The sequence below is a fragment of the Calypte anna genome, chromosome 1, assembly GCF_003957555.1.
Source record: "Calypte anna isolate BGI_N300 chromosome 1, bCalAnn1_v1.p, whole genome shotgun sequence".
Taxonomy (NCBI): Eukaryota; Metazoa; Chordata; class Aves; order Apodiformes; family Trochilidae; genus Calypte; species Calypte anna.
In genome coordinates this window covers 167777416-167842345 of record NC_044244.1, presented here as the reverse complement: position 1 = coordinate 167842345, position 64930 = coordinate 167777416, and the positions used below count along the sequence as shown (strand labels likewise).

Below are 64930 nucleotides of genomic sequence, written 5' to 3'. Positions count from 1 at the left end.
GACTTTTTCCTTCTAGCCACAATTGTGGAGCAATAGCTGTAAGAGTTCTTTCTTTCTGATAGCATTTGTGTAGTTTACCAGTTAATTTTGCAATTGTCTTTTCCAGTAGATTTGTTGCAGGCAATTTTAATAATATACAACACTCACTGGTAGGCCTGATTGGTTTTTTAATATCAGACCTTTAAAACAGCCCTGCTTTACTATTTAATATTAATTGTATAGCAATATAGATGTGCACAGCACTCTCCAGGCATAAGAATACTAATGAAATGTAGCAATAATTTTCAGGCACTACTTCAGGACCTCAGTATAGCAAGTTCTGGACATCTGGTCAAGTGTATTTTCAATTTCCCCATCTCTTTCAGTGAAGTAGTATTAGCTACTACTCTAATGCTGTAATGCTGAAGGATACTGCAGAGGAAGCAAGGGTCAATCTTATTTTAGGGAGTGGAAGATGATAGTTTTTGACAAGTATTGTCAATTTCAGCTTTTTGTCCACAAAGTAGGGTGGGTGTGAAGCACTTTAAATCTCCTAAATAGGTTACCCAACACAGACACACACACGCACTTGTCACACCTAATGACATTCTTTTTGCTGGGCCTGACAAGTTCCTGTCCTAAATATAAACAAGAATAAATCTTGGCCAAATGTTGACATTTCACCCTTCTTCTGGGGTTATCTCTCTGGGAAGCACAGAAATTTATTTCTTCAGCCTCCTGATCTGCAACAGTTAGTGCTATCAACCCTGCAGAACACCCTGTCCTCATAACAGAGCACTCTTGCTCCTAACAAAACTGTAAAAACAATACTACAGCTTTCATTCATGTTAATGTTTTATGGGCTTGGTCTATGGTGAGCTCAAATACTTTGCTTGCATAAGCACATTTCAGATAAAGTCTTTTAAAAGTAGAGCTAAACATTACTGTGGTGTCTATTTTAATGTTTTCCATTCACAATCGTACAGCAAGACAGAGTACTCAGCCAGGAAAACCTTGGCAAAGTAAAATGCATATTTAAATTTTGGTTTTAAACTGGCCATCATACTAAATTTTCAGTTTAACATCAACCACAACCTGGGCTGCTCCGAAAGAAGCGTGGCCAGCAGATCGAGGGAGGTGATTCTCCCCTTCCACTCTGCTCTTGTGAGACCCTACTTGGAGTACTGGGTACAGATGTGGGGTCCCCAACGTAAAAAGGACATAGAACCCTAGGAATAAGTCCAGAGGAGGGTAACAAAGATGATCAGAGGGCTGGAGCACCTCTCCTATAAAGACAGGGTGAGAAAGTTGAGGTTGCTCAGCCTGGAGAAGAGAAGGCTCTGGGGACTTTTTTTCAAGTGCATGTAGTGATAGGTCAAGGGGTGGTGGTTTAAAACTAGAAGAGGGTAGGTTTAGATTTGACGTTAGGAGGAAATTCTTTAGTGTAAGGGTGGTAAGAGACTGACACAGGTTGCCCAGGGAGGCTGTGGATGCTTCATCCCTAGGAGTGTTCAAGGCCAGGTTGGATGGGGCTTAGAGCAAACTGGTCTAGTGAGAAGTGTCCCTGCCTATGGCAGTGGGGTAGGAAATAGGTGAACTTTAAGGTCTGTTCCAAAACTAACCATTCTGTGATGATCATCATCATAGTTACAAAACCCCTGCTTGCATTGCTAAGTATAGATATGATTCTATTTTGTCCTAAAATACAGGGAGTTGTTCCCAAAGATCAACCACACGATATGCTCTGTAATGTGTTGAGCTCTGTGCCTTACCTACCTAGCCAAAGTATGCAGGGAAAAATTATGCATGTGAGCCCTTGAGCATCATACTCAGTGTTTTAGCTGACAGAAAAGGAAAACGTGGTTCTCCAGCAGTCAAGGCCTTCTGATACCATTTGCTGGCTCCTGGGAAAAATAGAGAATGGGCTGTAGGAAATCTAGCCTGTCTTGGCTGTCTTTCTTAGAAATCTCCTGCAGTTTGATGCTTTTCTTCAGGCTTTAGGCTTCTAGTCTCCTTGGATTAAATTAAAATCTTGGCTTTTAATGAAAAGTGTCTGTGGTTGTGGAAAAAACTTAAAAAATGCAAAACCTTTAAATCCCTAAACCAACAGTGAAATAGTGAAGAGTGAACAAGTGTTCTCAAGTAAGGAAAGGTGTGGGACATTACATTGTTTTAAATACTTATTTTCTTTATCTTTTTTTGATACTATTTCTTCCACAGGCAAGAACTTTATCTCATGTGACACTTCCAAAGAAAGCATGAGGTGGCTGATGGGGATTCTAGGTACCCCTTATAGTGAGAAACAATCTCTGACATCTCTCACTTTTGTTATAGTGCATGCTGCAACTGAGTTGGAAAGAAGGTTCAATGTAGAATGTTCCTCTACAGAAGTTGTTTTGGTTTATTAGTGTAATTTCATGAGAGACATAGGTGAGGGCAGAAATATGGTGAATTCTTAATATTTTACGTGTCCACTGAAGGATTGTCTCATAGCAAACGAAAGATCAATTTCTACCAAGAACTTTCCTCCCACAAAATAAAATCTAAAAAGTTGCTAGAGGCAAAAATAATACAGGGCCAGAGACTGATCTTTTGTCCTAAATCCAGCTAGTAGACTTGCTCATATGTATGCTGCCTAAGAGTAGCCCCCAGTAGGCTAGGAGGAGCCTAGGTGTCTAGCAGAAGCCTGATGGAGGTAATATGGAATTGGTTGTCCCTCTGTGTTGTAGAGATTGCTGGGACACTGTTGGGGGGCTGTTTCCTCCACTGTAAACCTGGTGCAGCTGTACCCATCCTGACTCTCTGGAGGTCATGTCTGACATGAACCATCCTCAGAGCCAGACCTGGATGTTGTCCTGGGGAGAGTTAGTTTGTATTGTCCAAAACAGATCTAAGAAATAAAACAAGCACTGAAGTAATGTGATTGAGCTTCTAATGCTTAAGTTCACTTTTCATCCCTCTTTTCTTTTAGCAATATAGATGCACACTATTTATATTCTACATTTACTGTTTGTAGCCAAAAGTTTCTCAGTTTCAAGAGGAAACAGATCTGAATTTTACATAACAATTTTGGATTGAACACAGAGCATCAATGGCCACCTGGATTAAAATAAATTTTTGTAATTAAATTTGTGTTATGAAGACATTAATCTGCATGGGCTAAGAAGTATACATATATGAAGTTGGATTTTTACCAGATAGGGTGCCAGTAGGCACAGCTCTTACCCCACAAATCTTTGCAGTCCTCAGACTTATTATTTTATGTTCCCTGTAGTCTTTCTACACTTCATGTATTTACCCCATAGTCCTACATAAGGGATTAAGCTTGATGCTTACCTTCATCTGCCAGCACCTTGTACAAGAGAGAGAGAGAAGGAAAAGGGGAGGAACCTGGGTTAGGAGATATTCCCCAAGCCTTGCTTTTATCTATGTTTGGGAGCCCACAAGAAGCAGGACAGCAAGCCTGAAGCCTTCTGCCCACCTTAATGCCTTCTTGGACAATTTAGGGGATTAGCCAGCTTTTGAAATCCCATGCTTTTGATTTCTGGTAAGAACCCAATAACTGTTGAGAACAAAATATGGCCCAACAATGTCTTACAGACTAAAGACATTCCTTTGCCCACAGCATATGGCTTTAAAAGACATGGGGCAAAGAAGGCTGTAGCCTGCTCTGGCCTCCTGGGCAGCTTCCTGGGAGCTCTGTGAGTAAGCAGAATGATTAATGACACAGGCAGCTAAAAGATAATTGACATCCATCCCACCTCCAAGCTGAGCCACTTCCCTAGAAAATGTCCCAGAGACCAGTTCTTCCCTAAAAATCCAAAAAAGACAGACTGCTGCCAACATGGAGTGGCTTCTGCAAATGTCTCAAGGTGTGCCAGAAGAGATTGGGATTAGCAAAATCAAGGTTTAGCAGAAGGTAGGGAGAGGGCCTCTGGGTGAGTTTTGCTATCTGTCCCCAAGGAGTGACCGCACTGGACTCACCCATAGCATTTCTGTGTGTCTGGACCAGGGTAAATCCATCATGGCCCAGAAGCAAGATGGTTTTGGTGGGTTGCAAGGGACCACCAGACCCAGGTGGGTTGCAGACTACCAGACACCAGGTCGTCCCTTTGCATCCCACAGCCATTGCACTCCAGATTCTCTGTAGAATTAGTGTACAAATGAAGTTTTTCTCAGCCCTGCAGATGCTCCAGTACTTCATCTGATAGCTACAAGACCACTGGTCAGATGTGTCCACTGGATGTATCTGTGTTTTTGCTTGAGGTCATGTGTTTGTCCTCTATTCATCAGGTAGAATTAGGAAAGCCAAAGTAAAAAAGTTTTCTGATTGGGCAGAATTCAAAAGCAGAATTCGAGTTTTCCAGGACCACAGGCTTAGGATTTAGCTCAGGTTAGCTTTGAGTTTCACTTTCATCTTTCTCTGTACACTCCTGGAAAACAGAAAACAGCCACTTCCCTAGAGTTATCCCCCTCTCATAAGTAAATTTGAAGTGCTGTGGTAAAAACTTGTCAGAAATTGGCTTTCAGCCAGAGCTCACTGTGTTCATGCTGTAGCAGTCTATTCCAAGGCTGCACAAACTGTTGTTGACTCTTTTTTGAGTATGGATGAGTTTTGCTGCCATTCCATGACTCTAATCTGCTTGGGTGCTGTGGCTCAGAAGCCCAAACTGAGCTTCTGCTTTCTGCTCTGATGACTCAGGGAGCAGTGCCTGGATTTTCGTGCCCTACAGGCGAGAGTTCAGCCAGGGGCGGGTCTTACAGGGAATTGAAACTAATCTGTAAAAACTCAGTTTTGAGTCTTTCCCTATCCAGAGCTGCAGGACTCCCTTCTGACGAGGCAAGGGACTCTGGAAGTGATGTCTGGCATCAGAGGATGGAAGGGAGGCAGCACGGACAGGACAGCTGCTGCCTCCAGTACCTCGTTTTCCTCTCAGGGTCACCTCTGGGATGACAACAACAAAAGAGAGGCTGAGAATATTCAGAAGATGACAGCATCTGAAAAGGAGCGATCTGGCCAAGCATCAGACTACGAACAACAGCAAGAGGAGTAGTAAGTAGCAAGGAGCCTGGGTAAGATGGTGGTGGGTGTATTAGGAGCCTATTCTCCACCTTACTCAAGGTGTGTACCTCCAAAGGCAGAAATAATTTATAGAGAGCCTGTGAATGGCACTGTACACCAGGAGCTGGTCCTTCTCCAGTCAGAACCACCTGTAGTAAGCCTGAAGCCTACCTATGAGCAATGCTTTCTCCATGGGACTCAAGTTGTTCTGGCAGGCTTCCTGATACCAAGGCTTACACATCATATGATAGCAGTGGTCAGTTCTGTGTGTTTGATGTAGCTAGTGTTGGTTTCTTGGCATTTTTTTTTTCAAAGGGCAATTTCAAATCTGCTTCTAGCTCCTTGTTTTCTGTCTCCTAATATTTCATCTCAGAAAGTTTAAAAATACATCCTCTGGCTTAACAGATGGATATAGCATCGTTCCAGCATACATCTGAATGCAGTCCAGGACATAAAACCAGCTTCCAACAACTCCATGCTGATAAAAGTAAAACCAAAGTTTCAGCCCTCAATTTTATTTTAGGCTTTATTGAGATGTAGGCTCAGTCCATCTCTGGTTTTCCAGTGACAGTTCTTAGAGAACTTGTATATGCTCTAGCTTGCAGATACAAGACAGAATAGAACTGACAGTAGAGTTTTATGGACATGTGTTTAATATATATATGCTTAGCTGACCAAAGTGAATTATTCACAGTCTTTTTCCCCAAAAGTGCTTTTTCTGAGAAGTTAGTAACAGTGCATGCAATGCTATTATTATTATGTGCTGAGTTTGCTCAGCTTGCTTTTTTTTTTTTTTTTATATCCCCGCCTTTCCAAACACTGCTGACAGAAACTGAAAGTCTGTTTCAAAGTTTTGCTTCCCTTCTTTCTCGATGAAGAAGGTGGAGCCACACTGTGAAGTAGTGGCAGACTGCAATTGAAAACAGCAATCAGCAGCTTTCCATTGTAACCCATGAATGCCTACTGGGTAATGATACGGGGACTATTAAGATCTGGGTACCTTTAAAATCCTTCAGCACTTTAAGGACTGACTTTCAGGAGAGCAAACAACCATTCCTGAGTTACAATCTGTGTTTATTTTCTGCTGCTTCCGAACATGAAACACCTTGTGTACCTGCCCTTGTATGCCTGCCCTTAAGCTGGCATATATCCACAGTACAGTGAGAGCAGCCCTAGTTAACTTATTTGTGCTATGTGCATAATTTTCCTATTTTTTTTTCCTGGTTAGCTTTTTTCTGGTTGATTTTTTCTTTTTTTTTTTTGGGGGGGGGTGGGCAGGGAGAAATTGGATAGTGGGAGTTTTCTCATGGGTGTAACTGTGTTTGCCCAGATTTTGTCTGGGATACAAACCCCATGGTATAGGTTTGAGGTATATACCTAATCAATTGGTTAGAACTCCCTGCAGAATTTAAGGCTACAGCAAATATATCCACACAGATTCTGATCAGATGATGGGATCTCCCCTAAAACCGAGTAAGCTTTTGAGGAAAAAGTAATTTAAACCTGTTATCCATTTTTCATCTTCATATGATGCTTGTAGACAAAAAGCTGTTGTGCATCTACTGCAAGGAATGATTAATATTTTTGGCTGTGATGTGATATGAAAGAGTTTCTCTGTGTCTTTATAATGCTGTGACACAGAATTAATTCCTAAACTTGGAGCGTACAAATTAAATTCTACAGTAGTACATAGTTAATGAGAATGAGCAATGAGGGAAAGGCAAGTTCAAACAAACCATGTAATATGAGTGGGAAACAAATACTCAAAAAAAGAAGTGAACAAAACTGGAGTTTGCTACCTTCCCTTAAGGAGGGGGATGCTGGCTGTCAGTCTGAATGGGGTGAAACCACTTAAACTGTGATTTCCTTAGCTAACTCTGATTCAAGTGGAAGATGGTATCTGAGATGCTGAAGTAGGCACGGGGAGATTGTTATTCTTAAAAACTGTTACATTCATTGTTAAATCTTTGTTATTTCAAGTTACCTTCAAGAAAAGTCTCAGATTAAGATACATTTCAGCAACAAAGCTTACTTGGCCTTTTGACTATCAGTCCTTTTGAATGTGGTGCTTAAAGCTGGAGTACTAGGAAACCCTCAAAACTGTCCAAGTTTTCAGGCAGTGGGATGACTGAAAATTGAACAGAGGAGTTGGAAAACTGAAATCATAGGCTGTCAGTAGAAAAAAAAAATAATGCACAGACTAGAATTCACCTGGAAGGCTTTCTGAAGGACATGTGTAGCAGAGGGAACATGAGGGGCCCACGTAGGATACCTCTATGCCAAGGAGTGGCTTTATTCCAACTTGTGTGCTGCTTGGTATTTTCTAGAAACAGCCAGGATATGCATTTGCTGCAAGAAAATCAGGGGTCAGAAGCTCAGTTGAAGCCTCTAAGTATGTGTGTGAGTTGTTTCCATACAAACTCTCAGGTTTTGGGTGGTATTTCAGAGTGACTGGGAGTGAGAAAACACCTTAGAAGCATCCTAGCGTGGCATCAGGTGAACTTTCATGGAGGCTGAACACAAGAAATACATATGGGATGTGGCATGTTATAATCTCATTCACTAGTTGATATTCAAACTCAGCTATTACAAGTACAAGGTGAGCAGCTGGTGTTAAAGAGTAATAGTTCTCCTGCTTTTGAAAAGGTGTGATATGATATGTCAAGGCTGAGAAGTGATAATAAAATGGTCCTCATTAAGTTAAGAAAAATACTTGTTCAAATGCAAAATTGAAATGAAACTTTGTACATCCTCCTCCAGTTCTATAAAGGATGTGGTTTCAGGCTGTGGAGAAAAAATCACCAGGATGACAAGTGCTTGAAGCTGCTTCTCATAATAAGCTTGCATTTAAGTTACTTCACTTTGTCTGCTAAGTGCCATGAAATTAACTTGTAGAAAGTGAATTCCCAAATTGCCCCTGTTCATGTCTATTCAGAAAAAAAGTTTAGGCAGAAGAAAAAGGTGGAGGAAAGTGGGGAAATTAGTGGCTTAGACTGATAAAGAAAATGCTGCCCCATTCAGCACCCTGTCCTTGACACCTTTAAAGCTGGAAAGAATAATCCTGGTTCTGTTGAAATCCATTAAAAAAATCAAATTCAAAATAGTAAAGTCTGAAGATGTATTGTTGCATAGCTGCTAACAATCTCTCATCATTTTGTGTGAAAGGAAAGGAGAGTCACTAGAATGCTTGACTAGTGAAATTGTATTCTTTGACTGCCAGAGCCAAATCCATCAGGGGCTTTCTTTCCTTTCTTTTGCAATCTTCACCTGAAATAAAAAAGAAAAATAAAAAATATCTACAGCATTGTCAGACCTCTCAATCTTTTGCTGATAGGGTATTCTTACCAATGCTGAGAATTTTATTTCCTTTCACGATCTGAAATTTCTTGTTAAAAACACCAAATTAGTCTATGAAACTGGAAGTGGCTACTTAGCAAAATGCTTGCTTTGCCCACTGCCCTGCCATTGTTCTGAAGAGTCTGCTTAGAGTTGAGCTCTGCATTTGCTACACAGGAGAAATGTCCTAACTCTCTATCCTTCAAGCAGATGTGCTCGTCCTTACAGCCCCCTGAGGTGATTCAGAGCTGCCCTGCTTCACTGTGGTCAAAGCCAGTGCCAAGTGTTTGGTGGCAGGGTAGCTCTGCAGTAAGATTTATGTTTATCTGGATGAGGGGGTTGCTGTGCCCCTCATAATGCTTGGAGGGTGGGAAGGAAGCTCTTCTAAGTCCTGCAGCAGAAGGCTTTCTCAGGAGGGCTTAATTTGCTTAATTTCCCCAACATGTTCCCTTGATGCACAGCCTGATGAGGAGCTGTGGTGAGATGGTGAATAAGGAACATACAGGAAAATACTGTGTTTGGGCACAGCCAACAAAAGGACAACAAATACTCCAGTGCAGAGGTAAAGGATGAGGAAATATATTGTTGAAAAGAAAGTGAAGGAATCAGAGATGAATATGCCACTAGCTTAAGGCTTTAATCTTCATGTATTATGGTGTCAGCTCTTTGGGCATGCTGGCAAACCTGACTTGCAACACAGGGACACCTCTGCAGGGGGTAACTTGGCTCAGTGCTGGCACTGCCAATCTCAGTGCCTGGCCTGCCTGCATATGGATGCTCTGTGCTCCTCACAGCTAGTGATTACCAGGTGCTCCAGCTGGCTCTGGCATGCTCACTGCATCCCTGGCACTCAGCTAACTGAACTGCTTTGGGACCTGGGGATGGTATAAACATGGCCACACCTGAATTCCAAGGCTTTTTTGAGTCCAATGTAAGGCCACCACACTGCTACAGCAAACTCTCCCCTGTTGGTTTAGTCTGCCCACGACCATATGCTAGCTAATGGCATCCTAGCATTTTCAGGAAAGAGAGAAAGCTGTGCTGCAAGCTGAGTTTGGGCTGAGCACTACCATTTTGGCTTCCTGATTTGATCCATCACTGTGACAATTTCCTTGGAGTTTTAGAAGGTTGTTGAGATCATCCAAAATGGGGTGCTGGCTGAAGCACCTGCCTTTCTGCTGTGCTGTAGCATGCTGAGCCCAAACCAAGCTGCTAAATCTAAATCCCATCTTGACACTTAGGAATTCAGTTTTCAGTTTTATTCTTTGGACCAAATTTTAACTTCCAGAATTGCTCTACAATCTTGTGGGTACTGGAGAATTGAGATTTGGGTGCCAACAGCAGAGCGCAGGTCTGTTGCTTTCCTGCTTGTTTCTGACTCATACCTTCTCCTGGACCTCTCATTCCCGCTGGTTTCCATCTCACTTTTTCCCCATGCAAGTTCACTTCTGCATGATTTAGCTCTGTGTTTTATCCCCAGGACGCACTGTGGCAAAAATGTTGGCTTTAGCTAACCAGAGGGACCAGATACAGAAAAGTTTACTCTTGCTTAATAACCTTCCAAACATCAGCTGAACTGTGGTATTTTAGTACACTCCTAGCCTGTGGCAGACACAGGACAAAATCCATGAAGGTAGACTTTTGATGATGATAAACATTTTCTGCTAATTCAGTTTATGATTTGTCTCCTCTTAAGAGCAGACACACAGCCAGGACAGATGTGTATAATGTTAAAACACAGTAATTTGCTTTTGTCTCTGAGCTGCAAACTGGTAAGATGCTGCCTCTGACAAAGATGGAGAGCCAGAGCCTCAAGGCTGCATGCAAGGTTTGTACATCCTCCCAGAGCTCTGCTTATGGCAGTGCCAGGGCATATTGCTCAGCTGAGGGCTGGAACCATGGCTGTCACTTGTCATCAGCATCTGTCTGTGTCTGCATTGGGAAATGGGGACAGGACAGTTGTTTGGTTTGACATCTTGTAGCCCCGTGACTCGGCAGCTTCCATGGTGCTTGGCACCATATGGGTGCTTAGCAGGCATGGAAGTCTTGGTGAAAATAATCTTCTGTGGTGGCATGGACTTCATAGAATCATAGAATCATAGAATTGGCTGGGTTGGAAGGAACCTCAGAGATCATCAAGTCCAACCCTTGAACCACCGTTGCGGTTGCTAGACTATCAGTGCCACATCCAGTCTCTTTTTAAATATCTCCAAGGACAAAGAATCCACTACTTCCCTGGGCAGCCCATTCCAATGTCTGATCACCCTCTCCATAAAGAAATTCTTTCTAATATCCAACCTGAACTTCCCCTGGCACAACTTAAGACCATGCCCTCTTGTCTTGCTGAGAGTTGCCTGGGAAAAGAGACCAACCCCCACCTGGCTACCCCCTCCTTTCAGGGAGTTGTAGAGAGTGATGAGGTCTCCCCTGAGCCTCCTCTTCTCCAGGCTGAACACCCCCAGCTCCCTCAGCCTCTCCTCATAGGGTCTGTGCTCGAGTCCCTTCACCAGCCTGGTTGCCCTCCTTTGGACCCACTCCAGCACCTCAATCTCCTTCCTAAACTGAGGGGCCCAGAACTGGACACAGGACTCAAGCTGTGGCCTCACCAGCGCTGAGTACAGGGGCAGAATCCCTTCCCTGGACCTGCTGGCCACGCGGTTCCTGATACAGGCCAGGATGCCATTGGCCTTCTTGGCCACCTGGGCACACTGCTGGCTCATGTTCAGCTTCCTGTCAATCCAGACTCCCAGGTCCCTTTCTGCCTGGCTGCTCTCCAACCACTCTGTCCCCAGCCTGTAGCGCTGCATGGGGTTGTTGTGGCCAAAGTGCAGGACCCGGCACTTGGCCGTGTTAAACCTCATCCCATTGGAATCAGCCCAACTCTCCAGTCTGTCCAGGTCCCTCTGCAGAGCCCTCCTGCCTTCCAGCTGATCCACACTCCCCCCCAGCTTAGTGTCATCTGCAAATTTGCTGATGATGGACTCAATCCCTTCATCTAAATCATCAATGAAGATATTGAACAGAACTGGGCCCAATACTGATCCCTGGGAGACACCACTAGTGACTGGCTGCCAACTGGATCAGCCCCGTTCAGCACCACTCTCTGGGCCTGGCCCTCCAGCCAGTTCCTAACCAAGGACAGGGTGCTCCTGTCCAAGCTGTGGGCTGACTTGATTGCTCTTAAAACAATTCCTGATAATTGGATGCAAAGTTCATCTCAGTGTATCTTTGAAGGAGATTTGACAATTCTCTTGGGCAGTTTGAGCCTTTTTATATTTGTTATACTTGTTATTTAACGTAGTATTTCCCCTACCTCTTCCCTTGAGGCCTTCCTCCAGACTGAACCTTCCCAGGTCTTTTTTCCAAGCTTTAGACATTTATGTTGCTCTCCAGCTACACCCTCCTTGGTCTGTATCACTTACAGAGAGCACATTGCCCAGCAGAGCAAAATATTTAGCTTTCAGCTTTGTGGCATTGGGGTACTGATGCACCTGCAGCATAAAACACAGTGAAACTGGAAATAGTTTATAAGAGCCATTACTCCTGTAATTCTTTAAACTATTTCACACTTCATTTGGAAGGCTCCCCAGTGGTGGATGGCAAGAGTGGGCTTGAGGAAAAACTGAAGGGCACAGCTCTGCAAAAGGCATTACTGGCGAATGGCAGTTCTCGTGTTGGTTGTTTTTCTTTTCAGTTTTAGAAATAAGATATTTTATACAAACTTGAAAGAAAGTAGAACAAAGGTTTCTATGATCTCTACCCTGAAGGCTTTGAAAAAGTGTCCTTGAGTGATGCTAGTTAGATGAGTAGCATTACACTCAGGATTCAGCATTTAAGATTTAAGACATGATGTTCTCTGTGTTGCTGATCACTCAGACTGTAAACTACCTTTGCAAATTCCCTTACTGTATTGCAGGTATTTCCTGATTTAAATGTTTCTGTATCTATCTATTTTTATATATATAGGTGCTTATATTCCCAGTATTGTGGTATTTATGTTTAGCTCTTTGAAAAATCATATTAGATTGCTTTATGTTTTATTTCAGTAGAGATACATTCTCTTATTCTCTATAAGAATATATAGAGTTCTCTATATATAACTCTCTCTATATATATATATTTATATATATATATATATTTATATATAACTATATAAAACTCTATAAGAGTTTTCTTATGCTCATTAATATCTGTTCAGACTGTGTAATTTGTCAATACATTCTCATTTTCTGTAGAGAAAATAAACCAAAAAAAAATAGTCTCATCAAGAATAATGTGTTCTATAAATGTAGAAGACAATTTGTTTCTCTTTTTGAAGAGATGTTACCTGGCTAAGATGTTCTCTCTCCTCTTGTACACTGACTTTCTGTGCTCCTTTTTGTGCAGTCTGTATTTTTATTTATAAAACAACCCTACCTCCAAGATAGGCTTAAGTGATTTAAAAATAAGAATCATTGTTAAAGAGCCTAAAAAATGAAATTCTTTATAATTTTTCACAATTGTGGATTTTGAAGTACTTCACACACTGGTATAAAGTACAAAAAGTCTGCATATCACTGATAGCTTCAGATCTTTTCATTTTCTTAATTGCTATCCAGGTAAGAAGGATAATTTGCTCCAGAATTATGGTCACTGTGACAACTCAGAAACTGCCTGGAATATTAAATTGACAGGCTGTAGTGGGTTTTACAGGCTTTACTGGATCAGAGGCTTTGTCTGCACAAAGAAATGACATGCAATATCCTGCAAACTGGGTAAAAATACAAGGTGAAAGCTGCTGGTGGATTTTTGCATTAACTTTCTTGCCTTAAAAAAAAAAACAAAACTTAAGAAAATGAGGGATGCTAGGTGTGGATTTTTATTTTAGTGTTAGAACTGGTGGGGCAGATGGTGTCTCTCAGGCAACAGCTCATCTGGCTCCTGTCCTGCTGTAGGCTTGAAAAGCAAGGACCAGTTTGTACCCTGACATTCAACCACCCCACAGGAAGTTTTACCAGGTGCTCGCTCTTCTATCCCAGTTCCCAAAGCTAAACTCTTGCATATCTATCTTTCCAGAGACCAAGATGAACACTATAAAATTAGATAAGCTCACTAATGCCCTTGTGTGTATGTTTATTTGTTTTGTTAACTGGGATTAAAACAAAATATAAGCACCAGGTAAAAGACAACCAAAAGTTGGTATCCTGCTCTGCCTTCCCCTCCCCCACTGGAGACTTGACATCCTCATTTTATTTGAACTTTGCTTTGATTTCAGTAACATGGAAAAAAGAATTGGCCTGTAAGGAATCACTCTTTTAACCACAACAACTCTTCTGTAGCTCTTTGGAAAACACAGAAGAGCTTTCCCTGGCTGTAAGTGTACTAACACCTCTACCCTTTCATAAACTGATTGATCTTTCCTGTTTTGTCATCTGCCATCCTGCTTAGCTCCTGAATAATGACCTTGCTCAGTTGTCAGAAGAGGAAATAGTTTATATTTCTATATAAAGAAAGGCCCCACTGGCCTCCTGGATTCTGAGCCTTCCAGCCAAAAAGCAGATAAAGGAAATGATTCATGGCATAAGGGCTGGATTTGATACCGTGATTTCTCATATCTACGTGAACACGCAGAGGTCCATTCTTTTTCATTTGATTCTGAACTTAAAAAAAAAACAAAAAAAAAAACCAAAACACAAACCAACCAACCAAATGCTGTTTGAAGTCATCAGAGAACATCTGATGATTTACGAACTCTTCTGCCCTCTAGTGCTGTCAAGCAGTGGGACGTCTGAGGTGCACGGGTTTATTTGCAGCTCACGATTCCAGACATTTTTTTTTCACCAACAAAGAGAGAGGGTAGTGTAAAAGGTAATTACTATTTTTTGTGTAAGAACTTGAGGGAAATCTGATCTTGGGATCTGAAGCAGTCAAGAAAAACTGCTAAAAAATTCTTGAAACTGATGAGCTGTACAGCAGCTTGTTAAAGGCAGCTTGGGTTAAATTGTAACTGCTACTACTTGGTCAAATAACTAAAATCTGAAAAAAAATACCACTGGTGGCAAATGTTATGTCACTAACAAGATGGACTGTCATAGCTTCTTTGAAGTTACCATTGCAGTTATGCCACAAAAGCCAGAGGGACATTGCTACTCTCTTAGCTCCTGCCTTTGAGGGTCTGGCATTCAGTGGTGATGTGGAGAGCAGTCTCATGGGGACCAAAGTTTGCTGGCCAGAAGGGAAAGGATAGTGTTAAATGGCACTGTTAAAGCTCACAGCTCTGTCTTTACTAGTTTAATCTCATAAATTAATCCACATCCTCCTAGAATAAGTCTTCAAAGAGAAAGAGGTAATTGGATATAAATAATTTCCTTCTCAACCCCTGAATTACAGTGATAATGGCAGCAGGCAGCTTTTCGCACTTTGATCTCTTTGCATGATTTTCATTCCCCTTTTTAGCCTTAGTCTTGGGCCTCATTCTCTCATTACTTTTCCACAGCCAACTGTGCTCTCTCTGCTTCCTAGCTTGTCCTCTAGCCACCTCCTGTGGCCCTTTCTTCTTCTAAGAGGCTCATCCTTTCCCCCTCATTATTTTTGTTTTCTGCTCTTCTCCTTGGGCCTTCCCAGCGATGAAATCAGATGAAACGTTTGTGCCCAGGCCTGCCTATAAAAACCCTGACAAATGCTGCAGAGAGCTGTGAGCTTACTCTGGTATGTGAAGAGTGAAGCCAACTTCTGCTTAGTGCATTTCTGGTAAACCTGGACCCCTGTGGTTTAACTTCTCTGAGCAGGAGCAATGTAAACTCATAGCCAGACAATGCACTGTGTAGATAAAACCCTTTGTTTCCTCCAAGTGGAACTGACATGTTCTCATCACTCTTTTGATCACTTCGAGTCTCTAATACACTCTGAACCCTGTCCTGTGTCTTTGCTGTCACCTGAGATTGATAGCTCCTTTAGACAGCAACAGTGTTTTGTATTAAGTCTAGTGAAACAGGGTCTTTGTTCCCATTCAGTGTCACACTTTAGGCATGACAGCAAGACAAATGTAGCCAAGGAATTCCCTCTGCCTGACATACACAAGGCTGACAAGGAAACTGAGGCTCAGGGTGAGAGCATGTCACCTGGATCCATCACAAACAGTATGGTTTTTGTATGCTCTTTGGACAACTTTTGGACAGACTGACTGAATCTATGTATGTATGGGATGAGGCTCTTCCCATTAGACAATGTTGTCTCCTGTCCCCGAGCAAGCTGTGGATGTATTTGTCTACCACGTGGAACATTTTGGTTCAAGGAAATTATTTGATCTGAAATGGCTGGGATTTCAGGTCAGCAGTGTAGACTGAGACTTAAATGTGAAGGCTATACCAAAAGTTTCTGAAAATGTTATCCTTCGTATTTGCAGCCAGCTATGAATATGACAAGCATTTCTAGAGTGTTTACCAAAATTTCCCGAAGAGCTGAAACAAAAGAAGTACTGGGTTTGATACAAAATTAGTTGTTACAACAGCAGACAGCTGACCTTGCTGATGAATGAACCTCATTCTAGTCCTGGTTTTCAGTAAACAGGAAAAATAAGAGTGTGTTTTCTTTCATTTTAGTGTCAGCCCATATGTCCTGATAACTCCAAACAAAACAAGAAGAAACCAGCTACAGCAAAGTAAGTTGGTATTGTGGACCTTATTTTTCTCTTCATTTTTACAACGCTTTTATATCTGCAGCTTTGATAGAAAAGTCAGTGCTATGAGCATTCTCCATCATCATGTGAGCTTTTCTGAAGATTAACTTCTCATCTGACTAAACTTCATCCAGAATAAATCTTGTTCAGAAAAAGGTTTCTGGTAATTTATATGCTGGAGCTGTTCAAGATGGCTTCTCCAAGAGTCAGCTGGAATTAGCTCAATCCCACTTTTAGAGGACTAAATTCAGACTGGGCAACCTCACTTTGAACACTCTCTTGATAAGGGGAAAGAAGAAGAAAAATATAAGAAATATTTTTGACCATACTCTCACGTGGAGATTAAAGCACCTGTTGGCTCCTGAATCCCCATTTAAGGATTGTAGGTGGCTCTTTTTATGAAGCTGAGAAAGATAATTTTAAATGGAAAATATTTGTGGATTTAAATTCTCTTTTTTTGGCTTTGAGTCTTGCTGGTGAAAGGACCTAAGCAGAAGCACCCTCAAACCTTAACAGAAAGACAAAGCATGTATTAGAAAGTCTTCACTGGCAAAAGAACAGCAAGAGTTGGTCATGAAAGAAATTCAGTATGCAGAGGTGACCAAGTCCTACACTCCTGGCTGTCTGTGCAAGAATGGGTGTCACTCAGCACTCCTCACATTTTGAGCCCTCATGGAAAGAGAGCAATTAAATCCTTTCTGTTCAAACATTGAGTTTGGCTGAAATGCATCACCAGCAGGCTGATGTAGGGGTTGGCTTCCTTTGGTTGCAAGAAATAAAATGGACTTCTGAATCAAACTTCTGGAAGGAGAAATAAAAGCAGATCATAAGGCTGACTCTGACACTAACAGCAAAGGTGTTGTTCTTCTCTAAAAAATCTTCATACCACCAGCATGAAAGATCTGAAGCATGCCAAGGATTTCTGCCATGGATGCTGGCAAAAATAGGGCCTCACCAAATCCAGTCTCTACCTAAGTGCTTCTTTTAAAGATGGAATAACAAGTTGGTGTCTCTGTTGAACCTCTTTAGAGACTTGTGCAGGAACTGGCTTTGTCTTGTTAGAGGAGAGCTGGAGTAAGTGTCTGATAGACAGAGCCTGCCATTACAGTTTATGTTGGTTTCAGTAAAAGCCCTTGTCATCTAAAACATAGCTTCTCTTTTCAAAGCCTTTGTGCATCTTGCTATTGAAGGGAACTGTGTTTTTTCCTCTGTCAGTCAATTCAAGAAAGCAGTTTAATCATCCAGCCATCTTAGGGAATAAGACTGGTGCCCCTGACTGCATCCACTGACTACACTGAGACCTTGTCACCTATCTCGCATGTGGACATCTCTGTTGAAGTGTCTTAATTTGAACCTGAGTAATGCATTCCTTCTGTTCTTATTTAGGGAGCTGGTTGTTGGGTAAGAAAATTCCTTATTCTTCATTTCCCTGATGGGAAGTGTTACACCACAAGCATTTCCCTCCATGCAGCAATAACATCTTAATGGTAGCAACCTTTGCTTTACCTGCAGGAGTAAATACTGTGGCATTTACCTACAGGTTCCCAGGGATTTAAAAGAAGCCTATTAGCAGTCCTTTAGCTGTTTTGTTTGAGTCCTAGGGCTTGCTTACCATAGTCTTGAGTTAGGCAAAATGTTTGCCTTATTAGCTGATCAGTGCAGTGACTACGTAACCTCTGGGGGTGTCTACACCCCTTGAGAACAAGGAGGACCCACCTTCCTGGATGGGTCTTCAGGGTTACATACAATTAGGGATGCTGACTGCTTTTTAGTACTGTTTCTAACTTCCATGTGTTTATTTCTTTTTGTACCTGTTCAGTTGCTAAGAAAGAGCTAGATGACCTGGAACGATGGAGGCAAGAACACAGACCAGGGCCAATTAACTTGGCTCCACAGAGACTGGGTAAGAAGTGTAAATCAGCTATTGTGAATTACAAAATTTTATTTTTCATGGCATGAGACATTTTAAACTTTCTTTTCATATGCTACTTAATAAAGAGATTCATTGTCAGTAAGAGTTAACATGAGCTTACTGAATTTGCTCTGTGCTTTTTGATGGTCATGACCATGAAGATAGAATATCACTCAAGAAATCTGTTGAGATCAGTGTAGAAAATCTATACAACATTTGAGAAAAAAAAGGCAGACATGCTGGGGGGAAGGTAGGCCATCCAGAGGGACCTTGACAGGCTTGAGAGGCGGGCTTGTGCAAACTGTGTTAAGTTCAAAAAGTCCTAGTGCAAGGTCCTGCGCTTGTGTCAGGGCAATTCCAAGCACAAATAGAGGCTGAGTGGAGCATGGATTGAGAACAGCCCTGAGGAGAAGCACTTGGGGATGTTGGTTGATGGGAAGCTCAGCATGAGCTGGCAATGTGCTGGGCTGCATCAGAAGAAGCATCATCAGCTGGTTGAGGGAGGTGATTTTCTCCCTCTACTCTGCTCTTGTGAGACTCCACCTGAAGTGCTGTGTCCAGTTCTGGGGTCCCCAGCATAAGAAGGACATGGAGCTATTGTAACGAGTATAGAGGAGGGCCACAAAGATGATTCTGGGGCACCTCTCCTATGAAGACAGGCTGAGAGAGTGGGGTTATTCATCCTGGAAAAGTGAAGGCTCCAGGGAGATCTTATACCAGCCTTCCAGTACCTGAAAGGGGCAGGAGTGTGGGCCCAAAAAGGAGGGAGGGGTGGGGGGAAGGTATTAATATCTGGTCATTTTTTCTCTTTCTCCTTGGAGATTAAATTATTTTTTTCTCTTCCCAAGTTGAGTCATAATTTAATATATTTTGACTATGACTGTAATTGTGGAGTGAAAAATCTCCCTATCTTTGTCTCAATTAAGGAGCCTTTAGGTGGATTTTCTCCTCCCTTCCCCACAGTGGGGGTGAGGAGTCAGCAGAGGCCTGGTTGATACTGACTAGGTCCAAACTGGGAAAAAGAGGTGATCCCAGTAGCTTCAGGCATTTGCAGGATGAATGTGCATGAAATGCCTTATTACCAGTTCTATACAAATAAAAACAGAGACAGGTAAATGAAAAACAGGATGGAAAGCTACTAGAATTTGGGTTACACTAAACTGAAGTGTTTGATAAGATGGCCAGCTTTTTTTCTAGACAAGTGAGAGGAAGCACAGTGAATCTCTTCAGCTGCAGCCACTATAAAGCATTTAATTTAGTACAATTTGGGAGTTATTTTACAAAAGAATTAAAAGACCAAAAAGAACCTTGACACTGCCCCAACCTTGTACAGAGAACAAGGCTGCAGGTTGTGCTGAGGCCAGAGCAAGGTCAGTAAAAGTGCTTTTCAAATACAAGTTTTCACCCTACTTTGGTTTAGTATCTTTCTTTAATGTCTTTGGCACAGAAAATAGGAGAGAGCTGATGAAACTTGCTGACAAGCCAAAACTTGAAAGCATGGTCTGTAAAGAACATGATGAGGATACTACACAGCAAAAATGGGCTGACCTTGAGGAGCTGCACTAATAGAAATGGGACAAAATTAATTCTGACAAACTGAATTACTATAATGATACCTTTATTAGTTTTGTAAAAGTAGAGCTCCTTTTCCTTCTCTTGGCTCTCATAGGACAATTTGGGCTATACAGTGCAGTCTGTTGTCTGCTTGAGCTGGGAACTAAGTTCTTTCTTTGCCGTGCTATATAAGATCTATTTGGGGTGGTTTACTGTTTATAAGAATAGATACCAGGTGTGAGATGGAGGAATTTGTACTGACCCCAACACCAGATTTGTTTCTGTAGTCAGGGTGATGCTGTATCCACATGTTTATTTTAATCTACAGGCCACGTTCCGCTTGTTTGCCATGGGGAACCTATCTTTGCAAGGTGGTGATGCCCTGGAAGCCTGCCATCAAGTGGCCAGATGTGGTCTTGGTTGAGTTCATACAGAGTAGCTGCTGCTTTCCTGTCAGTAATTCCTAGAAGACATGCTTCTGTCCAGAGAGGAGTGAAAAGATTTTGCTGAAGAAAGTGAAATCTGAAAACAAAGGTGGTGTGTGGTGCCTATGCAGAATATGTGCAGGTTGCTGCAGGACTGAGGATGAAGTGACAAACCTGTAGGAACTATGAGGGTGGGGAGTTTGACCTTCTCCTGTTCCCCCTGCATTTAAAAACTTCCCTGGGAAAGAAGCAAATTAAGGAGAAGGAAAAAAAAAAAAAAAAAGAGGCAGGAAAAAGCTGAAAGAATTCAAATAAGTTATATGAGCTATTCAGTCACTAGCAGTCACTTAGAAAGACCTCTGGAGACTGAGACTTAGTGCATCTGAAAAGAGGTAAGGTGCAAAGATTATTAGATCTTATAATTCCCACAGGAACAAATTGGAAACAGAGGAGAGCTCAGGAAGGAGGATAAAATAAAAGTAGCATCTCTAATTTCACAACTGTAGGTACTCATTAGGTTGTTTTCCCGGAGTGATATCAAGAGAATACACATCTAGTCTGAATCACCAGAGACTTCTTAAAGCTTAAGTTTCTTAACACCCCTGCTTTCCATAGGGAAACAAGTCTTTTGGATTTTGTCTCGGTAATATTTGACAGGCAAACTTTCAGGTACCGTAGAGGGATGAGAGCAATGAGATGAGATGCAAATTCCAAACTCCTCCATAAGCAATGAGTAGAGCAACACATCATGCCTGATAAATGCAAAAGCCTCTTTTTCAGTCCCAGTATATACAGCTAGTCATGCCGTACTCTGAATTCAGTGAAACTTGATGTATTACAGGCAACCCAACTTGAATAAGTTAAACTTGGCTGAAAGGCTATAGACAATGGCTAATAATGATCAGTAAAATACTTGTTTAGAGCCGATGTCCAACAGTACATACAGAAACAGAAGGTGAACACAAGAGTGTTAAATATTGCCAGTTATATTTTCTAGCAATTTTATTTTCTAGACCTGGGGAAGGATACACTCTGGAATGCCAGCTGTATGCTTTTTGCTACTGTATATTGTTGCTGCTGTACTGTATGGCCAGTTTTTCTTGAGACATTGATCTTAGAGTTATTTCTGGGCATAGAAATGTTTTCACACCTAGGGAATTAATCGTCCATTCACTGAACCTCACAGAAGCATCTGAAGATTAGTTTACCTACCATTAGTAAGTGGAGAAAGCTACTTTTAATGAAAGGTGATGCCTCTTGAAAGATCTAGTATAGATGTCTGAAATTTCAGACACCTTGAGTAGCACAAATCAGTCTGACTCTTTCTGCAGAATTAAGTCAGATAGCAGGGAACTTCTCAGAAAATCAGCTGCTGAAAATACAGCCCTCATCCTCACAATGGGGTGAAGCCTGTTTTTTCAGCAATGGAGATAATTAATTTTTTGATTTCCCAAGGCAAGAAAATTCTTTGGAAAGCAGTAAAGCAGAGTGGTACAACCAAACCCACTTCCCCTATGCCTTAAGGCCTATCATAACTTTCTTGGTGTGGTTGGCTTCTTTTTGTTTGGTTGGTTATGGTTTTGATTTTGGTTTCAGTTTTGGTTTTGTTTTTTTGTTGTTGCTGCTTGTGTTTTGTGGTCAGGTTTTGTTTGGTGGTTTTCTTGTTTTGTTTTGTTTTTTAAATTGAAAGCTGAACATCACGACCAGAGCTTTAGATGTTTTCAAAAGAGAGCCTGTGCTTTTGGAAAGGGCAGCTTCTGTTACCTGGGTATGAATAAGAGATCTGTGAGAAAAGGCTTTGATTTTCTTTTCAGAAAGGGGATTCTTCCTCAAGCCCTAATACATTACTTAGAAGGTATTCAAATGATAGCCTCCCATTAGAGCTGGCAGAGTGTAGCAAGACAAACCTCTCTTAGGGAACAGCACTTCAAGGTCCAACCAGGTGTTCCAGCAGAGACTCACAAGCAATGCTCTAAGCCCATGGCTCTCAGAGTTGACTTGCTCAGATCAGTGCTGTTGCTCCAAGAGCAACTGGCCTCTCTGCTGGCTAGCTCAGGACTGAGCTGAGCCTGTGTCTTAGGCCTCACCTTTTATTGGCCCCCTGGTCCTGCTCATGAGCACTGGGGACCCACCCTAATCAGGCACAGGTGGGCTTGACACAAGCTCATGCTCACTCCCTGGCAATTAGTGGCACCTGGTCGCCTCATTTCACTGCAGCAGAGACTCCAAACTCCCAAATTTGATAAAAGAGAAACTTTCTGGCGATAAAATTTCTGACTCTATGTGTGACAAAATGAGCAAAGGTGAGGAGAGCTGGATCTGAAAATGAAGACTGTTCTGCAAAGCGTGACTTATTTTCTGAAAATGAAATAGTGCCTCAGTAAACTGATCGTATACTGTAGGACGTATTTGCTGGCAGAGTGGATGATACAGTGAATGCTCTATAAATAACAATCTGCTGCCTTTGATGGATGGATAAAATGATCAGAAAGGTCTCCTGTCTATTCTCTTTAATGTCAGGCAGCTACTGTAATTATGAAAAATTTCCTGTATATGCATACATCCAATCTGTTATATTGCTCTGCTCTGAAATGAATGGCATTTGAACTTAAAATGCTCATGCAAAACACAATTTAATTTTTTTAATTTTTTTTTTAAGGTGGAAAGGAATCAGAAGTTCAAGCAAGGCAAAACCAGCAAATGATGCTCATCCAATCTAAATACCAACAAAAGGTCAGGAAGAAAAAAACTGTTTATTTTAAGAACTCAAAAAAAAAAAATCTCTTCATGAAGTGTTTCAAATGGCTATAAAATAAACTCACAGCTGCTTGACAAAAGAAAGTCATGAAACCTCAAGGAAGCAGCAGAAAACCAGGAACAAATGTTCTGCACCAAAGAAAATGAGAAATCTGGCCATAAATATGTAGCAACCTATATCACATATCATATCCAAAATTGCACCAGTGCAGCTGTAAAGCCATTTGAATACATTCTTTATCTTCCATCATGCTGCCTGCACTTCCACTAATTAATCAAGGTACCACCTCATCCAGTGCTTATGGAGAACTGTTGTTCCTGTTATAAAAGATACAAATACTTTTTAAGTTGTCAATCAGCTATGTAATTCCTTGTCTGGATTCCTATTTATCAGTCTTAGCTTTCTCAGTTTTCTTGAAGGAAGTATTGGAGAAGGAGGTGCACAGCCTGCTTTATTCAGTGTCTCATTTTATGAAAATATTCTGGAAACTTTGCTCAAACACACTTTAGGCTTGAAAGATGTGTTGTATTGGAGTCACGTTACCTTATGTGCTCTGTGTAAAAGAATTTTCTATGCTTATGTCATACAGCACAAGAGAGAAGAATATGTAAAAGCAAAAAAGGCAGCTGAAGAAGCTGAAATCCTGAAAAAGAAAGCAATTCAGAGAGAAAAGGTAAACCATTCCTGCAGAGGTGGAGCCATAAACCAAAGCTCATGTCTTGATGCTTGATTTTGCTGAACTACATGAAACAGGCAAATCAAATGAAATATTATCCCTAGATTGCATCAGGGAGTTAGGAAATCTTGTCCTCCTTCTCTCAGTAGCTGACTGAGGGATATCTGATCTAGTGTTCCTTGGGGATTGGGTGTTCCTTTGGCTCTTCAGAAACTTCAGCCTTTTGGTTTCATCCATCTTGAAGATTTAGCAGAGAGAAAAGAACTACACCAGGGACAACATTAATGTTGTGAATAGTGGTGCAGGCTACATAGTTCACTTTGTCTTGAGCTTTCTCTTTACAACCTGATTATGGCAAATGGCACAAAGACCTTATAGAAATCTATAACTGCCTGCTGTACACGTGGGAAGAATACAAGAAAAACCATCCTGTCATGGTGGATAAGGCATCTGAATCATGAAAAGGTCAGTGTAGTCTGTCTGGATTGTGGAGAGTGCACCCTGAAATGAAGATGCCTCTCCAGCTGCCCTGGGAGGAGCACATCCAGATAAGTTGCTAATATATAAATTACCTTTTCCTTCTTGTGTTGGCCATATCGTGACACCAACAGTATCTACTTTAGAATTGTTTATTTTGCATTTGTTTAGGGTTTTTTAGTAATTCTCACAAAGTACCTTCTCATCCTGTGTGCTACGTGAACCTTTCTAAAAGTTTATTCGTGTCTCCTTGACAAGTAGCACTCATTTGAGAGTGTAAAATGGAATTTAAATGAAAATGGGAAAAAAAAAAAAAAAAAAGCACTGTAGTGATGTGCACAGCAGTAATGAGAGAAAGGGAGATTTCAGGTTTGCAGGTTTTGTCTCCACAACAATAGAAATTTTCTTTTGTGTAGAAGTTGAAGCCTGAGAGCTAATTAAAAATCAACACTTCTGGATGGCATAAAATGACATGCATAAACAAAAATATCCTTAATTGCCTCTAGGTAAATTAGTCTGTTTTCAGCCTCTCAGTTAGCATCAGTCCTTGGGGCTAAGCCCATACACAGTAACTCACAGGACCATAAAGTATTATCACTGGAAAATGTTTTCAACAGTTACCAGCTCATGGGTAGCTCCAGAAGCAGTGATGATAGCAATGGTAGAAAAGAGATTAAATACATTTTATTCACCTAATAAATATATGTTGTTTGCCCATGGGCATGAGACAAGAAAAATATTGCAAGACTGCTATAATTTATTGTTACACATAGAAAATTTATTGATGTATCAGTTTTGGTCTTGTGCTATTTAATTTCCTTACCTTGACTCCCACGGTTTATAAAATCTTCATAGATATTGTAGGTAGTAAAACTGTAGTTATCAGTTTCTTCTAAAGGAGAATGTGACATCGTGGCAAACATCTTTGCCAAACAGGCAGTTTAATTTGAGTAAATAGATACCCACAAAGCAAACAAACAAAACAGAGGAGGATGAGAGAGAACTCTCAGTTTGCATTTGTTTACTTGGGTTGTCTTCCACAACAGTGATTGAGCAGATTAAGATTTCTGTTTGGAAGATGTTTGTTCATTAAAAATTCAACTCTGTTTAATAATTGCATGCTGGAAAGCCACTAGGAGGTGTCAAATTGGCTGTCTTACCCTGCCCGCAGATGAAAGGCTACTGAGAGCTAGGGATGACAGGAAAAGATCCTAAAGAACTTGTACTCTGGGGCCCAATGTTGGGCCCTGATTATCACAGGAGGACAATTTTTTATTATTTTTTTTTTAAGTGGTGGATTTGTAGGCAACTGCACCTGCAGGGCATCAACTGTGAGCATGTCTTTCTCCAAATTCACAAGCCTCCTTTTCTTTCTGGCGAGTCCCTCTTTTGCTCAAAGTTATTGCTCGTTCAGTAAAACCCTAATTGTCTGACAGTCTAAAAGGAGATAATGGCTGGCCAGCTTTTTCAGCAGGGGCCCTGAAACTTTCACAGCTGGAGAGGTACTGTGCCAACAAACATGAATGGTGAAGCCCTACAAGCTAATGTCTGATGACTAGAACAGGCACTGCTTCTCAGCTCAGTTTTTCATGATTATAAGCATGATGCTTACATCATAAGCCAGATAAGCCAGTGCTGCTTGCAAAACAGAGAATCTTTTTATGTCAATGCTTTCATGCTTGGTTCACAGACAAAAGCAGTACCCACTCCTCTATAATCCTTGTGACCTGGAGAAAACTGAATGTCTACCAAAGCAGTACCCAAGTGCTGAAGGTTAGCTTACCAACAGGGTGAGCCCACCTGCCTCTCTCTGTCATTCCTTAGTTATCCATGAGGTTAGATGCTGGAATACCTATGCTCTAGAAGTTTACCTTATCTCTGTCTATAGCCCAGAGAGAAGAAATTGGATCCTTCCCCCTCATTCTGTGTTCCACAGGACTAGTTTGTGTGAATTGGTACTTGGGTCTCTATGTATAGCAGTGAATGGGATTTGGGATTGCATGTGCTATGTGTCAGGCAGCTTGTCCTGGGATTTGGTTTGCTCACGGGGTGACCCTGGGCTGCATGAGTTTGGTTTTTTGTCTTGGCTCACTGATCTCTTGGATCTCTGATTGCTCACTGAGGTCATTTTAGAAAGACTTTGTAATGTTAGGAGGACAGTCCATATTTCTGTATTTGTCCCTAGTGCTGAGATCTGTGTCTTATCTGCAGAAAGCACATGGGAATTAGCATAATTATTATTTGGTCTTTAGTAGAAGGCATCTGCAGTTTTTTGTGCAGCCTTCTGCCAAGTTTTGCCAAGACTTTACTGTAACTTCCTTTAAGTCTCTCAGATGAAAGACCTGTGGAAATTCCCAAGAAAATAAGGATGTGACTGACAGTTGGCTTATTGGTTTTTAAACTTTTTACTCCTGTGCTGTACACAAAATAGCACTCCAGTACACTGAATATTTCTGTTTCCTGTCAGTTAACCCATGTTCCTCTTATCCTCTCTTTAGGATTTCTTTGCATATTCTAAATCTCACCTAAATATTAGAAGGTCCAAAAGGTTCAGTGTACTTCTACTGTAGGCAACTTTCTTTTGCTCTTACGTTTCATAGTAGCAGTCCTGCCATCTTTAGAAACTGCCCTATTTAGAATAGGCTGTAATTTCATTTTCTTCTTTATCAAATCATGTGCTTTTTAATTTGACTGTGTTAATCAGCATGAATGGCCTTTTTTGGGGGGAATTTGTGAAAACCAGGCACTTTACAGACCTTCTGCTAATGCTTTTCAGCATGTTTACCTTCAATAACGCAGCTGTTCTGCTCTTGGCTTTGTTTTGAAAGACAGTGCCAAATGTGGAGTGCATTGGCAATCTCTGTTGATAGGCTGTCATTAGTTAGAGAATGTCCCAGCCCTGCTGCTTGTCATTTGTATGCATCCTGAGCAGGGGTACCAAGATAAATCTGCAGAGCAGAAAGCAGCTACGCCAGCCCCAAGTAAGTAATTTCAGTATGCTGAAGCTTTCTTTGGGAACCATTCTGGTAGCAGAATAGCTGTAGGATATTTCCTTCTTTTTAATCTAGTGTGAGATGGGAGTGACATTGAAGGATTGTATTTCTCAAAGTTAATATCACTATGTTGTTCTAGATAGGAGCTAGACCATAGCAACTCTGGTGAGCTTTGGATTTGAACTTTCAGGGGCCCTTTGGGATGATGGTAGATTCCAGGCCAAATGCTTTTTCCGAGGTGGAGGTGTCAGCTTTCAGGGCTGAGCAGGATTGGGTAAGAGCAGGTGATATCACGGATGTCATGAGGGTATCAACATCACCTTTGACTGTAATAGATGCCATCAGATCTCCTTTCTTCCTCCTTTCTTTCCCTGTAAATTAAGTTTCACAGGCAGGTGGGACCTTTTTACCTAAAATTTCATCTGACTCTGGATGGAGCTGTTAGGAGCAAGCAAGATAGCCCATGAACAGTTTAAAAATGTACCCTTACTGTGAGGTGATACTCCTTACTTTAGTCTGTTTTTTTTATTTAATTACATTAGTACTTCATACATTCTACCACTGTCTCAGCATGTCAAATGACTGAGAACTGAGATGCATTTTTCAGAGATTTCTCTTCCTGTTTTTGTTTATTTTCCCGTTGCTTTTCCAAATAACAACTTCTAACTCATTTGTCTTCCAACAGCTTATATCATTGTTACACAACATTGTGGCTCTTATCCTATATGCAAACATCTGATGGGATTTCTTTCATAATCCAATACATACCGAGGAGGAATCTGCACTTGTTTTGCAAATCTCTTCCAGACATTCATTCTTGATCCAATTAAAAATTACCACCCTGAAATCACTGAAGGCAAAGTAATTGAGTGACTGCCAGTAGAATTGTAATTTTTTCCAAATCTTATTGACTGCATGACAAGGAAAAAAGTGATGGAGACAGTGATTACAGCCTGTCCTTAACACTACTTTTCCCTTTACACACACACACAGACACACACCGTGTTTTACATGGCCTTCTGTAATACCCCAACCAGGCCCTGTGTCCTCTCCTTGATATGGGGCTCAGACCAAGTGGTCCATTTCCATTTACTGCTCCCTTCTCATCTCTGCAAGGTAATGTATGAAATTGCCAGGGCACTTTGTTTAGAGCAATGTATGGCTACTGGGTTTCCAAACAATCACTTCTTTCATTTTGAGGATGAGTGATGAGCAGAGCAAGGTCCAAGGTTGCAGGTTCATCAACCCACTCATGGTTGTCAGCCTCAGGTGGGAGCTCTTGTTGGAGCATCCCCCACCAACTGCAGTGTCAGACACTGCTCTCAAAATATAACAGGGTTGAATTCCTAATTTGACACTTCATTTATCCTTTTAATACACTGAGCTGTCTTTTGACTGTTCTTTCCACTGGACCTACCTACAGCTTGTGTGTAAAAAAAAATATTTGGCTGGCCTACTCTAGACTGGAATTTTGTTTGAGCTACTTACTGCTCCAGCAGCAAGTTCTCTAGTTTCTGTTTTAACTTGTTTTAAGGAGGTTGTAGCCAGGTGGGGGTTGGTCTCTTTTGCCAGAGGACTTTCAACAAGACAAGAGGGCATGGTCTCAAGTTGTGCCAGGGGAAGTTTAGGTTAGATATTAGAAAGAATTTCTTTACAGAGAGGGTGATCAGACATTGGAATGGGCTGCCCAGGGAAGTAGTGGATTCTCCATCCCTGGAGATATTTAAAAAGAGACTGGATGTGGCACTCAGTGCCATGGTCTGGTAACTGCAGCGGTAGTGGATCAAGGGTTGGACTTGATGATCTCTGAGGTCCCTTCCAACCCAGCCAATTCTATGATTCTATGAACATTTTATTCTACTTGAATGTAAGGAGTGGGGCAGCTTGTAGGACCGTTTCCTGGAAATTATGTGTGATTTTATTTTAAAACACTTAATCACTTGTGTGGTAACCAGATTTCCTCAAGTTTTTTTGTGTTAAGGCTTTACTTGGCTCTTTCATAAGATGTTATATCTGAGGCAGAGTAATACTGGTTAAATACGAGTGTCTCCCACCTTTATCTGGCTTAGCATGCATTCAACTGGTCAGTACCTGGTGTTACTGAAGGCCACAGCTCTGTGTGGCCTTCAGCTCTACATATACTCATACCACTGTGCTTTCAGTGCTACAAGGCTACCATCTGCTGTGATGCCATATTGCAGATACTCTACCTTCTTACTAAAATCAATGTTGCATCAATTATACTGAGGAATGACCCCAGAAGTGCTGTGGCATGACAAATGTGATGGCTCCTGAGGCCCTTCCTGAGCCTAGATGGATCTGCCAGGAGCACAGTGTAATTTTCTATTTCAGACTGGTCTCTTGCTGAGTTTATGAGGAGTTGTTGGGTCATGTCTGAACACTTAAATTTGGGGTTTTGTCGCTTCTTTACCCAGCTTCTACTCTACAGTTGTTTTGACAAACAGAATATTGAAATACTCAAAATGAAGTAATCAGCATTATTTCTGGCTTACTGTTAGTCTAAAGTATGCTTTCCTGTTTTTGATGCTTTAGGCAGAGAGACTTGAAGTTAAAAAAAGGCAACAAGAAATGCAAAGAAGAGAGATGTTCTTTGAGGATCAAAATTAGTAAGTAAAACTTGAAACATTGCTTAACATTTCTCATCTGCCTGTCATTTTGCTTTTGGGCATTGCTTTGTTGATTGTTGGTTTTGTCTCATTTGGGGATCAGGAAGACTTTGGCTCCTGCTATTGTTTCTTTCTCTTTTTGACTTGAAACACTGGACCCCAAGAAAAGAAACAAGGGCACAAACTGAAACACAGGAGGTTTCCTCTGAACATCAGAAAACATTTTTTTTTTCTGTGTTGTTAGCTGAGCACTGGCACAGGTTGCTCAGGGAGTTTGTGATGTCTCCATCCTTGGAGATACTCAGAAGCTGACTGGCAGGGTCCTGGGCAGCTGGCTCCAGGTGGCCTTGCTTGAGCTGTGAGGTTGGACTACGTGGACCTTCAGCAGTTCCACCCAGACTCAGCCATTCTGTGAATCTGCGAAGTATTCCAAGCCTCCTCCATACCCTACTCTGTAAGCAATTTCACAGAATTATAGAATAACAGAATGGTTTATATTGGAAGGGACCTTAAAGATCATCCAGTTCCAACCCCCCTGCATGGGCAGGGACACCTCCCACCAGACCAGGTTGCTCAAGGCCCCATCCAACCTGGCCTTGAAACTTTCCAGGGAGGGGGCCACAACTTCCATGGGCAACCTGTTCCAGTGTCTCACCATCCTCAGAGGAAAGAATTTCTTCCTCATGTCCAATCTAAATCTCCCCTCTTCAAGTTTGAAACCATTTCCCCTTGTCCTCTTGCTACACACCCATGTAAAAAGCCCCACCCCAGCTTTCTTGTAGGCCCCCTTCAGGTATTGGAAGGATGCTATAAAGTCACCTAATTTGGTTCAATAGATTTCTCTTAGCTTTTCAAAATGTACACTTTGAAATGAAACCTGTGAATTATAGAATGACTTTGTGCTTTCTTTCTCTAATTGAATCAGTATGTGAACATTTAATCCAAGACTAGTTATCAAAACAAGGACTTCCTATATTCAACATAGTTCTACAGCTTAAATGTAGAGATCTGCTGTGAAGACCTGTTTCCCCAGATATCTTCTTAATGTTAGATTTAGGTATGGCTTAAATCCTAGCTTAATTAATTCAACTGGCAGTGAAGTTTCTTCCTTGCCAGCTAACACTATGCTATTTATTTATTTTTAACTGACCCAAACCAGTTCTATCACATAATTAACACACAAAGCTGTTTAGTCACCTTTACCTTTTTTATCTTTGGCTCCTGGAATTACTCACCTGTGTTCTCTGTACTTTTAATTGTTCTTTCCTCCTCTCTGACCTTTAAAGAAGTCACTGTTGTCCCATTCTGGTAGCTCCAGTTCCTTTATCATTTGCCCAGACTGTTCTCTAATGGATGGGCATTTTAGCGCTTTCTTGCTGATCCCAGCTTTCTTGTATTTTTCCTTTTGTTTCTTCACATTGTGTAGAGATCTTTTCTCAAGTATATTGCCAACATTTGGCTCTAGCTTTGGTATTTTGCTTACTGGTTTTCCTCTGTCCCAGTGTGGATTTCCCAAGAAGGTGTTTTGATTACTCAGGATTTCTGAAGACCCTACACAGCTTTATATCTCTGCCTGGTTCTGACAGACTAGACATGAAGCGGGAGGAGCCCTTCAAGCTCCTAGGGCTGATCCTGAGGCCTCGGGGCTTAGCCCATTCCTGGATGATGTCCTAGGGCTGTTCCTGGGGCTCCGGGATCTACCCCTTCTTGCCTGCTCCTGGGGCTCCTTGAGCTGTGGGCTTCTCAATCCTCACTGAAGAGTGAGAGCTGTCTCTGTGGGTGTCAGCTGCTCTCTTATTGGCCCCCTGCTCCTGCACATGCTCAGGAGGGAGGCCAGACACAGGTGAACCCACACCCACTCATCAATAACTCAGGGCACCTGGTCCTGTCTCACTACATTTCCCCCCCCCTTTTTTTTTTTTTTTTTTTTACACAGACATTTACATAGACATTTACATATTTACATAGCACGATTTTTTATACACAAGAATACACTTACAGGATTTTTCTTCGGGCCCCGCGGGACACTCAACTAAGAGCATCGAGGAGGCGCCGAGAGGTTAGAGGATTTTTACACAAAAATATAACTTACAAGATTTAAACATATAACTTACATATAACATATAACTTATTTTACATATATTTTTAGGGAGAATTCTCAACCCTTACACGTATTTTGGGGAGAATTCTCAACCTTCTTTCTTTCAACCTTCTTTAAGGGGAATTAAGCATACCCATATATTCGCTCGATGTCAGCCCCTTTCTGGCAAAGTCTCCGCAAGCTGTCTGAGCACTCTTCACAAAGTCTCTGCAAATTGTCCCAGGCACTTGCCCTCTATTCCGGGGTTTCTTTCCTCATGGGCCTCGGGATTTAACCCTTCCTCATGGGATTTCCCTCTGCTCAAGGGCTTAGCCTAGGCATATTTCACAAAGTCTCTGCAAGTTGCACCAGGCACTTTTCACAGAGTCTCTGCAAGTTGTTCTTCTAGTTATTATTCTCCCTCCTGTATCTGCTCTTCTGGCTTGGTTTCCCTCTGTTCCAGGGTTTCTTTCCTCATGGGCCTCGGGATTTAACCCTTCCTCATGGGATTTACCCCTCTGCTCTGGGGTTTCCTGTCCAGAGAGCTTGTTGATCATACCTTACAGGGAGAACATTCTTGCAGTTTCTGTGCCAGCTAGGTTTTCTGCAGGCTGCCCGCATTCTCCACCAGATGAAGCGGGAGGAGCCCTTCAAGCTCCTAGGGCTGATCCTGAGGCCTCGGGGCTTAGCCCATTCCTGGACGATGTCCTAGGGCTGTTCCTGGGGCTCCTGGATCTACCCCTTCTTGCCTGCTCCTGGGGCTCCTTGAGCTGTGGGCTTCTCAATCCTCACTGAAGAGTGAGAGCTGTCTCTGTGGGTGTCAGCTGCTCTCTTATTGGCCCCCTGCTCCTGCACATGCTCAGGAGGGAGGCCAGACACAGGTGAACCCACACCCACTCATCAATAACTCAGGGCACCTGGTCCTGTCTCACTACATAGACACCTTTGTGCTCTTTGAGCCCAACTCACCAACAACTTCAACAGATCTTTTCAGTGCAAGGTCCTCAGTTATAGGACATGCTTTTTCCTGAAGGATTGCCAGAGATTCTACCTTCACCTTTAATCTGAATTTTTTTCTCTCAAGGTTTATTCAGTTATGAACAGAGACATATCTTTTCCTTTCCCTCACCATTCCTGTCTGTGCCTTTTTTTTGCTTAGGCTGAAATGAACTCTGTTTATCAGTTCTTTTTCCACTAAAAGTAAGTTCGGTCCTGTCAAGCAGACCCCAACCTTCATGTCAGTGGCCAGTTTGTTTCCAAGTGGTGCAGAAACTTAGACAGCCTGGGGAGTAGGAAGGAGACTGAATGGTGGATGTTCTGTCCACTGATTTAGGAGAACCTTGTGAGCTTTCTGCTCATGTCATTTTTAGGAAACCAAACTGACTGATGCAAATGAAGTTAAAGATAGACTGTCAAGCTCCATTGCTTGAGAATATGTTCAGCTGTCAAAAAACTCTTTGTATCTACAGTGTATTGATCACATACCAGGAGGGCCCTGTAGATGCTGCACCTAGAGGAAATGAACTGAAGACCTACCTACTGTGAATGCAGTTTTGGTTAACCAAAAATCTTCCATTCTGAGGAGAGTGACGCCAGTGCTTACCTCATCCAAAGGAAACCTCTGGTGGGCAAAGGAAGAAGAGTTTTGAGCACTAATGGATTTACCACTGGATATTGTTGAGTTCATATTGCTAAGACACATTGGCATGGTGGAGCACCACATAGGGTAGTATTAGGAAATACTGTGCAACATCCCAGATCTTGTAAAGAAGAAGTACTGCCAGCTACTAGGGACACGTGAGCAGAAAAATGCTTGGTATTTAAAACTGTGGTTTTGCAAGCTATGCAAAAAATTAGTCACTCATTACTTCCATTATCTAAGAGCCTATACATCTAGAGGCAAAAAGGAGAAGCATGAGGTTGTGCCCCTTCCCTTTCTGTCTCTGCTGGAGTATTTTGATCTTCCCTGCTTGCTGGGAGAGGGGAAAGGAAGGTCATGCATTGACCTCTACAAAGCCACAGCCTGTGGATCCATTTCACAAGATGAGCTGCCTTGTTAGTCTCTCCTCTGTAAGCAGCTGCAAAATCACAGTTTTCCTGATATCAATGCCTACCAGCAGTCTCATTAGCAGGGAAACCTTTTAAAATTGATCACCACCTCTAGCTGTATCTACCTTCACAGGGTACAGCCCGATCAGTTCCTCTCTTGTGTGAAGTGCCGCTTCTATTTGATATGGAAAGGTACTGAAGATTCTTGTGTCATTAACATACCCTGACAATAAAGTATGATGCTGCCCAGAAGTTCTTGCTTCTGATTATATTTCTGTCACTATTAAAACCAGTAACTTCTCATTGAAATCCCCTTTCAAGGGGTGTAATTCAAAGTAAGCGAACGCCAAAAGGAAAAATTGCCTGCATATTTGCCCACTGTTTGCAGAATATAGTTATATCCAGCCTCTTGAAGGCCTTGTTATCTTTGTTGTGTACAACTGGCCCTTGAAAATCAACTCTATCTATTATCACAATTCCTTGAGTATATGTGTCTTGTGAGAATAAGGTCTAGACATGCATGCAGAGCACTGTGGAAAAGTCCATGAGATAAACACTTGAGGGATTTATTGGCAATAGAGCTGCTGTTGTTGTGCATCTGCAGATACCATATCTAGAATATCAGGAGTTCGTGTGCACTTTCCTACTGAAAACTGCTTAAATGTAGACTCCTTCCTTCTGAGTAATGATGTCTTGGATGCATTTGTGGTAGGGACTGTGTTTTCTGCATTAAAAGAGTGAATGCTGGAGTAGTCCATACTTTGCAATTGCTGCTCCTCATGAGGAAAGGAGTAAGGGTTCATCTTTCCATATAGGAAAGCAGAAGAAGTTAGATGGCTGGCTCAGGACTTTTCAGGACAGCCCTCTCTAGTTAGGACACACGAAAAAAATCTTGAAACAGTAATGAGGGCTGGAAATTTCATGACTTGCTTTTCTCTAGGGCTTGCTGTGCAGGGTGTATGAATCTCTGCCTAAACTGTAGCATGTCTCACCTTAAGGTTTTAGCCCAGTGCTCTAGTAAGTTGCTTTTATTTCATTTGTATTTTACTTCCCAGAAGCTGTAGTGTTGGATGTGGTCCACTGCATTTCTAATAGCAATTTACCTATTTATGTTATGGGAAAAGCAGTCTAGCACATAGGGTTTCCTTTTCATAGTACATGATGGCTGTTGTATCACTTCATCTCTCTCTTTGTTACATATTCATGTTTCTGTTTTTGCGAAGGTTGTATCCTGTAAAAATTCCTGGCACTGCTGCACTCGGGTACATGTGTGCACTCAATATATTCTGCTTAGAATTCGGATCTGGGAACAGATTTCGCCAGAGTGCCTTTAAGTGTATATTCCAAACACAGTGCAGGAGGTTCACCAAACCAAGCTGATATACACTTGCTTGCCAAAGCGGTTTTCTCAGAAGTCATAAAATGCAAGAAAATAAAACCTGAATCACACCAGATTTTTTTATTTATTTATCTATTCTACAGGATAAATCCCAGTGTCCTTGCCATTTCTCAGCCCCCTGTGATGTGTGGTTCAAACAGCAGTCTGGTAACAAATTTTCCCCACAAAAGTGCAAATGTAAACCTGACCAGACTTTTAATATAGGCTGCTAGAAAGAATGAAAGAGGGCTTGCACAAAAGGGGTTTGCAGCCTCGAGAATCTTTTGTTTGCTTCTTTTCAGCACAATGGTCTTCGTTTTGTTCATTTGCTCCTGATTATTTTAAGCATTGTCAATTATTTAGCTAACAGGCAGAAAACTAGGCTTTTATAGACATCCAAAGGGACTCTCTTGAGTGTAATAATGAAGGCAGTTTATTGAACGCCTGTAAGGTTGCTTTCTAATTGTGTGCATTAATCTGCCCATGCAAGCTGGCTGCAAATACAGAAGCAGATTGCACATGCAGATGGAGCATACAGAATGGAAGATCTGTGCAAAAGACTTACACGAAACCCCATTTTCCTTAAAACTGGATTTATGCTTATTACTTCAGATAATAAATGAAACTTGATGTCTAAAATAACTTCCAAGGATATTGGATGAGTTAGTGGGAGGAAGGAATAGCCTAGCTGTATTATTTCATCCAGGCAGGAAAACAAAAGAAAAAGCCAGTCAGTTGACAGGAAAGATTAGTTTTGGGTGTGAGTGGGAAGTGATGAAAATAATTCTGCTGAGAAAGTCACCTTTTTTTTTCTTTTTTCTTTTTTCTTTTTAAATCTATTTTTATACTTTCCTGGAGCTTTATACCTAAAATGAAGTAGTTCCAAGAGCAGGAATACCTGCACAAGAACTGGCAGACAAGAATGCCTACCAGCCAAAGATAACACTGTTTTGATCACTGTCATTAGATTTGTCCAAGACCTCCTTAGTATGCTTGTGCCATTACTCCCAGTGAAATCTGTGAATACCACATTAAGCTACTGGAATGAGTTGTGCTGTAAAGCAGATCAGCTGTTATCCAGAGGATGGCCTTTCTTCCCAGGAAGAGGCATTGGGGAAGAGCCATCAACATCATACAGGAATGTTTATGGGTTAATGATTTCCCACTGTCATTTTTCACCTTACATCTTCCAGCAGAAAATGAAATTCCCCACCCACACACCCCAAAAAATGCACAATAGTTCATGCTGACATTTATTGTTTCTTCTTACCCCAAAGTTGACTCTGTCCTGCAGGTCTGGGTCAGAGTTGAGATAAAACAGCAGAATCTGTTGCCAATAGTCAGGGGTGGGTTTTTCTTCCTTGCTCCTGGTCATGGTCCAGCTGTGGGAAACAAGGCAATTGATTCTTGCAGCCTTCTGAATTGATTTAAACCTTGTAAACTTCTTGTTGCTCTGATAAATCTCTGGGAAGAGTGGATGTGAGAGGAGGCATCTCCAGCAAAAGTAATTGGATTCTTCACTCAGACTAATTCCAATTGTCTTAATGGCTTCATTTGAAAATATGGGCCTTTGGGGAGATTCTTGTCACAAACATTATTATTGGCTCCCAGTGTCATTCACCCTAAAGAAAATGGTTCTGAGTTGTGCAAATCTCAAATGCACCTCCACTGGGAGCCTCTTCCTCCATCTCCCAACATAGAATCAATGGGAAGTGTGCATAAATGGCAGCAAACTCGTCTACCTTTGTGTCAAATTATCTATTTTCTTCTCTTTTAACATTAGATTTTGTTAGGCTCTGAGAAAGAGAAGCAGCAATGGCTCTAATAGCAGCCAGCCTGAGTTGTGAGTAGTAGCAAGTCCCTGACCAGGATGTGTTTGGCAATCATGAGGCAGAGTCCTCAGTGAAGAAGGCTCAAGGGCATCAGCAAGAACACATGCACCACAGACCTTTCTGAAATGAAGGGCAGTTTTTCTGGTGGGTAGGCTTTGAAAGTATTAAGCAACTGATTTAATTTCTGCAAAAGTTGAGAAAGCTGTTTCACTCAGACAGTTAAATATATGAAGTAGGGAGAACTGGAGATATGCTTGCTAATGCTGCAAAAAGATGAGTCTTGAATAAAATTCAGTTTTTTTCTCTTCTTTTTGCTGTTGTTTAAAAAAAACATCATGAAGCTTCTGAGCAAATGTGTGAAACTAACAGTATAGCTGCACTATGGTAGAATCATAGAATAGTTTGCATTGGAAGGGACCATTAAAGGTAATTTAGTCCACTCCCCCTTGAAATGAGGAATTTCCATTTCCAGGAAAGAAGCATCTACCACCTCTCTCTAGGAAACCTGTTCCAGTGGTTTGTTACCCTCACTGAAACTGTTACCCATTGTTACTTCCTTATACCCAGTCTAAATCTATACCCTTTCAGTTTAAAATCATCACCTACCCCTTGTCCTATCTCAGCAGGCCCTACTAAAAAGTCTGTCCCCATCTTTCTTGTGGGTCACCCTTAGGTGTTGAAAGGCAGTGATACGCTCTCCTTGGTGCATTTCTCTTCTCCAGACTGAACAGCCCCAATTCTTTCAGCCATTCCTCATAGGAAAGGTTCTCCAGTCCTCTCATGGTCCTCCTCTAGATCCAGCAGATCCATTACTTTCCTGTGCTGAGGACTACAGACCTGGATTCAACACTCCAGGTGGGACAGAATCACCTATGGATCATTGGAATCATAGAATGGCTAGGGCTGGAAGGGACCTGGGCATGATTCCTAGTTTTTCAGCTGAATTAGAAGAAAATGGTGAAATATTACTTTAGCATTGCTTATTGGCAATGCATTTGGGAGCTAATATATCCACAGATTTCAGCACTAGATGGTATGTTTATTGTGTTTATATGTTTACTGACTAATCATTTTGTTTTCTCCCTGAAATGCTTATAATGATTTACCTGACTTGAGATTCTTTATTTTTAGTTGTTACTACTTTTTTGAATGGCTCTTTTAAAAAATTGCTCATACTTGTGGGTGTTCACTGGAGCTGAATTTTAATGCTGTAGATCCTGCGGCTTGAGGAAACAAGGATTTGAGGAGCTATCTTGTTTCTAGTATTAATAAGTAATAAGACCCATTATCTTCTAGAAATTGTCATGAGAAATAAATAGATGTATGATATATGCAAAAGTATTGTGCCTTTTTTTTTTTTTTTCAAAAGTGCTGGCATAAAAGGCAGTATATTTTTCTGTATACTGACATTTTGATATCCATCAGTTAAAGCAAAAGATTTCACTTCCACTGGTCTCATAGGGAAGTAGTAATCAAAATTGCAAGGAGCTTTTTTAATTGATGCACTTTTAATTTTAGTCTGTAAAACAGACTTAAAGCAAAAAAGCACACTGAGGTGTAGAAAAAGTATTTTCTTTACATCTTTGTTCTGAGAGGATCTCAGTCTCAAATGAAAAGCTTAATGAGCAGTGCAGTCTGACCCTTGGGTGCAGGAAGATTCTGGGGCCTCAGTCCATAATGTTAATCATGCTCCTAAGGATGAATCCTTTTCAGGAATGTCTCTTCTCTTTGCCTTGTAGATGTGACAGGAGTTAAGACCAATTTCCACATGAAGTTAAAGCACTTATTCTGCATAGTATCTTAGACCTCAGATCCTGATCAGTGGGGGTCTCTGTATATTTTTCACAGTTTTTCTGATGAAGTGTGGAGCTTTCTGCCTCTTGGCTGTAAAAGCTGGTGACTCTCAAAGCACAGGAGCTCCTACTTAGCCAGAACGTAGGCTCAGTCTGGCTATTTTATACACTACTTATATATATATATTATATATATATATACTATATATACTTACCTTGGTGGGAATGTGGGCAGCACAGAGCCACAGGATGTTAGGGGATGGGAGGGACCTCTGTAGATCATCTGGTCCAACTCCCCTGCCAGAGCAGGTTACCTAGAGCTGGTTGCACAGCATGGCATCCAGGCAGGTTTTTAAGGTCTGCAGAGATGGAGAGAGCCATCAGAGCTCATCAGAGAGCCTCTCAGAGCCTGTTCCAATGTCAAAACACAGAAGTTCCCTCCATGATTAGATGGAAATTCTTGTGTTTAAGTTTGTGCCTGTTTACCTCTTGGTCTGTCACTGGGCACCACTCTGGAAAGACTGGCACAGGTATTTAGTCCCAAACATTAAGAAATGCTTGTACCTTTCCCAATGCAAAAGCAGCTTGTGAGTGTCAGGTTTTGGGCACTCTGGTCTTGTGGGACATGTCACTGCCTATGCAGGCGTGTTGGAACTAAATGATCTTTAATGTCACTTCCAACCCAAACCATGCAATGCTATTCATTCCTGGACAGTAGCCAGGAGTTATTTGGTAAAGTGCTATTTGGAGCAGGTCAAAGTTTTTCCAGGAACTGTTACCACAATACAGATGGCTCAGTTGCCATGCTAGGAGTATTGCCTGGTGCTATTAAATATACCAATATGGGAGTAGCCTATTTTAATTAGCAGAGCATAAGCCTTGTTGCCAACAATGTAATGAGAAACAGGGCTACTGAGAAAGACAAAATACCCTCATAAGATAGCTCCAGCTTAACCAGTGCTTCTGAACAGCTCTCTTCCCTTTGGACTGGTGCTTAAGGGTACCAAGGGCTGAGGCTGTCAGCCTGTTAGGAGGGCTCCATCTTCTGGGTTTGTTGTTTGGATCTCCCTATGCCTAGATATTTTTGAAGGGTATCAGGATGCTGCTGTATTCAAACTAATATCAGCTAAGATCAGCTTCTTTCCTTAACACTAATTAGTTTAGAGGAGCACATTTTATTAGCATCTTTTATTGGCTCTTGAAGTATTAGGAAGTGAGTGAGATGCTGCTCCAGCTGTGTGAATGTGGAAGACCTAAGGAGTCTGTTGGGGTGATTTCCTTCTGAAGACAATGATTTTGTCTCTGGAACATTAATTGAACAGTCATTTACCCCTTTCCCTGCAGTATGGTTTATGCTATGCCCTGAATTGTTATGACTTTAGGTTTAATATTATAATATTAATATTATAATACCATTCAGACAATATTTTGACCATCTGGCTACTCCAGGTGTATTGCTGGGATTCCAGAGAGAAGGTACACAAAGCATTAACATACATGACTGTCTTGACTGAATTTTTCTCTAGACAAAGCTGGAAAACCTGAGTCCCTTTCTTGAGATAGGAACATTTTATAAATGTGTTACTTAATGCTGTGTAATAGGGTGCTTTCTGTATTCAAAGTCAGTGCACAGTCTTGCTGAGAAATCTTTTCCTCTCCCCTTGTACTCTCCTTGTCTAATACTGAAACTGAGTTAGCTTTTCATCTATCAGTGTGCTGATCCAGGAAAGGTAGTGTCTCACCCCTCCACCCATTTTTTATGCAAATAATGAGAATTTCCACATACTCCATAACATTATTTTGACATTCATAAGGAATTAGGTCACCCAGCTATACCTCCAGGTGGCTAGATACCTATTTGCTACAACCCTCTCAAATATATTCCAGACTTTCTGTAGGAGTTTTTAGTCTTTCTGATATAGAAATGAATTGGTATTTTAACATTTTTAGCATAGTTAGAGAAACACAAAAACTACCATTCAAAACTTTAAGTTCACAAAATTATTCTGTGCAATCTCACCAGTCAACCAGTCATTTTTCATGGAAAAAATATGTGTTCTTAAAGCTGGGGTAAGAAAAGAGTATTAACTCATTTAACCTTGATATACAGGCTCTTTTTACATCAGGGAATCTTAATTTTCACTTGTTTCTGTATTGTGCCTTAGCTGAAGTCCCTGTTAACTTCCCAGGTAACAGAGGAAACTGGAATACTGAGACTCTAAGCATGGCTTGCTATAGCTTGAGCAAGTACTCAGTACCTGAAGTAGTAGCATTATTTTGTATCTTCTGGAGGATCACAGAAGAACTTGTGGCCTCTTGTTCTTTTTCCTCACTTCCCTCAATATACCCACTGGCCAGCAAGACATTTTCAAAAAATGCATCTACTCATTGTTCCAGATTAAGGAATGAAAGGTAAAAACCTTGGTAGTCTATTTCAGCAGTCACTCATCACCACTCTTGGGAAGCCAAGGCTTTTGCTCCAAGGTTAAGTAGCTGTCTTTGGAAGTGGCACCTTCTGCCCCAGCAGAGCTACCTACTTGCCCTGCTAGCAGAATAAATCTTTGCACTGAATGCACTTGAAGAACTCATTCAGCTCTCACCTCAGTACTTTCCTGTTTCCCAAAGCTGTATACAGAAATAAAATTGCCTCTTTCCTCCAGCTCTATTCCTTTGAGTGAGCAAAGCCTTGAATAGATGATACCTTGGTCTGCAGGTTAGGAAACTGATTCCTGATCACGGCACTGAAATTCCTGCTTTTAGCGTGTGTTTGTTGCTTGTGGCTTTGTTTAACTGCACTCAGTCAAATCTGTGAGCAAAGCAATGCTACTTTGAAAATCTGTTTTATAAGGGATGTGATTAGAAGAACAAAATTGCCCTTATCAGAATAAGAATTGTAAATGTTGTGCAACTCTGCTTCAACTGCAGACAAGCATTTTTTTCAGTGCTACAAATTGCTTCAAAGTCTTGCTTCTTGATTCAGTAATCTCTTGCAAGGCTGCCTTGTGTTAACTTTTAAGGAAAATTTTTTTAAATAATATTTTAAATCCTTTATCTGATATTTATGGATCTGGCAGAAGGATTGTGAATTCAGTGAAGCAGTTTCATCCTGTTGAAGTCTGATGGTGTGGAAGTCTGTGTGGAGCTTTACAATGAGGAAAGAAAGCATAGAAAATGCAGACCTCACGTATGCAAATGACAATAATTGTTTCTTTAAAAATCTTCCTTGCAAATGTCTTATCCAAAATGCAAGTTCTGTATCCTCTGTCCCATTTCATTCTATCTGTATGTATAACCTTTTGTTCCACCTGTGTCTTTCAGCAGTCACATGATAAAATGTCTAGGCTAGATTCCAAGGGTGGAATAAAAAGCTGTATTTATTTTTATGGAAGCACTAACAATTCTATTTGGATTGAATTTCTTCATAGCAAAACCAATGAATTATTGAACAGATTGGACCTGGGCTTGCCAAAGAGTGATTCCTCTCAGACTGCTAATCGTAGCCCAGAATCTACAGCATGGGTAAGCAAAACCTTGGCATGTGCAATATTTTCTGTCAGCTTTCCAGGTCCTGTCAATTGTGTGATATTAGGATATCCTAATTGAGCTTAATTGTCTAGACATAACTCAGTAAGTACCAAGGAATCTCTCTTGGTGAATGAGATTGCCTACTTTGACTCTTACATACTGGGAAAGTGTCCTACATGATAGTGGACTGCCTTGATTACTCACAGATATCTCTCTGATAAATGTGAGCTAGATTTATATTCTAAGGTCAGAGCAGAATCTTAAATGTGCTCTGTAGCCATCCACTGGTGACAAGCTTTTATGAAATCTCAGCTACTTCATGTCAGCTGATGCTTTACTGCATTGAAAATCTAATTGGAAGAGCAGCTTATTTCTCACTGCATCCTAAAAGTAATTCCCCTGACTGCTTGGGGACTTTGTTCCAGTTTGAATAATCCTGGTAAGTCTCAATGTAATTAGGAACCAGATAGAGTGTTGCTTTGGTTTCATTATTCTAATTGCCTCAGAAAGGCTTTTTCACATGTGATTAGTCTCTTCATGTCTAAACCAAGCTTTCCCTTCTTCTTGATATAAAAAACTTGCAGTGTTGAATATTAATCCTGAGACTGAATTATTTCTCCTTTAAGGATGTTTTTAGTTGGCCGAAGACAGCCCAGTGGACAGGAATTGTCATTACAAGCAATAATACTTAGCAGGAACTTGGAATTCTCCTAACTGGGCAACCCTCTCTTGTATAGAACTTTAAACATCAAGAGTTGAGCAAAGGGAGGGGAAGATTTACCTCCATATTTCCTTGGAAGCGCTGGAAATGTGCAAGATGCTACTACTATGGAAATTGCTGCCAACAGAATATATATGACAGCTCTGTTGTGCCTCTGGTATCTCTTCTTGGTTTTCATTGCATGAAAAGGGAAGGTGATACTTAAAATAGGTTCCTTTCCCTTTGATTCCTCAGGTTATTCTGTGTCTCTGGAAGCCCTAAAATAATCTTAACATATGTGATCAGATACCCAGCTTGGAGGAACCAACTTCTGCCCACCATTGCTTTACAGAAGGTCAATTGCAGGAGAGCAGCTTTCAGTTTGTTGTGGTCCTAGATGGACAAGCAAGATGAAAGAGTATGGGAAGGGAAAAAGTGTCTTGAAACCACTTCTACCTCCCTCTGGAAGCATCCAGTACTTCAAACAGTGGGAAGCCTTATCTTTGGTAGGGAATACCCAGCTCTGCAGCCTTTCATATTGTGTGAACATTGAATTGCAAAGACAAGTGAGATTGTGTCCCCAGGGCTGGTTGATTTCATAATTTTATTGTGATGTCTTCATATCTATGCAGACATGGGTGGAAAGAACACTGAATTCTCTCAGGAATACAGGTCCCAATTTCAGCCTTTGCCTTCTAGTTCACCTAGCTATGTTTGCCTTTCTAGGTCCAGATTTTCATAGAATCATAGAATCATAGAACTGGCTGGGTTGTAAGGGACTTCAGAGATCATCAAGTCCAACCCTTGATCCACTACTGCTGCAGTTACCAGACCATGGCACTGAGTGCCACATCCAGTCTCTTTTTAAATATCTCCAGGGATGGAGAATCCACTACTTCCCTGGGCAGCCCATTCCAATGTCTGATCACCCTCTTGGTAAAGAAATTCTTTCTAATATCCAACCTAAACCTCCCCTGGCACAACTTGAGACCATGCCCTCTTGTCTTGCTGAGAGTTGCTGGCAAAAGAAACCAACCCCCCCTGGCTACCCCCTCCTTTCAGGGAGTTGTAGAGAGTGATGAGGTCTCCCCTGAGCCTCCTCTTCTCCAGGCTGAACAGCCCCAGCTCCCTCAGCCTCTCCTCATAGGGTCTGTGCTCGAGTCCCTTCACCAGCCTGGTTGCCCTCCTTTGGACCTGCTCCAGGACCTCGATATCCTTCCTGAAGCAGTTTCTTAATAAATTGTGCCAAATTACATACCATAGTTCATCTTTGGCTTCACTAGTATTCAAGCAAATAAAATTCCTATTTTTTTTCTACTCTTCTTTCTTAACATCAGCTGATACCATGCATGTCTTAGGCATGGCAGCATTTCTACTGCTTTGTGAATTATCACTTGCTTATAATGCAGCAATGCAGTTGGCAAAACCTCTTCCCAAAAAACTTGGATGAGGTGCAGTCTATAGGCATATGCTCAGCCTCTGTGAGGAACCTGAAGCACACAATGAATGAGTTGTAATCTAAATAAACTTGGCATTGTACCAGAATGCTAAACCCGTGGGAAGACTTGAACTCTAATTTTGATGTTATTTTGGACCTGTCCTCTCTCTGGAGTAATTAAAAGATTCATGAGAATGAATTTGAAATAGTGAAGTGTTGTAAGCTTAAAAAGTGCCTGACATGCATGTTAAAAGGGGACCATATAAATATATATATATATAATATATGTTTGTGTGTGTGATTTTTTTAGTTTAAAATTGCTCTAAAAATTTTGGGATAATATAATGTTGATTTTTTTTTCTTCTTCTATAATTCCTATAGTGATATTAATTGAGTACACCTAGTTCAAATGTAAGAGTCAACCATTACTTGATGTGCTTGAACAAATTTGACTTCTTTGGAGTGACTCTGTCATTGGTGACTTTTTTGGCCTGCTTATTTAATCAAGCTCATAATTAATTTTAATCCTGTCTTTCAAAGTGTTACCAATCCTGTGTAGATTTTTATTGTCTTCCAGCTTGATTAACATACACTCCACACAATTCTCCAAGCCATTACGGAAAGTAATGAATAATATTAGACCCAGAATGAGTCTCCCTGGTCACATCTAGGAACTCCTTCCAGCTCAAAATTGAGCTATTAATAATTGCTTTCTCTATTCAGTCTTTTTAGGAAATAATGTGCCTCTCACTTTAATGACATCAGCCTGCACACATATATCAGGCTTTGAGAACATCGTGTAGACCTGCAAGAAATTCCTCACTGGAGTTAAAACTGCACACTGGTTGTACTAAATTATACTGTCTCATTATTCAGTGTGCTACACTCTGTCCCTGCTCAAAGACTTTCCAGTGTAAATTGCTATGTATAAGATCCAAAGGATGCTATAAGATCCTAATGCTAGGCTGGCTCTTTGTTGTATGAACTCTCAGTTGCAAGAACTACAATGTGTGAAAGAGCAGAGCTACTCATTGTAATGAAAACCTGTGCAGCTGAATTCTTCAGCCTGTGTAGTTCAGATTTTCAGATTTTCAGTTCTTGTGACTGCTCCACAATAACACAGCAGACCTGACCTCTCAGCTTCTGTTGCCCTAACCCCACAAATGCCTTTCCAATGCTCCTGTGGAAATAATTCTGGATTCTGCTCTGTTACCACACCTCCCTTCTGCTTTGTTATCTTGATAATATTATCAGTACCTTTCTTTCTTCCCAGAATACCCCCTCTCCCCATCATAAATCCTGATCATTTTTTCTTACTGCTTAGGATATCTTTATGTTTGCCACTGGAACAGGGAATAGCATGTGCTGTATCTACCTTGCTGTGATGTGTAGAAAAACATTATCAGCCAAATCAAATGACTGAGAGGCTTTAGACCACTTGTTTAAATTCCAGTCTTGCGACTAATCTGGTTTTTAAGTAAACGGAATCATTCAACCAGTTCTGTTTTGTTAATTACCTATATAAAGATTTGGGAATAAGGTCCCCCCTCTCCTCACCACAACATGTTTATATTCTCTGCTGAACAACAGACCAGGGCCCATGCTTATAAGGAAGCTCTTCGAGAGGATGAAAATAGAAGATTAGAGGAAATGAAGCAAGAACAACGGAGGAAGGTAATTATACATTTACAGTTTGCATGTTGTATCATTTCTGCATGCTGGGAAACCAGTTAAATACTGGTGATTGATTACTTGTAGCCTGTGCACACAACTTCTCTTTACCAAAAGCTCTTTGGTCCTGTTTTCAAATATTATGAGAGAGTAAAATTTAAGATTTAGACAGGGACAGGACAGTTACCTTCTGGACTCAAGATTATCAGCATCGGGATGACTGCTCCGGCTCACCTCTCCACATGAACACTTGTGCAAAGCGTTTTTTGACCACAGTACTTGGTTTTGCAGCTGAAGGAAACCAATCTCCTCTCTTTCAGGAAGAAGTAATCTTACTGTGATATTCATGACAATCTCAGACTCTGAGTAGCCTCTTTGTAGAGATTTGCAGCCCATGGCCCTGCCTCCCCAGATGGGGACATGGAAGCATTAAGATTTGCTGTTAAGTGTAACCACCTAATTGAAGAGTTCTGAATTATCTAAAAAACAGGCAATGACATAAGTGGAAGAGTGAACTCCATCTTCTGAAATGCATCTGTAACAGACTACTCCCTCTGGGATGGATTTGGGTATCATACCTACACAAAGTTCATTAGAGAATGCAGCAGCACTGTGCTGCCTTTTCTGTCTGACTGTGCAAGTATAAGGAGGGTAGCATTGATTGTAAATGATCTGAAAATATATTAGCAAAAACTGAGCCTCTTGCTACGCCTGTGTATTTACTAACATCCAAATTAATGTTAAACTTCTTCCTCAGCAGCAGGATTTTCGTGCAACAAATACCATGCAGTGAGTTTCCACTAGACCTGGGCAAGTGACTCAGCCCCTCTCAAGAATATGTATTTTATTTTTTTTTAATGTTGGGGAATAAGTGTGCTCATTTCATAGTATTATAGCAACCAGGATGCTGGAAACAAAAACAAACAAACAAAAAATAGTGAGGAAAAGGGAAGTTCTTAATTGCTTTCCCACTAATTATGTGCTTATTCCCAGCAACTATACTGAGGAAAACCCTTTGAAATCCAGTCCTGACAGGTGTAAGGCTTGTAGCTGTTGTATTCTTTAAATTTATTTTTCCCCAGAGAAAATTCCTACAGATGTGAATTTGCATGCCCCTGCTTTATGAATTTGGTTTAAGAGACTCCTGTAGAGCTTTAGCCTCTTTTACTTATTTCCACAGATTGCTAAGATGGTGTTGGCTGCTTCTAAAGCTGCTCATACTTGGTACACACTTCCAAGTGCTCCTTGCCTTCAAGGCTTCTGCTGCCTATTACACAGGGTAATGCACTACTTACAAACCCACTGTAAATAACATGTATTTTAAAGGCTCCAATAATTGTCCCTCAGATATATGTGGACTCCTTTCTACTTCAAACCAGTATTTATTAAAGTAATTGTGAATTCTGTCCTGTGTGTACCTCTTAGCACAGTGTAGCTGTAAAACGTATGGGTATTGTCACTTCTTTTTTCTTTTTTTTTTTTTTTTTTTCAGAGCAGGTTTTAGTATGTATTGCTTGATTTAGAAATTTCCAGTACTCTTTGAATGCAGCATCATATACACACAATATATTTCAGAACATTACTCCAAGAGAGGACTCAGCATATTGGAAAGTCAGATACTGAGTTTTAATTTTCAGGTTGAATAGTTATTTAAAACAGTGAAAATTAAGGTTGGCTTTTTTATTTCTTAATCCTGTTTCTGCTTTTAGGGCTAGACAAATATTGATACACAACACATTCACTGTTATTGATTTTCTTCATATGTTTATTTCATAGTTTTTATTTAATGTTCCACTTAAATTGATTTTTTTTTCTTTTTTTTTTTACTTTTGTTGTTCCATTCAGTTATTGAAGCTTTTGTCTACCTGCATCATTTTATTTTACTTTCCATTCCTACTGCTACTCAGTTGCTATGGAAAATATGAAGGATGAGTCTGTTCCTTTCCCTTCCCCATCACCCTGCCAGCCAAATTCTCTCTGCAGAAAAATCTGCATCTTCAATTCTTGGTTGCATTTCAGTGAGCAAGAGGCAGAAACATGAACATGTAGAGCAGAGTCATACAAACTGTGTTTCCTTCTCAGTCCCAGCTAAAATTGTATAAGAAAACTCTCCTCTGAAAAAAAAATTCCCTTTGACACTATTTACATACTTTGATATTACTTAGTGTAAGGATGGTTGGCTGCAGCAGCACTGGCACCTTGCTCATATTTTCACCACACCAACAGGTACCATTTGCCCTTCCCTCACCCTTGGGGAGCCCCAGGGAGGTGGGGGTGAAACAGGATGCTGCATGCCCCCATTCTTGTCTTCTCCTCATACTCCATGGAGGCAGGAGGTGAAGGTCAGGACTCCACACCCTACGGGGGTGATGGTTGTGTCTGCTCCTGCTGGATGACTTCAGCTGTTTTACCCCTTGGACCTGGAGGGAAATTCATATGCTTGGGTTGGGGCAAGAGGAAGCAGGCTGGTGTCTGGCATTCCCCTCTAAATGCAGGACTGTAAATGTCTGAATAACCTGTAACATCCCACTTTTTAGGGTACAAAGTCTGTCCAATGCAATGCTGAACAGGAAAAAATTATCTCAGTGCTGTCGTACAAATAAAATGCTGTTGAGAGAAGTTCTGAGAATGACACAGGGCTCTAGATGCTGTTAACATCATGTGGAATAAATAGGGTTTCCAACTGGTATGTAAATTAAAATTATGTTTGGTGGGTTTTTGTTTTCCTTCTCTTTTTTTTTTCTTTTATCATTTCTAGGCTGAATTAATGGAATTTAAACAAAAGCAGGAAGAGGAAGCCAGGACAAGAGCACTTCAAAATGAGCAGAGGAGGTATGATGCAAAAATGTAGAGTACACTTTAGTTGTATTCTTCTCTGGAAAGGGTTTCAAAATTGCAGGCATTCATGCTTTAGAAGATGGTTGCAATGAGAATCCCTGTTCTCTTGTCTGGTTTTACTTCACCTTCAAATGAGCCACTAAAATCCATGTAGCAATAGGATGATGGGAAACCGTTTTAAGCTGAAAGAAATTCTTTACTGTGAAGGTGGTGAGGCACTGGAACAGGGTGCCCAGGGAAGTAATGGATACCCCATCCCTAGAAGTGTTCAAGGCCAGGTTGGATGGGGCTTTGAGCAACCTGGTCTGGTGGGAGGTGTCCCTGCACATGCAGGGGGGTTGGAACTGGATGATCTTTAAGGTCCTTTAAGGTCAAACCCAAACCATTCCTTGACTAAAGCTACTCACTGTAATGCAGTATGACCTGGAATGCCTTTTTCACTTTATTTATCCTATCAGCATAGGATACAGCATGGGGCAAAAACTATTAATAGTTTTGTGGGTAGCTACTCCTACAGTAGTTTCAGCTGGGAAGCATTTTATCTGTCTATCTATCTATTTCTTCTTACTTTATTTAGAACTGCTAATTTGTCCATGCCTCATTTTGTAGTTGGCAGTCACTGAGGCTTATAGGCAGAGATAAATGTGGGATTTGATAGGGATACAGATAGAAGCTGCAGTGCAGCCAGCAAGGTCTTCTGCACCTGCTTTGCTGTGTGCTCGAGGCTGTGCCCCACTGCTGGGCCCACTCTGTGCTCAAGCAATTCTAACCTTGCACTTCTGTCACTTAACTGACTTTCCATTATCTTGAAGCACAGCTTTATTTTCTCCTGGTAAAAAGAAACAGAGCTCGGGCTCAAAAATAAAAACACTGTTTATTTCTTTTTTACATGTCATTAGGGAAACATCTACATGTATATAAAAAAACTTCTGTAGGCAACCACTTTCCATACTACCTTAATTTCCTTCTTTTCTCTAGCAAAGTTATTGAGACAATTACCCATAGAAATTAATGAAGGATTTTTGATTCAGTCTATCTCCTGTCCCTAGGCAGAAATAATCCAATAGCCTGCTTTTTACATCACTCTTACAAATAGCATTGTAAAGCATTAAAACAACTCATGTCTAAGATTGTTTGTCAGTCCTAAGCATTAATAGGGGGGAAAAAAGAAACAGTTTTCAGAAGGTTTGAAAATATTTAAAACAGGTTGGGGGAAAGTGTATTTGGATATGTGTGCTTGCTTTCTAGATTGATCAAGCAATACAACAAAGTGCTAGAGTTGATTTCAGAGCTGGGTGGTAGGGAAAATTGTCAGCTACACAGATTACTTCTACTAGTAGTTGTAGTGAAACGAGGCAACCAGGTGCCACTAATTCCCGGGGAGTGGCATGAGCTTGTGTTAAGCCCACCTGTGCCTAATTAGGGTGGGCCCCCACTGCACATGAGCAGGATTAGGGGGCCAATAAAAGGTGAGGCTGTGCACACAACCAAGCAATGCCTGGGGCCGCAGGTTCGAGACTCCTCAAAACCTCACCCTGACGGTGGACTGAGCTGAGCCTGTGCTTCAGGACTCACCTTTCATTGGCTCCCTGGTCCTGCTCATGCACAGTGGGGGCCCACCCTAATTAGGCACAGGTGGGCTTGACACAAACTCATGCTCACTCCCTGGGAATTAGTGGTACCTGGTTGCCTCGTTTCACTACAAGTAGTATTCTTAAATGGATTTTTCCATTGCCATAAGGCAATCAGTGCTTCCAGAAACTTTTCTTGTGTATTGAAGGCTGGAAGTGTTGAAGACCAAGTTGGATGAAGCTTTGAGTAACCTGGTCTTGTGGAAAGTGGAACTAGATGATCTTTAAAGTGCCTTTCAACCCAACCCATTCTATGATTCTGTTAAAGACTACCTAAGGTGAACTGTGAAAGTAGCTCAGTGCCCTGAGGAGGTAGGTAGGGGCATGCAGGTCACCTTTCTGTGGAGAATTTTGGTGCACATCTCACAGCAGCTGAGGGAAGCCTTTTAATCCCTCCTGATAACAGGACAAAGATGCCCCCAGTGGGCTGAAATGAAATCCACCCTATCACATCCCAGTCCATGACTATTCAGTTGAAAAACATAAGAAGCTGGGTATTGAACTGAGAACAGGGAAAGCTACTCACATAATGATAAAATTCAGAGGTTTGTGAACTCCTCAGCTAGTTTCAATCATTTTTGTTTGTTGTTGTTTTTGTTGTACTTTAAGGGTAAATAATGCTTTCCTGGACCGACTGCAGAAGAAAACACAACCTGATAGCATCTACCAGCCTGGATATTCTGGGAGTATGGGCTACCTCAACAACAGCACCTGGGTAAGCTTTATGGGTACAGAACATCAAAGCAAACATTGTTTAAAAATTATCTTTTCCCTTGGGTACTTTTATGTGTCTGTGTGTGTTTAGCCTGCCTGACAGAACTTATGGTCTGGCTGACTGCCTACAATAGCTTTTAAGATGAAATCCTATCTTAAATATATAAGCTGCTCAAATTGGAGGAGGGAGGAACAGCTGCTCTTGCAGAAGAATTCTGTTGCTTTGCATGCGAGGTACTTACTGCAAGAAACTTCATCCAAAGTACTTCCTTCAGTTCAGAACAAGGGTAGTGAAATTGGAAGGTATTTTTTTGAGAGCCTTTAAATGAAAGATGTTTGAAAATGCTGTATTTTAATATAGTATTAAAAGTAGAGGAAAAAATGTCCCATATAAGGTACAGCCTTTCACTTTTTATCCATATAAAATTATGACAGAGACCCAACTGAATCCAATTTAAAATACACAATATTTGTAAGAATTCTTTGAAGAAAAGATATCTCGACTGTAGCTTATTAAACAGCCATTAAATCTTTTCAACTGTCCTAATGAGATATTAATGTGACTGTTATTTAGAACTGCACTCTTCAGTGTTGAAAATAAAAAGAAATGTACTATTACTCCATCATGGAAATTTCCATTAGGTTGAAATTCCATTTTTGGGAGGACTATAGTGCAAAAATGGAAGATTTACAAAGACTCAGTGGCAAAAGGATGAGCATCTAAAGATAATTCAGTGAATGTGCCGTGGAGAGAAAGATGTTTAGTTGATAATGAGGAATTCTTGAGTTGTATGAGTTGGACTCTCTGGTGCAGATGTGTATCTTGGCAGATGTATGCCAGAAGACTTGGGTTCAAGGTTCTACGAAGTCAGGGCATGGTAGAGAAGTAGATATTCTTGCTACTGGGCTTTTCCAGATACTGGAACTGGAAGAGGGAGTGTCTTAATCACTACAAGATTTGGGCAAGCCCTGGGCCATGGTAGAGAGCTCAGGAACCTTGAACTGAGGCCATTGTTGTATGTAGGGTTTTTTTTTGGTCTTGCTGAGAGGAGGCAGAACCCTTCAGCTCAGCCTCCCAGAAGATCTAGGTGGCAGCTGCTTGGAGAACCAGTTGGTTTGGGCTTTACTTTTAGGGCCTCTACCATGTGCCAGAAAATCCAGGAGCTGTTGGAAGCCAAACTACAGATGTCCAGGCCAGTGAAAGAGCACAAGTAAGACAGAAGTCTTTATAGAAAGCCCAAACCTGCTGTGCACACATCTGAAGGATGTTGTGTCTGTAGGTAGAAGAACTGGAGACCTCAGTAGGACTGTGCCAGCTGATACCTAGTAAGGAGCAAAAGGTGATAGCTGTTCAATAAAGCCTGGTTAGCAAAGGCAGCAAGGACAGAAATATTCTTTTAATTTCACTATGTTTCCTTTATTCTAATTTGTAAAGTGTTTCCCAATAAAGTTGAAAGTAAGCCTGTAACACAGCCCCAACAGATCACAACCCTAAGATCCCCAATATCTAAACTCAGTTATCTCCATCAGAGTGCCTGCTGCCACCAAAGTAAAACATGTCACTGTGAGTGGGGTTTAGCCAGATGTCCTCTTCCACAGGGCAGGTGTTTTTACCACCAAGCAAGTCCACTCAGCCCAGGCACATTTTTAAGAGGCTGCTCTGTGATGTGCACAGTTAGTCTTTGCTAGTCTAGTAAATACATATATATATTCAAAGAAAGCATCATCACAAATGCAATAAAACCCTGTGTGTAGAGGTGGTAAGTTTCCTACTCTATTTAATGGCTCCCAAGGAGCCTGCCTTCTGTTGGGTAATGCTAGATTATCCATTTTTCTTTTTTCCTATGATGTGAGATTAGAAGACTAAACAAATCAGGGAAAGAATAAACTATGAAAGAATATGTTATCATCATAAAATTGAGTATTAACAGCTGCAAGAATGAAAACTGTCTTTCAGCAGATAGGCTGGAGGCTGTGACCTCAGTGTCTGTGATAATGCCAAGATTTTTCTCCCTTCCCTTAGGATCTTCAGCAAAAAAAGCTGAACTCCAGGTAGGGCTTACAAGTCATGTAGTATGCAGCATGGTATTTTACTTTATAAGGGAGCTAACTGAAGGAGATCAGACTATATACTAGGATTAAAAGAAATGAAAAAGGCTCCCAAAGTGAGACCTGCAGGTAATTTTTGAGCCCGCTGTGTCTCTGCAGTGGCAATGAAAAGGAAATATTTGCTCCCTTTGCTGCTTCTTTTTGTCCTGATTGAACTCTTTATAGTCACAGCAGTTTCACAGTTACAGACACTGAATGTTGTGCTGTGTTATCAATCTACCTACTGTATTTTTCATTATTATTTCCATTAACCCAAGGAAATGCAGTTTGTGTGATCCTACTGTCTGCCTATATGTAATAACATTTTCAACCTGCTGGCCATCCTGAGCTAACTATAAAGGGAGTGTAAATCTCAAAGCCAATAAAGTTTCCATGTATTTCATGAAAAGCAATGGCTGGTCAAAGGAGAGACCCCAAACCTGTGCCCCTCTCAGAGGGGGGGGGCAGTGGGACAGACCTGAGGACCCTGTATTGTCCTCAGGGCTTCAGCCCTCCAGCTGATCCACATGGGCACAGATCCAGAGCAGCTGCCCTGGGGGGATGGACAATGCAAAAGGAGATGGAGAAATCCCAGGGGATGTGGAGAGGAGGGAAGGCAGAGAGGAGGGAAGGCAAATTTAATGGGTGTGTTTGGGCAGGAGACAGGAGAGCGATTGCATCGCCCAACTCTCCCCTGATCAATAGGAAACCTGTTTTCATTAATTCATTTGCCCTTCAGACATCTTGTGTTTTATTAGAAATATTTATAAGCTGTTATTTCAAGAAGTGTCTTCCTGAAAGTAATCCTTTCTCCCTTTTCAGTTATAAATGCCAGGGTGCTCTCTGGGTGGTTGTGCGATTTCCTTTTTTAATGACAAGACAATTTAATGAATTTCCACTTCTCTCTGTGGGCTACTGCACCCTTGAGAAAGCATTGAGTCTTGCTGTATGCTATCAAGAAGGTTTTGATATCATTCATACTAGCAAAGGAGTAAAAAAACATTTTAGGATAGGAGAGTAAAAAAATAACAGTTATAATTTTGACATCAATGTTTAATCAATAGGATTAAACCCCTAGGATTCTATGATTCTATGATTCTATGATTCTATGATTCTAAGATTTACTCCTTACTCAGCAGGGACCTGTGCCTGAGACAGCACATGTTCACTGTACTGGCACGAATGATCTCTTTTATTTAGATATTAAGACACTTCAGTTTTTACACAAGAATAACCTCAAAACAGTTGCACATTTTTGTATTTATTTCCTCATGAGATTGGTTCAAGCACAGAGGGATATGCAGAGGCCAAATGCTGATTTCATGGCAAGCCTGTAACAGAACCCTGGTTTATTATTTTTATGTGGAAATGAACCCTTTTGCCTATTCTGCTAACAGAGAGAAGTCACATGGTAAATAGATGAAATTTATGTGTCCTTCTTTCATGAAATACTACTTGTCTTGTTGAAACTATGAGCTGTAGCAAAAACAGAACATAGAAGGCAACATGACATATTACACCTTCCCATTCCATGTCCCCATCACTTCTGGTGTCATGCATAAGAATGAGAAATGCTTTCTTTGATGCTGACTCTGCTCTTTCAGATAATGCATAATTCTAGATATTTGTTGTGGGAAGAGACTTTGCTCTTAAATGCACAGGTGCAGTGGGACACAAAACCCCATTCTGTCTTCCTTGCCCATATGCAGAACAGGAAATTGATGGGTGCTGGATAACTCTCTTTTGAGGAAACATGATTTGTGGATAGAAGTATTTTAAATAAACATTGTTTCTGGATAAGAACTTGGTTTAATTCTTGTAGGGTAAGCCATGAGACTGTGTCTTTGGAGTCCCAACCAGCACTTGATTTATGGTGCTTGCTAAGAATTTGGGAGGGAGCATGTAATAAAGCTTACAATTACACAGCAAAGAACCATAGCTCAAAGGTCCCTGAAGTTACAAGGCCACAGATTTCCATGCACAACAATCAGTCTTTGGTCCAGACTTTTGTGAACTTTTAGATGGATAAAATAGCCATTAAAATGCTGGTTTACCAGCACAGAAAAGAAAAAAAGAAAAAGAAAGAGAAAAAGAAAAAGAAAAAGGAGAAGAAAAAGGAGAAGAGAAGAGAAGAGAAGAGAGAAGAGAAGAGGGAAAGGGAAGGAAAGGGAAGGAAAGGGAAGGAAAGGGAAGGAAAGGAAAGGGAAGGAAAGGAAAGGGAAGGAAAGGAAAGGGAAGGAAAGGAAAGGAAAGGAAAGGAAAGAAAGGAAAGGAAAGGAAAGGAAAGGAAAGGAAAGGAAAGGAAAGGAAAGGAAAGGAAAGGAAAGGAAAGGAAAGGAAAGGAAAAGGAAAGGAAAGGAAAGGAAAGGAAAGGAAAGGAAAGGAAAGGAAAGGAAAGGAAAGGAAAGGAAAGGAAAGGAAAGGAAAGGAAAGGAAAAAAAGGCTTCTATTTATCAGATGTTTATTGAGAATAGAATATTTATGTAAGAAGGCTCTAGGGTGCAGTCCACCATGGTTATGTTTGTTCTAATAAAGATTGTGGTTTGCTAATTTAGCTTTTACCTGGTTAGTCTAAGTATGATCTCAGTTGGAAAGATTATTCATTTTTTTCCTAAAACTGGGGATTTTTACTAGTTTGTTTTGGTTTTTTGTTTCATTTTGGTTTTTGATGTGTTGATTTATTTTTTTCTTTCAATTGAAAGTAATGTGCATGTCTTTTCTGGCAGAAGGAAGGCAGAAAATAGATAAACTACTCAGCAGAAGTATCAGCATCATTATAGGGACCTCAGATGAGTAGGTCCAGACTTGCTGTAGCTGAGTTTAATGACCTACCTCTGATGAGGCAGTCAAACAGAATATGCAGATGTGTTTTGCCTGCTTTGACTTTGAGCTCAATCATTCTTTCCTTTGAAAATCTCATCTTAAAAGAGCATAGTGGGAGTCCAGGCAGAAGAAGCTTTTCATGCTTTCAAATTATGTGAGCTCAAGAAAGGATTTAGGCATCTGAAGATATTTGGGACAATTTTAGATTGATTTTTTTTTCCAGGAAAAACAAGATATGTTTCTCTTCTGAGCTGATACACCCTGCTATTCCTATTGAGTTCCAATCAAATATTTATTGCACTCACTGGAATGTTGCAGAAGGGTTTACTTGTTATTTGGAGTAGAGTTTCAAAAGACAAAAAGGGCACTGAGTCATCAAGGAAGTTCCACACAACTGGCTAACCATAATTTCTTGCATAAATATGTGATTGCACTGTAAACTGTACATTGTCCTGTACTACACATTTTTTCTTTTATCCAGGAGTCAAACTACTTCAAATGAAGGAGTAAAAGGTAAGAATAATGAACTTTTTTGTTCTTTTTAGTACTAATACTGACATCAATTTAGCTTCATATTTGTCATTTCATTATGACAACATTATATCGTTTAATTCTCAAGTAATATGAGAGGAGATATTAAAATAAATGCTTCCTAACTCTGTGTTTGGGGTGATGCAATAGCACATGCCTATTCTGAAACACTTTCCTTCATAAAGAACTGCAGAATGTTTACTTCAAGGAACAAGAAGTGCTGATGGCATGGAAAGCATCGATATTTAGTGCTAAAACCTCAGTACAGCTTTATATTCTGTGTTGGGGACTGTGAGTGGATAAGGCTGGGTAGCTGAGGAATGAGGCTGGAAATGTACCAGGTGACTCCACAAAATTTCAGTAGTCTTAAGTGAAAGAGGATGGCTTTGGTGTAGGCTACTCTCTTCCTTCTGTTTCCCATGAGGAAGAAGGGAGGCTGCATCTCAGGCTCACAACTATTGAATTGGAGAAATCAGTCCCTCAGTTTTCAAATTACCTTTTCACAAGACTCACTGCACTTGCATTCTTTCCTGAAGAGGGTTCCATACCCTAATTCCCAGTTCCAATATAAGGAATTATACAGAGCCTTTACTTATAATCCTGGAGACTTTTGAAGCAGGTTGAGGGACTGACACAGATTGTTCTTGCTTTAGGAGGTGTCTTTGGCATAACCCTTCTTTTGAGATCTAGGATCTTACAAAGAGGAATTTTAAAAAATAAAACTCAGAAAAGCTCCTTGCTTTCAACCCTTCTCCCACAAATGCTGTTACACTTCTGTGACCTTCATCCTCATTTTCTACTCCAGCAGTTATTTTAGGGGTTTTTTTGCAGAAAGGCTTTATTCTGATGATGGTATCTAAATAATATTGTTGGCTTCCCATGAGTTGTCTTTTCAGGTTTATGAGGAACAAAATTCTTATTAAACACTAACTCAAATTCACTAAAGAAATTAAAATGAGTAGATAAAGGCAGTTCCTCTCAGAGGAAGAAATGACCATCTTTTGCAGCCCAAAGTACTATTAGGTTTTGTAAGCTGTGGGCAGCTAAAGGAGTTCAATGCATTGAATTCTTTGTTGTTTTTCACAATATCTACAATACCAATCATATAACTACATATGAACTGTACAAGAAATATGGATGGTGTACTTTTTAAAGCCTTGTTTCACTGTTGTTCAGAAAATGCACATCAGCTTGCTACATTAATGTATCAAAGACTTACTAATATGTCTGCAGCTATTTAGGACATTCTGTGAATTAAGTTTACAAAAAGATAGAAATCCCTCATGAAGGCTTTTCATAATTAAAAGCTAAAACCTGTTAAAAGAAAAAAGAGACTTAATCCTGGAGAAGTTGATTTTTATTTTTTTTTTTTTACCAGCAGAAGATAGTATTTCTCTTTTCTTCCTCTTGATATAGGGTTTTGAAGAAATGTTCACTTTTATCTGGCATTGGCTAAATGATCTTGTAAGAGCTCCAAGCAGGTGCTCTTCTGTCGTTGTGATTTTTTTTCTCTTACCCGACTTCAGCTTCAGGAGCAATCTGCAGAGCCTGGTTTCTAGCTGTCAGTATTCACACATATTTGAAGTAGCTGATCATGAAAGTCCTGTTTAATTTTTAATAAGGGAATATGGCATTTTTTTTTCATAAATTGTTTTGCCTCTTGCAGTATGTAATTATACCAGTCTTTGGGATTTCAGAAAAATAAGACATTAGTGGCTGCAGAAGCTGCAGTAATATTTGTGTTTACTTGCTGCTCTACACCCAGTCAAATACATTGCAGAGCCTTGAACTAAAGAAGCAGGCTTATTATAAGGGCTTATTTTTTGAGATGGGAAGAAGTTTTGCTAGTTTGGGTTTGCTGGGTTTTTTTTGGTTTGGTGGGGATCTTATGGAATTGTGTTGCTATTGAGCAGAAAATGGTGTATGTGTTGTAGAGAGGATTTTTTAAACATGTCCTTGGAAAAATGCAACTCATGAAAGAAATAAAGCTTGAAATAACACTGATATTTATTTGATCTCCCTCACATTTTTTTGTGATGCAATATATCAGTTTTTCACTTTGCCTGTTTTGCCTTAGTAACTTTTGTTACATGAGTGGAAAAACGTTTCTGGCTTTTCTTCATCCCATTAATGTAATGAAACATAATTTATATCTCCCTGTTTCTGCAGATGACAGCATTTTATTGCTTTCCAAAAGTCAGACGCATGACCAAGACATTTGTAATTACAGAATCATCGGGGTTGCACAAGACCTTTAAGATCACTGTGTCCAGCTGTCAACATTTCCCCCAAATAAAATACATACATCAATATCTGGATAACCCACTACAGCATGTCCTGAAGGGCCTCATCTACACAGCTTTTAAGTACCTCTAGGGATGGTGACTCCACCATCACCCTGGTCAGCCCACTCCAATGCCTGACTACTCTCTCAGAAAGGAAATTCTTCCTCAGATCTCATCTAAACCTCCCCTGGTACAACTTCAGGACAATCTCTGGTCCTGTCATTATTCACTTCAGAGAAGAGGCCAGCACCCACCTCCTTACAGCCTCCTTTCAGGTAGTCGTGGAGAGCAATACGGCCTCCTCTCAGCCTACTCTTCTCCAAACTAAACATTCCCAATTCCCTCAGCCTCTCCTCACAGGACTTGTTCTCCAGACCCTTCACTACCTTGGTTGCCCTTCTCTGGACTCACTCCAGCACCTCAATGTCTTTCTTGTAACAAGGGGCCCAGAACTGAACACAGTACTTGAGGTGCAGCCTCACCAATGCTGAGCACAGGGGCACCATCACTTCCCCTCTCATACTGGCCACACTACTCCTGATACAAGCCAGGATGCTGGTGGCCTTCTTGGCCACCTGGGCACACTACTTGTTCATATTCATCTGGCTGTCAACCAGCACCCCCCACGTCCTTTTCTGCCTGGTAGCTTTCCAGACACTCCTCCCCAAGCCTGTAGCATTTCCTGGGGTTGTTATGATCAAAGTGCAGGACCCAGCACTTGGCCTTGTTAAACTTCATTTTATTGACCTTGGCTCACTTGTCCAGCCTGTCCAGAGCCTGACTACCCTCAAGCAGATCAACACTCCCACCCAACTTGATGTCATCTTCAAACTTATTAAGGAAGCCCTTAATTCCCTCATCTAGATCATTAATGAAGATATTGACCAAGGCCAGCCCCAGCACTGAGCCCTGAGGAACACCACTGGTGACCAGTGACCCAGTGGGTTTAACTCCATTGACTACAACTCTCTGCACCCTGCCACACAGCCAGTTTTTAACCCCATGAGGAACATACATGTATATGCCATGAGCCACCAGCTTCTGGAGGAAAATGCTATAGGAGACCATGTCAAAGGGTCTACTAATGGAAAGAAAGGGTCAGCAGTAGATGCTGGATAAACAATACATACATTAAAAGTATCTGCAGCATTTACAAACACATCTTAGGCAAAATTAAAAGTTTCTTGATCATTTTTTTTCAGTGTGCAAGCATGATGTGATATTTTTACATATCTCTTGCAATATGGAAACTTCATAATGGATCACCTGAAATTTTATTTGAAACCATGGGTATGGATTCCCTGTCTGGGACTCTCTGCAGTTTCCCTTGGCTCTCTTTGCCTCACAGAATTATTCAAATCACTCGTACAACTAGCTAGCTGATGTTAATAGGAAATTCCAGAGATCTTGGAAATGCTCTTTAGTTTAGCCTTTTCTGAAGTATTTGGAAAATTCCTTGGGAGGTCTTTTGTGTACCTGTCAAAAGGGCTCTGTGTTGCAAGTGGTGCTTGGCTGTTTTCACACTACTGTTTTGGGAACTGACTTCACATCTCCCTCCAAAAGCTCCCTCACCCAGCCTCCTTTAGCAGGTATCAGAGCAGGGAGCTAAAAGTCTGCAGAGTGGGGTATATATGCATGCATGCACATACATTTTAAAGGCAATGTCCTTGCTTTATCCAGAGCCTGGTGTTGTAGTCTAACCAGACCAAGACTTATAGGTGGTCTTGTTGAAGCAGTGAATATGCACCCTCACTGCACTTGACTTATGATACCCCTGGGCCCCACTGCCAATGGCTGAGTGGGAGGGGAAGCCACTGTGGTCACTGACAAGTTAAAATTCAGTGTGACCATGTTGCCTTGTTTCTATATCCACAGGAAAAGAACATTGTATTAAGTGCTACTTTCATATTCAGGAGCAGTGATGGCTTCTCACCTTGAATAACCTCTTCCACTAAGCCTGTCTACTTCTTTTTGTCTCTCTTCAAAGATGGAACTTGAACACAATCTTCAAAGTGCTTCCCCTTATCCAGCATTTCAATCTCTTATTTGAAATGCTCTCAACAAACTGTTTCAGTCATTAACTATTCCATCCCTTTTTAATGGTGAAGGATCTGAATTTTTCCTCTCCTGTCCTTCTGAAGAGAACAAACAACTCTATATGAACAGTGACCCAGGATGTGCCTTTGAGAGCAATTGCCTGCAAGAGAGATGATATGTGCATCCTCAAACTGATGCTAGCAGAATGTCTGGAAAATGTGGTTCCAAACCCATTGGAAAGCTTCAAGTATCTCAGAATTACACCTCCGCACACACACATCCTCACATAACTATAAGCATGAAGGCAAAGGGATGTTATAACACTGTTTTAAAGGACTTATAGTGAAATGAACTGGTCAAAATCTGGGAAAATGGCTTCATGTCTGTCAAGAGTTAGGAAATGGTTGGTTAGCTGGTTGTGTTACTATCTACCTGTGAGATTAAACCTTTGGTAAAGGCTTTCAAATACTAATAGGTTCTGCTAGTTTTAACCTATATCAACTGAATTAATTATCTATTATGCAATGGCATAAAACCAAATTGTGTTCCTGTGTAACAGTAAATGGAGGCTTGGGGATTTTTTTATGTTTTGAAAATTATTCTGGTCTCAATACAATCTACACTGATGATCATCTTGCTATTTCAGAAAGAAGACCTTCCAACAGGGAGTGGTACGGAGCTGGAATTTACAAGAGGAAAACACCTTGCTTCTTTCATTGCTAAGACAAATTCATTTTAACAAACTGACTAAACCATTATGATCAGCTATTCTGAATTCAAATCAAACTCGACAGGAAGATTCCTGTGCTTAGATTTTATGGTCTGCCTAAATCAGAAACTACCTTGCTATGAAGAAATGCAACGTTAGTTTAAGGACTGAAAAGACTGATTCTCCATTATGTACCGAAAAGTTGTTTCAACTGTCCCTGGTTTTAAACTACTCTGCTTCAAAAATATCTGCTTGACTCCTACTTAAAACTTGCCAAGTTTCAGATATCTGAATCTGAATGTTCTTAACCACTTGCTTGGTACAATAAAAAGTTCTGTGTTCTTGGAATTCTTATTTTTTCAAAATGTGTGTATTTGGACAGCTTCATTAAATTTGTAGTCCTTGATCAGTTTTATTCTTAAAAACATCTCAGATTTACAGAAAACCTTAGATGTGACAGTATTCTTTATAAGTGACTCTTCTTCTTGGTACGTGCTTCACTACCCAGACACTGAGGGAGAATATTATTAGAGACTAGAAAGGGAGCTAATCCATAGCTTACCTTTTGTGATACTCATCTGTGTTCATTTCACATCCCTGCTTCAAGAAATCCAAATCCCTGTTTCCAGTCTTGGAGAATACCTTAACCTCCTGGTTCTTTAAGGTAGTTCTCTGTGATGGCTTTTCTGCTTTATGCAGAAGAATGGAACTTGATGTGAAGTGAGGAGGCACATGGCTTTAGCCCAAGAGCTCGATGTTCCTGCTGTGGTCCCCATGGCAATGGCTCTGGTCCCCATCACAGTTTTCCCTAAGGGCTCCTTCATAGCACTCTCACTCCTTTACACTTCCAGATATTTGTTTTCTCCAGTCCTGACCCTGGAGCAGACTTCTCTGGTAGAAAACCTTCTCATTACCTCTGTTAAGAACGCCTCTTCCTTTCCATTCAGTCATTCCCCCTTTCTTGTTAAATCCCTCTGCTTCACCACCTAAATTGGATCAGGTGCCTGTAATCCATGGATTCTTTGGCACTCAATTCAGAGGGATTTTATCCATGTGGGTAAATATTAGAAGAGGAGGAGCAAAGGAGAGGGAGTCAAGTTGTTTTTTTTTTAACTCTGAGGGTGATCAGGTACTGCCATAGGTTGCCCATAGGGGCTGCTGAGTCCCTGTTCTTGGAGATACTCCAAACCAAACTGAACAGACCTGAGTAACCCTGTGGGTTACCCTGCTCTGAGCAGAGTGGACTTGATGACCTCTAGAGGTGCCTGTGAACCTTGCCTGTCTTCTGGTGATCTCCTAATCTGTCCATAGCTATTTGCATCTTCTGCTGTCACTCATTTCTTCCTTCAGCCCCACATTTTCCACTTTCTACTCACAATCCAGGAGTGTTTTATTTCATGTGCAGACACAAACCAAAATTTTTGTGCCCCAATTTAACTGCTTCCAACCTTCTTTTTTTTCTTTTTAATTTTGTAGCTTGCTTCCAGGAATCTGACACTTTTAAAATTAATTTTTAAGCAATAGTTTAAGTTAGCATCTCAAATTATTTCTTTTTTTTAAACCTTGGAGTTGACCCTTGGTCTTCACCCTCCTTTCTTGTTAGCAAAGTCTAGTCCTAGTCTTCTCAAACTCTGCCCATGGTGTCTGTCCTCCAGCTCTGCTTCCTCCCTTGGGCAGCTCTGGATGGGACCACTGATGCCATCTTCAGTGCATCTGAGGCCTGAACTTCTCATTTCTCTCCTTTGCCTGTGAAGGAGCACCCCATAAGTGTCTCTCCTTATCTGGAATAAATGCTTTTTCTTGTCTTGGCCATACAGGAGTCATCTCAGTCCCAGCAGTCACGGGCAGACATCCAGCAGAAGCTGGCACCGTTGCTATAGGGAGAGTGTTTGCTGTTTCTGGGGATGGATAGAAATGCAAGTGTGAAGAAAAGAGAAAATTTAAGTGGTGAGCTTCTTCAGGCTCTCATTACAGCTTTTGAAATTTCAAACTGTTGTAGGGATCTCATCAGAACTCTCTCCAGTCTGCTCTCATTAAAAATGGGTTGGGTTTTTTTCTTGCCAGCATGAATTTATTTTTTATTTCACTTACAGTGCACATTTCCTGATCCTAGCTCTTTGGTCATTGTACCTTGCTCTTTAACTAAAAGAAGGTAAGCCCAGATTTTCCTGCTGTCTGGACCTCTCTCTAGAAGCTGTCTTTATCTCTCATACAGCCAGTGCCAAGCACAGCCTTTGCAGACCATTTGTCTTGCTTACCCTCCCAGTCCATGAACTCCCCTGAACTACATTTGGATAAGAAAACCCTGCCAGAGGTGTTATTTTTGAAAGATCATTCCCATTTAGCATTTTATTTTAAAATGTTTCTGGTAAATTTTTTATTTGCTTTCTTAGGCTTTGAATAGTTCTTTATTTTTGAATGAGAAAATCATATGGCCTTATATAATTCTGATATTTCAACAAATGCAAATTTTGTCAGACTAGTAATCCTACCAAAAATGCAATTTAATTATTTTTGAACTTTGATCTTTCCTTAAACCATGTCGTCTGGTATTACTTATGCTGTTCAGATTAATTCCTTATTGACAACCTATTTTGCCTTCCTGAGATTTTACCCTGAGTAACAGCCTGGAGAAGAGGAGGCTCAGAGGAGACCTCATCACTCTCTACAACTCCCTGAAAGGAGGGGGTAGCCAGGGGGAGTTGGTCTCTTTTCCCAGGCAACTCTCAGCAAGACAAGAGGGCACGGTCTCAAGTTGTGCCAGGGGAGGTTTAGGTTGGATATTAGAAAGAATTTCTTTACCAAAAGGGTGATCAGACATTGGAATGGGCTGCCCAGGGAAGTAGTGGATTCTTCATCCCTGGAGATATTTAAAAAGAGACTGGATGTGGCACTCAGTGCCATGGTCTGGTAACTGCAGCGGTAGTGGATCAAGGGATGGACTTGATGATCTCTGAGGTCCCTTCCAACCCAGCCGATTCTATGATTCTATGATTAAATGAACAGGCCTATAGCTATCCCTTCAAAATATTGAAATATTGGTTTCCTGTCTTCTTTGTTCGATCTTTTGGACAGTCATCAAACCAAAATATCTTACCTAGTATCTCTACCTGAAAACAGCAACTACAGATGTTTCCAGAGGCTGTGTATTCACAAGCTGTAGTACATGCCCACTGGAGAAGGAGGGTATCTCACTTTTCTAAAATTTGATCCTCATAGCAGATAAGATTTAATAGTGACCATCCACATTTAACTCCACAAAGGAAAGAGTTAAATCTTGAATTACAAAGGCTGAAACAAAGTCATGGAAAGAGGAAAATAACAAATTCAGTCTTGGTGTGTCCCTGATACC

At 40.9% G+C, this 64930-nt stretch overlaps 1 protein-coding gene across 1 annotated transcript; it reads left to right on the top strand.

Annotated features, from left to right (window-relative positions):
- The first annotated feature begins 4793 nt into the window (after positions 1 to 4793).
- EPSTI1 (epithelial stromal interaction 1) lies at positions 4794 to 61891 on the top strand. The gene is made up of 12 exons (XM_008504877.2): positions 4794 to 5032; positions 15958 to 16016; positions 17854 to 17937; positions 22585 to 22658; positions 23273 to 23356; positions 29383 to 29456; positions 42014 to 42107; positions 45842 to 45925; positions 48681 to 48754; positions 51001 to 51106; positions 56498 to 56529; positions 61516 to 61891. The coding sequence occupies exons 1-11, from the start codon at positions 4839 to 4841 to the stop codon at positions 56516 to 56518; spliced, it is 948 nt and encodes a 315-aa protein (XP_008503099.2). The 5' UTR covers positions 4794 to 4838; the 3' UTR covers positions 56519 to 56529; positions 61516 to 61891.
- The last annotated feature ends 3039 nt before the right edge of the window (positions 61892 to 64930 follow it).

Bases quoted from the DNA above. Each gene is read 5' to 3' on its own strand.
- EPSTI1 (XM_008504877.2), top strand. From the start codon at position 4,839: ATGTCTGGCATCAGAGGATGGAAGGGAGGCAGCACGGACAGGACAGCT. The intron at 16,017-17,853 runs GTAAGTTGGTAT...GTACCTGTTCAG, and splicing joins AAGAAACCAGCTACAGCAAA to TTGCTAAGAAAGAGCTAGAT. The intron at 42,108-45,841 runs GTAAGCAAAACC...GCTGAACAACAG, and splicing joins GCCCAGAATCTACAGCATGG to ACCAGGGCCCATGCTTATAA.